General features: G+C 32.5%; 4 protein-coding genes and 1 pseudogene across 8 annotated transcripts; 3 read left to right on the plus strand and 2 right to left on the minus strand.

Annotated features, from left to right (window-relative positions):
* Nucleotides 1-13,914: 13,914 nt before the first annotated feature.
* Nucleotides 13,915-26,442, plus strand: LOC7484740 (uncharacterized). 4 transcript variants are annotated; one of them, XR_002977163.2, is made up of 20 exons: nt 13,915-14,319; nt 15,275-15,376; nt 16,839-16,921; nt 17,064-17,148; nt 17,228-17,314; nt 17,441-17,502; nt 17,752-17,942; nt 18,033-18,093; nt 18,891-19,068; nt 20,255-20,293; nt 20,396-20,457; nt 20,587-20,623; nt 21,373-21,422; nt 21,540-21,606; nt 22,072-22,147; nt 23,396-23,475; nt 23,557-23,625; nt 24,427-24,492; nt 24,710-25,164; nt 25,236-26,442. XR_002977163.2 is itself a non-coding variant. In XM_052445869.1 (19 exons), exons 1-18 carry the CDS (start codon nt 14,245-14,247, stop codon nt 24,484-24,486), a joined length of 1,464 nt encoding a protein of 487 aa, XP_052301829.1. In that variant the 5' UTR covers nt 13,915-14,244; the 3' UTR covers nt 24,487-24,492; nt 24,710-25,218. The 4 variants fall into 4 exon arrangements, 2 of the variants coding, with proteins under 2 accessions (XP_052301829.1, XP_002317975.2); XR_002977164.2 differs by having other exon boundaries at nt 25,246-26,442; XM_052445869.1 differs by lacking the exon at nt 25,236-26,442 and having other exon boundaries at nt 24,710-25,218.
* Nucleotides 24,575-34,186, plus strand: LOC112323660 (probable receptor-like protein kinase At5g61350; annotated as a pseudogene).
* A 5,585-nt stretch (nt 34,187-39,771) lies between these two features.
* On the minus strand, nt 39,772-44,014 carry LOC7484741 (probable xyloglucan 6-xylosyltransferase 5). Of its 2 annotated transcripts, none has more exons than XM_024581904.2 (2): nt 42,239-44,014; nt 39,772-40,289 (listed from the first exon to the last, which is right to left on the minus strand). In XM_024581904.2, exon 1 carries the CDS (start codon nt 43,629-43,631, stop codon nt 42,273-42,275), a length of 1,359 nt encoding a protein of 452 aa, XP_024437672.1. In that variant the 5' UTR covers nt 43,632-44,014; the 3' UTR covers nt 39,772-40,289; nt 42,239-42,272. The 2 variants fall into 2 exon arrangements, with proteins under 2 accessions (XP_024437672.1, XP_002318600.2); XM_002318564.4 differs by having other exon boundaries at nt 39,772-40,315.
* Nucleotides 44,015-47,292: 3,278 nt separating this feature from the next.
* LOC7484742 (pentatricopeptide repeat-containing protein At5g61370, mitochondrial) lies at nt 47,293-49,378 on the minus strand. Its single transcript, XM_024582216.2, has one exon. It carries the CDS (start codon nt 49,204-49,206, stop codon nt 47,749-47,751), a length of 1,458 nt encoding a protein of 485 aa, XP_024437984.1. The 5' UTR covers nt 49,207-49,378; the 3' UTR covers nt 47,293-47,748.
* Nucleotides 49,379-58,138: 8,760 nt separating this feature from the next.
* LOC7484743 (photosynthetic NDH subunit of subcomplex B 4, chloroplastic) lies at nt 58,139-60,050 on the plus strand. Its single transcript, XM_002317942.4, has 6 exons — nt 58,139-58,339; nt 58,454-58,498; nt 58,645-58,804; nt 58,929-58,984; nt 59,071-59,142; nt 59,729-60,050. The coding sequence occupies exons 1-6, from the start codon at nt 58,244-58,246 to the stop codon at nt 59,840-59,842; spliced, it is 543 nt and encodes a 180-aa protein (XP_002317978.2). The 5' UTR covers nt 58,139-58,243; the 3' UTR covers nt 59,843-60,050.
* Nucleotides 60,051-71,813: the final 11,763 nt, after the last annotated feature.

Here is a 71,813-nt window from a genome sequence, read left to right on the forward strand (position 1 = left end):
AAAGAAGTGAAAGAAATGCATGAAAATGATTGTTATGTGTTAAACCTATAGACTAGAAATCTGGATAGTATTACGGTCCTGTTTATTTGCTGGAAAGTAGTTTCCTTTTGGAAAGTGAATTCCGAGAAAGTAAATTATTTTCCGGTGTTTGGTAGTGTAATGGAAAATAAATTGGAAAACACTTTCTAATGTTTGGTTATGTTATGGAAAATGAGCTGGAAAAAAACTTATTAATATTTTATTTTTTTCAATTTTATTAAAATAATGAGGAACAAATCTTACAAATTAAAAAGTTGAATAAGAATGAAATTGAAAAAAAATATAATTTCATAAATTATCTCAAATAAACTAAATAATAATCAAAATAATAGAGATCAAATCTAACAAATAAAAAATTTGAAAGATGAAGAAATTAAAATAATAATAATTACCATTTCATAAATTATTTCAAATAAAAATAAGTAATAATCAAAAGAATGATGACCAAATTTGATAGATAAAAAATTTCAATTAAAAAATGATAAGGGAAAGAAAATAACAACTATAAAAATGAGGACCAAAGTTAATATAAAAATCAAATTCTAAGGGATGAAATTGAAAAAAAATATTCGAAACAAAATATATATAACAATCAAAAGTTTGGGGATAAAATTTGATATAATCAGCAAATAATATGATATTTCTAAATTTTTCACAACTTCCGGAAAGTGTTTTCCGTCCAAAAAAAAAAAAAAAAACACTTTCCTGAAAACCAAGCCAAATTTTTCTTTGACTGGAAAGAGTTTTTCGTTGATCAATGTTTCTAATGACAAACAAACACAAGAAAGTTTGAAAAGTGGTTTCCAGAAAATCATTTTCCGTCAAACAAACGAGGCCTACAAGCTAAATTATAACCAGCAATTGGACTAGTTAAAGATATAATTTGAGATGTTATCCTCGGCCAGTCTTCGACAATTACCTGGACATTTTGGTATGCTTTCTCATTAATATATCTTTTTTTATTTTCTTCCAATATTTTTTTATATTTTTTTGTACTTTCTCTTTTCTTTTTTTTATATTTTTTTATTTATATTGGGTCCCAAAAATATGTAACAACAATATGTTGACATGCCAGGTTTAGACACAGATATTATAAGCCCCTATAAAATGAATGCATGAATTTAAATAATTAAAGAAGAATCCATTAGTCATACATAAAATTTTTACTTCAAGTATGAAGATAAACATAAGTAAAAAGAGAGAGGAAAAACTAAGTGTATAAGGATGAAATTAGAGCCTAATATGAGAAATATTAAGGATAAGGGGACTAAATTGAAAAGACATGAATAAGTGAGGGATAAAAAACAAAGAGAACCCTTAATGGGTATCTGACATCGTGGTAGTCCCTAAGAAAAAAAGAGTATCTGACATCGTAGTAATTAAGGTTAAATATGAAATGTAGAAGTAATGGGATTCTAGATTTTTGAAAGTGGTCTAGTACCCTTAATGGGTATCTAGCATCATGGTAATCCTTAAAAAAAGATAACAAAATTAGGGCATATGTAAACTTTAAGGATCTAAAAAAAGTTAGCTTAAAAGATTATTTTTCTCTACCATACATAAATATTCTTGTGGATAATGTTGTAAGAATTTATGTTTATTCCTTTATGGATGGTTTTTTTAGGTACAATTAGATCAAGATAGCTAAGAAAGACGATAATTGTCACTCTTTAGGGAACTTGCTATTACAAAGTCATGTCATTTGAATTAAAGAATGCTAAGGCAACCTATCAACAACTAATGGTGACAATCTTCCAAGATACGATAAATAAGAAGATCAAAGTTTATGTAGATGATATGATTGCTAAGTCTAAAAATAGGAAGGATCATATCAAAACATTAAGGAAATTATTTTAAAAATTAAGAAAGTATCAATTGAATTTGAATCTATAAGTGCATATTCACGGTGAAGTTTGGAAAGCTTTTCAATTTTTTTTTAAGAAATATAGGAATTGAAGTAGATCACTAAAAGAAACAAGGCCATACAATTTATACCTGCTCTTGGAATTGAAAAACAAAAAAGCTTTATAAGGCATTTGAATTGCATAACTTGTTTCATCTCTCAACTGATAATTATATGTGAATCGATCTTTTGGTTACTTTGAAAGAAGAATCTCATGAAATAGGATGAGCATTGTTAATAAGCTTTTGACAAAATTAAACAGTATCTATAAAAAACCATATTTTCTTATATCGCTCGTATTTGGAAGACCCCTTATCTTATATTTGACCACGTCTTAAGTAGCTATGAGTTGTGTACTAGGCCAATACGATGAGTTTATAAGGAAGGAATAAGCCATTTACTAAATTAGCAAAAAGTTCACTGACTATGAGTCCCGCTATAGTCAATTAGAGAAGCTATGTTGCAATCTAGTGTGAAGTGCTAAGCGACTTCATCAATATATGTTGTATTACAAAATTTGATTGATCCCAAAGATGGATCCTCTCAAGTACATCAATGAGAAGCCATACCTATCAATTTGGAGTACTTGCGAAATATGGCATCATCTACATGATGAGAAAAATAGTGAAAGGAAGCACAATTGCTGAACATCTTGCTAATAATGCCACAAATGACTATCAACTACTAAGTTTTGATTTTCATGAATGAGAACATCATGACAGTAGAAGAAGAGGCAGAAAGTGAATGGTGGATAATGCAATTTGATGGTGCAATGAATGCGTATAGAAATGGATTCGGTCGTATGATAATTTTCCTATGCGAAAAAAAAATTCTATCTCAATCAAATTGTAGTTTAATTACACCAACAATATAGTTGAATATAAGGCTTGCATTTATGGCTTAAAGGTTGTTTTGGAAATGAGGATAAAAAGGCTAAATGTCTATGGATATTTAATGTTGATCATTTGTAGGTAAAATATAAATGGTAGACTAAGGATGAGAAATTAAGGCCATATCAGGAATACCTTACAAAACTTGCCAAAGACTTATAAAAAAATAGAGTTTACGCATATAAGAAGAGACAAGAACCAATTTGTTGATGCTTTGGCAACCCTAAAATTTATGGCCAAAATGAATTATTGGATTAGAGTACAACCAATGTGTATAGAAATCAAGAATTCTATAGCACATTATTGTTTGGTAGAAGAAGAAGTAGGCGGAAAGCCATGCTACCATGATATTAAGCTTTTCAACCTATACCAGTAATATCCTATGAAGGCATCCAAGCTAGACAAAAAAAAACTTAAAAAGGATTGTTATGGAACACTACATAGACAAAGAAATCTTGTATAAAAAGTCATGCAATAGAACCATGCTAAGATGTTTAAATAACAAATAAGCCAATAAAGCCTTATGAGAAGTCTATAAAAGAATTTGTGCCACTCATTCAAATGGACACATGATGGCTAGACAAGTATAGAGATTAGGATATTTCTGGATATTTGTATGATTTTGGAAATACACTACATAGAACATGTTAGGATATGCTAAATGTTAGGTGTATAGTGATAAAATTAATGCGCTTATCAGTATCTTTGTTTAACATGGTGACACTTTGACCCTTCTCAATGTGGGGGGTTGAATGTCATTAGGCCAATCAACCCAAAATCAAGTAATAGACATTGATTTATCCTAGTGGCAATTGACTACTTTATAAAATGGGTAAAAGCCACCTCTTATGCCCATATAACCTATAAGGTGGTTAAGCGATTCGTTGAAAAAAACATATTTTTTTTGTATGACTCACCTAAAAAGATAATGATAAAAAATGCTTAGACCTTCAATAAAAAAATATTTTTAGAATTATGTGTGAAGTGAAGGATCAATCACTCAAACTCATATCCCTACCAACTGAAAATGAAAGGTGTTGTGGAGATGGCCTATAAAATATTAAAAAGGCCATCCACAAAATGGTTGTTACATATAAATATTGGTAGATGCTTCTCTATACTTTTTATACATGTTGCACTATAGTAAAGACATCAACTAGAGCTACACCTTACTCATTGGTTCATAGGATAGAGGTAGTGATGCCTTTGGAAGTAGAAATTTCATCTCTAAGAGTCATGTTGGATTCTGAGATAGAAAAATATGAATGGGCCAATATACGATATGAACAACTAAACATGATTAGTAAGAAGAGATTGACTATGATTTGCCATCATCAATTGTATCAAAAAATGATGGCCAAGGCATAAGATAAAAAGTTCTAAACAATGACATTCAAAGAAAATGACCTTGTGCTACATAAGATTTTGCCTCATCAATTGAAGACTAGAGCAATTAGGCACCAAATTATAAAGATCCATGTGGTGATAAAAGCCTTCTTACGAAGGGTGTTGATTTTAACTAGGATGGATGAAATGGATTTGGTTAGGCTTGTGAACTCTAATTTTGTAAAGAAATACTTTCATTATAACATTAAATTTTGCTGAAAATAATTCGATGTTTCCTCAAAACAACATCCCAGCATCTTGTTTAAAGAAGGACAAACAAATTAAAAATTAATCAAGCAATTCCCTTTTTAAGGTGACCACACTAAGCTGAAAGACAAAGAAAATAATACAATCTTCTATTATCCATACATATCACGCCTCCCAAGTTGTGTTTTAGGCAGTACGAATAATGGTGTTAGTGGATTCAGAAGTCATGGACTTACAAAATGTAGTCTTATGCATGTCCAAACAAGCTACACTATATAAGGTCAAAACTTATTGGCCTTAATTGCTTGTGCTTGAAATGAAAAAAAATCATTTCTGTTATTCATTTCATATTAAAAAAATTAAATTGTATCCCTTGTACTTCTTTTTTTCGGCCTGAAAGAATTTTCTTCGTGAGAACCCTGACTAAGATTACACCACACACTAGGGGTAAGTGAAAATATAAAAATTAAAAAGAATATCATGATAAATTCAAAAGCAATGGAGCTAAAGGAATCTAAACCATAGTTATCAAACTCGACCCGGGGGTTGACCCGGCCAAGGGGCGGGGTCCCGTGTTTCATGTGTCAACCTAGAAAAATAAAATAAAAATATTTAAAGTTTTAATATTTCATATGAGAAAAATAAGAAATAATCTATGTGAATATAAGTTATATATGTTGTAAATAATGAAGTTTAAAAGAATATTTTAAAAAGTTTTTTATCCTACATTTTTAAGTTGAAGTATTTAAACCATATTTTTTTATCCCACATTGAAAAAATATAATTTTTTTTCTTATGAATATAGAGTATATATATTAAATGGCTTCAAATCCTACATTAAAAAATAACTTCTTTCTTGTAAACATAGAATATATATATTAAAGAGCTTCAAATCCCATATTGAAAAGATATTATGTTATCCTTTTAAGTTGAAGTATTCCAACCAAAATTTTTTTTATCCCACATTGAAAAAACTTAACTTTTTTCTTGTGAATATAGAGCATATATATGAAAGGGCTTCAAATCCCACATTGAAAAAATAATTTTTTTCTTGAGAACATAATATATATACTAAAGGGTTTCAAATCCCACATTAAAAAATATTTTTCTAGAATTTATATAGTGAACTTTAAAAATTGTTAATAACCAACTAAAAAAATATGAAAAAAGAGGGGTATAGGAAAAAAACCACATTTGGAAAAAAAAAACACCGGGTCTCGTCTGGGTTTGCCCCGGTCAACCAGGTTTTGTTGGGTTGTTACACTAGTCAGTCTTTTATCTTACTCGGATCGATCCAGCCACCAGGTCCCGGGTCGACTCGTCGGGTCAGTCCGGGTTTAATAACAGTGATCTAAACGGTAGGGGGCATGCCCAAATCAAAGACAAACAACAAAGTTAAAGCAAAATAGTAGGCCTCACCAAGAAAATTAAAAGAGGAAAACAAGAAAATACAGAGAAAAAAGAGAGACAAAAAGACACAACAATTTAAGTAAGGGAAGATGATCCTATGAATTCATTTCTTTCATTGTAAAAAAACCTTAACATGCATTACATGCCTTTATGAATTACAAGAAACTCAAAACAAAATTTGTTTTAAGTTTATATAAAAATACGTTATGTTTTTACAACTTGAGATAGTCAAAATTGAGAAGAAAAAAACACCATTCTAAGCAAATGATTCCTTGTTAAATAAAAAACAAAGGAGATAAGGAAAGACATGTTGAAAGCCATATTTCCTTGAGCCATTGTCACATCATACTTAGGGGCATGATCAAACTAGGGTAAAGTCATGATCAAAAAGTAGCTAGTCCTTCTAAATGGCTAGCAGAACAAATAACTTCATGTAGTAAACACGAAGAAAGGGTAATTGCTATAAAAATACTAGGTTATGTAGCTCATAAACACTTGAACAAATGACCAATATAGGAAAACTAGGGTAGGACAGTTGGTTAAGCGACGAAAAAAGACCAAGTTAGAAATCGCAACCCTACTATAAAAAAAAAGATAAATTACAAAAGAGGAGGGTCTATATTTTATATCAGGTAAAGATATATGTATGTCATCTATCCCAAAAAAATGTTTAACATTGCATAATGTCTTTGTAGAAATTTATAGGAAAACATTCCCCAATGAAGTCCAACAAGGCTCCAATGAATCTGAATAAGTAAAATGTCAGACAAGGTCTGCCATAACTAGAAGATATCCTTAGTCACGGTACCAAAGAAAATTGATCTTGTGTTGATGGACTACCAACCATCACTAAAAGTTATCCTTGAGTGAAAGTACCAAGAAAAGTTGTTCTTGCATCACTAGAAGATATCTTTAAGTCATGGTACCATAGAAAGTTGATCCTACATCGGTGGTACTAACCATCACTATAAATTATCCTTTAGTTATAGTATCAAAATAGTACCCTCTCATGCCGACTGTGTTGCAGAAGATCAGAGGAGTAAGAAGGAGATGAAGGGCTTAGAGGACTTATCATAGATCAATGGTTATGGTTTTATCAAGTCAAACACCTTTAAAGCCTCTTAGTCCTTGCCTATAAAATAGACCCATAACCCACACAATGAAGAAAAAAAATTAAAGAGGGAAGAGAGTTGTTGGGAAAAGTAACTAAAAAAAGTGGAGAGAAGGTAGTGTGGGGAAGAGATAAAGAACACAAAAGGGAAAAAAAGAAGCCCAACCATGGTAGCTCAATCCCGAAGCTTCATGACCTTCTTTAAAGATAATCACAAACCTTAAAACACCTTCATAAAGATCCAACAATAGTTCAACATTGTCGCAACCGCTATAGAAGGTGTCAATAATAGCCATACAAGTTAGTGACAACTTGGTTTTGTGAGAAAACAATAGCAATAAAGGTGCAACAACTAAAAGTGGTGGTATGCGAGTCCCTGAATTTGTTTTTTTGGGTTTGATAAGCCTTAGCAGACGTGGTGCAACTTAAAAAGGAGTAGAAGATTAGTGGCAACAATAGTAACTTCAGCAGCTCAAGTCTATGTGAGTATTTTCTTTTCTACTTTAAGTTACATGCTTTTTGTATCTATTAGAAGCTTGAATTTGTCTTAGTTTCTAAGTAATTAAAGTCTAAAGCTTAAGAACCATATGCTTGATTTCATCTTAATTGTTAAGGGAATAAAGTCTATAACTTGAAAATGATGACTTATAGATGTTGCATATTCGTTTAGTTTCAGTTATAGTGCGTGAAGTCTTTAAAGCTTAACATGAATGACTTGCTTGTATGCCCATATAATAAAATGATAAGCCTTTAAAATTCCTCAAGACATTTTGGAAGTTAATGGGAAAAAGGAATTCTAAACTTGGTTAGCACTTTGGGGTTTTAGAGGTACATCAACTTGCTTTGTTTAGCATTATAAGCTTTAGTAGTTTTTGTATGTTTTACCCTTTCGTATGAAAGTTTTTTTTTTTATGATTACCACATGTATTCCCTGTTATATTGATGAACATGTGAGCTATTGTTGTTAATAAAAACTAAAGGTAATGTTTGTGGGTGGGGTCACTTTGTTAACCTACAAGCACATGTGTTTTTCTGTGTATTTAAGGCATGTGTTGGTGAGTAGGCTTTCTTTCAAAGTTTTAGTTGTGTTACAAAGAGTAAATTAGATTTACTATTATTTTGTGACATTAACTTTTTTTATTTTGTTAAAGTTCCTTTAATTTTTTCATTTAGCCAAGCCTCTCAAACAAAAAAACTAAAAAAATAATAAATTCTAGCATTCTTTTTTAATTTACACATGTTTTGCTAATTATTGATGACATTTTAGCATCTTTATGTTTTGATTTTAGAAAGAAAAGGCCAAAAATATTTTCATATTACGTGCATCCATTTTGAGTTTCATAACTAGTTTATAAAACCCATCAATATTTGGCCCATAATAAAAGGCCTTCAAAAGATCGACATTACAAAACCCTTAAAAAATATCATCTCTTTTAAAATCATAAAAACAAATATGTTGTTATTCACCCATGATATTCTAGATAAGTAGACATATAGTCAGTTGTTATTTTTAATATTAATGGGTAGTAGCCCTTCCTTTGGTTTTCAAAACATGCTTTCATTTTGAGTTTATGTAGTCTAATATTCATCGATGACATCTAAGTGTAAAATGGAAGTATTAAATTTCTTTTTAATTTAATATTCATCCGTGACACCTAAGTGTTAAACTAGAGTATTGATTTTCTTTTTTAGTCTAATATTCATTGATGCTACCTGAGTATCAATTGGGAGTATTAATATCCCCTTTCAGTCTAATATTCATTAATGAAAATAAGAGTATCAATTTTAAGAAGTTTTGAATGTCATTGTTACTAAATCCTAACCTGGGTAGATTAACCGAATAAAAGTAATACTTGGATATTCTAGGACTAAGGTATAAAAATCCTCATTCAGCAAAATATTATGAGTGAACCCTTTTACTATAGGTTAAATAAACATGAACAAGACATTATCCATGGACCACCATTGCATAAACAAAATATTTAGCAACACCTCCTCCTAAGATTTGGGTTAGGTTGAATGAGTCTAATAAAAGCCCCCCAAATTATTCACTAATATGACTTGATAAACTATCTATAGTCATAAGTCATGATCTAGAGTAAATGAGCATAGAAATGTCAATTCACCAAACAAATTGGGAGTGACGAAAACAAACAAGACTTGAGAATGGATAGGCATAAAACTTAGCTTCTGTTTAACTCATTTCAGTAGACCCAATAGATAGACCATTAATAGATTAAACACAATACATACCATTAGGAATAAAGACAAGTGGCAATACAACTTACCTTAGGTAAAATGCTTTAAAGTGATAATATCTTTCTTTTAGTATTACTAGTCTTTTACCTAAGATCTCTAAAGACCAGTTAGAGATCCTAATGACCATTTACTAGATGACGACTTCTCTTTCAATTTTTAGCCCAAACATAAACAAGCTTTTGTTTATATGGGCTCACCGCGATGTTAGGTGCGACAACATACAAAACCAGTTTTTCAAGTTTCACCAAGATTAGAGACATGATATCAATGTTTGTAAAGATTTTTACAAGTTGATCAAGACCTTGTTAGTGCTTGATGTCCTCAGATTTAAAAAGGGGAAAAGAAATTAGTATAATAGCCACCAGGAAGGCTAAATTTGTTGCTTACAAGTACTAGTCCAATGATAATGGACCACCTAAGTTGATCCTAAAGTAACCTATCACCTTGGTTTCAAACAATTACCAAGCTATGGATTACAATTACGAGTATTATACCTATGTTGAAAAATCATTTACAATCATTCAAATTACCATGGATGAAATGCAAGAAGTGGGTGGTTTAACCCAAAGTGAATGATGTTATACCCAATAAAAGTTTGAAAAGAAAAAAGAATAAGGGAAAGGGTTGATCAATTAACCAGTAGCATCGAATATGAAAAAGGCTAGTGGACGAGGAGGAGGCTGTAGACTTCCTTAAGCATCGAAGATGAAAAGGTTGTTTTGATTTTTCATAACTAAGAAATTCTTACCAATTCCTTACAACCATAACACACATATCGTATTTATATATTTCAAGTACAAATCAACATCTGGTGTTTTAATTGTAATTGATAACTTCATGAAAAAAGTCGGTATTGTTTCAAACATTTAGGAAATTGGTCGAGGATGACTTTATGGAAGAGGAATTAAGATTTTTGAACCTACTACTACTATTATCATTACTACTTATTTTACCTAATTTTAGTGGGTTGAAAACAAAAGGAGAGGGAGCTTTTAAAGGAAAGTAATGTGGTCGGGCAAATTAGTATACAAGGAGGATAGGACTGGGAGGGAATAATCACTCATATAATACCTAATGACATTTCATGGATGGAAGCCTAAAGGACTTTAACATAGGTAATGTATTGCCTTGATGTGCTAGTGTAAGGGAATAAAATAAAATAAAATAAAAATAAAAAATAAGAAATTTAGTTGGATTTGACTACAAGTTCAAAAGGTATCTTAACCAATTAACCTATTTATGATATGCGTGTGTCCATAAGTAATTAAAAACATAGATAAGAATGAATGACAATTTAATCTAAGTTTAATAGCAACCCGAATGGAAGAGTTTTTTCTAGATAGTTACCATTCATAATTAGTAATGGATAAGGTATAGATATTGTCAAATTCAACTATAAATTTAATTCAAACTTGACCCAACCCAATACACACACACACACAATAAATAATTAAAAAAAACATAAAAGAGCTCATTTTTTCACTATAAACCAAGACATAGATCATTGTGGATTAGAACAATGGAATTATTATTTTGTCCTTAAAAAAAAATTCATTAATGTTGTTGGGGGTAATACAATATTTTTCTAAGGACCTATTAGTCATTGTTGGATTGATATAGGGCAGATAGATCTTTTAACATTTTTAAGCACAATGCAATGACTAAATTACCCTTAAAAGAAAAGAAAAATTAAATGGCATCTAGGGGCTTTTTGTATTTTAACTTTTAAGCACAGTAAAATGACTTAATTACCCTTAAAAGAAAATTTATTTGAACTAGTGTACTGGGTTTTTTTTGTATTTTCATCCTAGTTTTTTAGTTATAATCAAGTTGACTAAGAAACAATTTGATATTTTCATCATTATTTAAGAAACAAAAGTGGCTGACGAATGTTGCACATGAGTACAACGTGAGAGGGTATGAGGCTGCCAAACAGTGGCTTCTAAGGAAGTGTTAGAATTGTCTCGATTACCCCTTCATTCTTAGGCAACACATGTGTCCAACAGACCTCTAGTTTGGCACTAACAACCTTTTTTATTCTTTTTTCCCCTCCCCTACTTGATTTCTACATCTGGCCCTCTAAATTCTCAAAACAGCCTTTCAATTTGTTTTTCCTTCATATTTGGTCTCTTTTCTTTTCATTACTATTTGTTTTATTTGAAATAATTTATAAAATCATAATTTTTCTTCAATTTCATCCTCGTTCAATTTTTTCATCCTCCACATCTAGTCTTCATTCTTTTGATAGCTATTTATTTTATTTGAGATATTTTTAAAATTGATTTTTTAATGATTTCATGCTCCTTTAGTTTTTTTTCTTTGTAAAACTCAACATGAAGCCACATTAAAGAGTTTAACACAAAAATGACTTGCATAACATTTTTACCAAGTACAAATAACATAATATGAAAGCGTAAAATGTTAGTAAGAGTCAAATGAATAAACTTTAGAGAGGAGCATGTAGGGAAGAAATTGGCCTGATTATACACCCGAAATAAATATGATGAACTGACCATTTTACAACATAAAAACACTAGAACATGAATTAAGCACATCCAAACAAGACCTAACTTCATTTATGAGGAAGTATAAATAGTTTAAGGGAAAAGAGGGTGATTTTTCCTCTCATATTACTACCGGCCAAAATAGCACCCATTAGCCCTCATTTTTGCAAAATTTCCACCAAAGTATTCTCTTGCATGTCATCCCTACATGATGTCAAAGTGAATGAAGAGTGAGTGTAAGGAGAAAAGCCACAAAATAGAAAAAAAGAAAACAAATGAGAGAGTAGGGTAGAAGGAAGAGGAGAAGCATCAACCAAAGAGAAAACAAGAAGAAAAAAATAGAAAGTTGTAAAAAAAAACCCTTTAATCATTGCTTAATTCGTTTGGTAAGAACAACTCTTCACTCTTCATTGTTGTTTTAAGTAAGTTATGTTGCAAGGGTTGAAAATCCCAAATAAAAACTTAGGGTTCTTATACATGATAATGTTTTGGAAACTAATGTTGTAAATAAGAATTATTAACAAGAAAAGAACAAATTTTAGAATGCACATTAAAAATAAATTGATGTATACTAAGGTGAGAACCCTAAGCTAAGGCTAGCCATAAGAGGACTTGAAGGTAAAAAATTGTTGAATTTGAAGTGTTAGAACAAGTATTTAAAGAAAACAATTGTATGATATACTATGGTAGATATACAGGAATTAATGTGTTGTATGTTAAAAATCTAAATCTTGGATGTATATAAAATTATTAATTCAATTACCTTGATGTTAACTGATTCCATGTAGTACAACTTCCCATGTAATATAAATCCTATGGTAGCTATATTAGGAGTTATGTGAAGAAGGCTTCACTTTTGGTTGTCATTAAGTAATCTTGTAATTAAATATATGATATATTAAATTAGGACTTATTGTGATGTCATCTCATCTCTCATGTCAATAATGTTCAATTCTCCCATGATGATGCTAAGCATGCATAAATTTATACACATGAGCATTTATATGTGCGTTTATTCCCGTATTCACATACCAAATTGATTGCTAGAAACTTATGTAAAGTTTTGATGAAAATAAAATTATATCATTAATGTGCATCCTGAGACATGTTGACAAAAACTTTGATGTTGTGATACTATGATGTAAGAATTGATAATGATTATTCATGAAATTTTGCTAAAATTTTAATAAGATAAAATAAAAAAATCCTAACTTTTTACAATGGAAAAGATATTAAAATGAATTGTGTTTCGTTAATTTGAGAGTGTTTATACTTTTTTCTATTTGATAAATTTTTTAAATTGATATTTTTTTTATTTCATCATTCAACATTAAATTGGTTGTGAATAAACTTCTTAATTGATCTTAGATCTCAGGTTTCATGAGTTGCGAGTTTGAAAGAGTAACCCAGGTTTAGAAGATTCATATGAGTTTGCTAAATAAGTTTTTTTAGTTGATATTTTTTCTTCTTTTAATTTCATCTTTTCACATTAAACTGGTTGAAATCCTTTAACATTTATTTAATTGGAAGTTGAGCTCCTTTATTTCTTTATTTGATTTCTATAATATTTTATTATTAATTTTGAAAACAATATGAGTTATCTCAAGTTATTTTATTTGTCATTCTTCGTTATATTTAGTTTTTTAAAGAAATGTTTTTTAAATTAAATTAAATTAATTGATTAAATATAAATATGAAATGCTCATATCGTGATATTTTATTTGATTTACTTTAAGGGTTGTGACTCTAACGATACATGTGCTCTTTTCCAGTGTTGTCGTGCAACGTTTTGTAATGTCATTGAAACTCTTTATTAGTGAATTCTTTATAGTGGTAGAGTAGTGTTCACAACAAATCAATGATGAGATTCTAACAATTTTTTTTTTCTCTTGAATATGATATTAAAAACGCATAGTTAATTATTGCTTTTTTTTTTTGTTCGCTCAATTTACTATTAATATATTTTTTAAAATTATATTATTAAATTAATTGAATTTATTAAATTCAATCAAGTTAATAAATGTTTTGAATTTTTCATGTTTTTTTTAAACAGTACCACCGTATAAATATTTTTTTACATTTACAAAAATTTGGATCGATTTACAGTATAGTATATAGTATAATGCGGGCCAACTAACTATACACGTGAATAAATATAAATATTCTAAAATTTTATTTTATAAATAACAGGAAGAATATAGATATAATAGATAGCTTGCTAATGACTTATGGGTGCCAATTGCCGTCCCTAGAGCCAAGAAAGACGTAGTCGAATTTGGTCCGTGCGTGAAACGAAGGATATAGAGAAGAACACGATGCTCTTCTTCGTTCAATCATCTTTATGACTACTTCTTCCTTACTTCCGTTCATTTAATTTCTTTTCAATTTTGCCTCTGCTCCCTCTCCTGCTCCTCATCCTCTTCTTACTACTACTCCTCCTATTAAATTTCTGAAGAATAACAGCCAATCAATCAATCAGTATTAACTAAAAAAATAGCTCTCTCTCGCTCTGAAGAAGAATTGATTGCTAAACAAATGTCAGGTGAAGCGGCGTCGTCGTCTTCTGGAGTGGTTTTACAAGGACTCGACGATGTTGAGGAATTCATTTGGGTCTGTCCGTCTGTCTTCCTATTTTCTTCTTCTTTTAACAAAAAGAGAAAAAAGAAGTATAATTGTTGTACTGTAATTTTGCAAGAATAATTAGTTTCTGCCAAAATGTGGATAACATAACATTAGATATCTTATATATATTTGAGATTTCTTGTTTTTGATAGACTGCTGTGATTTTCCTTTTACCGCGCGTTTTTGACTGATTGCCTGCTGAGAAAATGTGAAAAAGAAAAAGGAGAAAATTGAAGTATAGTTGTTGATTTAATTATTTTTCTTTTTTAGTTTTTTAGCTGAGAAAACAAGAATTCTGACCTGATCAAATATATCTGTATACTACAACTGTTGGTCTATTTTTAAAGTGTTGTTTCTTTTCTTTTCTTTTTTATTTGTGGCAACAACGTAGCACGTGAATAATATAATATTTTCTTGGAAACCAAACATGTTATTTTGATTGTTTCCTCACTTAAATTTTGTTTTGTTTCTTTTCTTCGATAAGTGTTTGATAGTTTAGTAGAATCTGTGAAAGGACAATAAGTGTTTATATTGCTGAGAAATCCAATGATAAAAAAAACATGAAGCAAATTTGATGTCTCTATTTTTCTAGCAAAAAAAAACTTGATAGAAAACTGGAAAATAATCTGCCTTCATTGCTTACTCAAGTAAGGAATGGACATTTTTATTAATACAAGTTTCTGCTATTTTTTAGAGACAAATTACAGTTTCCAAACAGCTGTTCCTATGATTTTTTCTTCTTCTTCTGTGTGTGTATTGTGAAATCTGTTAGATAAAGGTTCTAGAATCTAGTTACTGTCGGGCCTAAACTTTGCATCCAATTGGAGAGATAGGATTTTGTTTCATTGATTTGCTGCTCTTTCTACAAAATTATCCAATTGGAGAGATAGAATATGTAATACACTGTATTTTTGGATCTGAATGAGAGATTGTTAAAATGCAGGCAAATGAAGGAGAGGGTTCGTTGCCATGGGACCGATTCAGTCATGTTTTTGATCTTGTGCAAAATGGAAACAAGGCATTCCGGGAGAATCATTTTGAGGAGGTGATTTTTTTTCCTCTAACTGTCTGTGCCTGTTCTCCACTTCCATTGTATCTCTTGAAGTTTCTTGGGGGTATACTTTGCTCAAATGCTTCTAATGCTATGGAAAAATTGTCGAAGGTTTTTTTTAAATGATAAATGAAAAGGAAAGATGAGAAGGTGCAAGGTAAGGTAATGGGTGGGTTAAGTTAATTACCTTGTAATCAAAGGTAAGCTTTACTTATAGTGCAAAGAATAGTTGAATACTGATGGTTGAACAGTAATCCAAGGCTTAGCAACGGTATTCTTTTTCAATTTATGCAAGCTTGTTTTGCGAGTAAATATGAAAGTGTAATCAGTACAGAGAGATGACTTGTGAGTTTTGTGAGAATTGCATATGGAATTGTGAAACAATCACTTCAACTGACCACTACAGTGGTTTGCCATGGCAGCACTAACCCCTTATTCCAGGTTGCATTTTCTACATACATCTTTCCCAGTCCAAGTTGCCTTATTTTTATGTTGCTCTTTTGTTACCAAACCTCAGCAGAAATGTTAGTCGAACTCCAGAGCTGCACTCTACAATGATATGATTAACCAGTGTGTTTTGCTGATGAAATGAAAGGAAAAATGAATTTTCTTTTCTTTTAAAAAGTAGTACAGTCAATAACATCCAAATTACCTTTAGATTATTTAAGCATGTGGAGGATTTTTTCTGTCGTGGTTCTTATCTTTCCCCCCATTGAAATTAAAACATTATCGTAGTCCTTAGTCCCAAAGGAAGAGGTACCAGGAACCAAATATATGGAGCTATTTGGTATCTTATTCATTGGTTCTAAGGTTTTAGTAATGCTAGCAAATGGTGCTCGTGGTCAGGGAGATGGTGATTTGAGATTCTTAGTAGAGTAGAAGTGCAGGCAACAGTTTTTGTTATGTTTACCCTTTAAAAGGTAATACTAACTCAAATACACCCTGGTGTTCATAGAAATTCTAAATATTGTTTTGGAAAAGAAAATTTTCAAATCTCTCTTTCATCATGTATATAGTTATGGTCATCAATACTAACTCAAATACTCACTAAACCTAATTTTCCTTTAGTTTCTATTCCTCTGTAGTGGAAACTAGAATTGTAAGAAATCATCCAAAGCTTGCTGCTTTTGTTTTGTCATATTTGGTGTATAAGGATGGACAAGGGTTACGAGTTTGAGTGCATGATGATTTTGAACTTTTGCAATGTGCATCTCCAAAGAGAATGAATCTGTCATTATGGTATGCTCTTTTAAGAAATGCAGCCAGTTTGCCTTAATCTGAAAAGAAAAGAAAGACAAACGTTAACTACTGAAAGAGTTTCATTTATTACTGATTTATCAGCTCTACTTGAAAATTAAATATTTCAAAAATAGGCAAATAAAATTTATATCTCGTGTCATAATGCTGTGTTAATGTACTACAAATACATTGCTGATAATTCCAGTCTCTTGCTCAGGCAATCAATTATTACTCAAGAGCCAATAACATTAAACCCGGTGATCCTATTATTCTTGGCAACCGTAGTGCTGCTTATAGCAGGTTTGCTTTTACTGATAAATTATTTCCTTTAATTATTTATTTGGTTTGTTCCATTTATTGTGAAGGTGGTCATTCAACTATGTTCTTGAAGAATTTTGCTCTATATTTTAATTACTGCCACAACAACCTTTTGTTTAACCAGGGTCAGCCATTTACTGAAACAGAGACCTGCATCCACTTCTGAGGACACACCATTAAATGGGCTGGATCCTACTATACATGCTGAAGTACGTACCAGGTGTTTCTGATCTAAATTTCTGCGCTATTCAATGTTCTAACTGGGAAAGCATGTTTAATATATTTCAGCTTGCATTGAAGGATGCCGAGAAGGTAATAAACCTCAGAAACAATTCAGTGAATCCATACATCTTAAAGGCCAATGCTCTTATATTGGTAAGTGCAGTTTGTTCTTTATCTTTTCTGTTTTGAAGCGAGCCTAGCCTAGTTCTCTAGGACTCATTCTCTGCATATGCTTTCTCTCATTTTTGTGATTAACATTCAAACTCGGTGAATGGGCAGCTGGAAAAGTATGAGCTGGCTCAGGATGTTGTTCTTTCAGGTCTTCAGGTTGATCCTTTCAGGTATTATGTTTTTTACTTTCACCATCCCTTTTCTCTTCTTCTTTTGGTTCTCTTAGCACTCATGGTTTTCGCAGATAGGATAGAGAGCCCTAATTTTCTTTATTAACTCTCAGAAAGTGGTGGAGATGTTGAGTAAAGAGTTTGATTAATACTTAATTGGCTGTAGATTGGTCACATTATTATCTTTTCACCTATTTGATACAACATATACCTTTTATTATTCATGCTAAGTGTTCTGGTAATATGTAGCAATCCTCTTCGTGTTTCTTTACGGAATTTGGAGAGAATGCTGGGCAGTATGATGAGTAAAAGTCTTGGGAAACCAGAACGTAGTGATGAATTTGATTGCACTCTCTGCCTGAAGTTACTATTTGAACCTATTACGACTCCCTGTGGGCATTCCTTTTGCCGCTCATGTCTTTTCCAGTCAATGGATCGTGGTCAGTGTTTTGCTGTTTTATCTTTGTATTTTCAGCCGTGGCAATGCATCTATTTACTAATTTTTTTGCGAATGCTTTTTTAAATGCTAGGTAACAAATGCCCATTGTGTCGAACAGTTCTCTTTATCAGTCCTAGAACATGTTCAATCAGGTGAGTTTAGTCTCTGGTTATAATTGCTAGAAAATATATAATAGAGAACCATTCCCAAGTCATTTAATGGCTTAAACTTTTAGGTTTTGTGGTTCTTTGGCCTAGTAGTCATGACTCGTTACTTAAAAAATCTTACCATGTCTATCCTCTATTCTAATCAAAATTAAATTAGCTCATGCTAGTGGTGTGCCTATGCAAATTTAAAAGCACATAAGGTTTTCACTCCAAGGGATGTGTTAAAATATATGATGTTAAACCATTCTTGAACCTCACTTAAGCTTAAACCTTCATTTTGAGTGGTTCTTAGCAATAATAATTAATTACAAATATGAAAAATGGGAGAGGTTGGCCTGTGGAGCCAAAAAGCTTCAAACACTAACCCTCAATCCCAAACACACACATGGGTAATAGGATAATGAAGATCATCACTATTTGCATGACCATGTCCAAAACAATTTGTTGGAAAGTAGGTTCTTTCTCGAACTGTGGGAAATCCAGTTACTCTTTTCATTAATGGTACAGCTCTTAAAGAATTGCAACACATTTTCCAGACTTGAGTGATTGATTGTTTGAGAAATTGTTTTAGTGGTATTATTTTCTGTTTGTCTTCTAAATATTGGAATACCAACACTTTCAATATTGTATTGTTTTATGCATATTAATATATTTGTATCATTTTCTGTTCATATTTAAATAATTGGGAACAACATTTTTGATGTTATATTGTTTTTTTCTGATCAATATGTGGTGTGTTGTATTATGATTTCCACTTTTTATAACAATTAAACTTTTATCAGTGTGACCCTAAACAACATTATACAGAAGAACTTCCCAGAGGAATACGCTGAAAGGAAGTCCGAGCATGACTGTTTGACAAACTTTGGTGTTGATTTGATCCCTCTTTTTGTCATGGATGCTGTTATCCCGTGTCAGAAGTTTCCACTCCACATATTTGAACCACGATACAGACTGATGGTAATTTGGTTGTTCCTTTGCTTAGATAACACAAGATACCTGATCCTACCTGATATTATGCAGGATTTCAGTGCTCTTTTATTTTGATTTCTGATACTGGTTCTACTTTATAGTTTGAAGGATATTTTGTTCTCACACCTGAGTTTGGTTAAGTTTTTCATAAATTCTCAAGTTCCTAGCACAGTTGGACTTGAGTCATGTGCTTCTACCTTCTAAACAGTATCCTCTATGGAGCATATTTCTAATGGATAGAGTAGAGCATGGAGGGACAGCTGCTTTATGGCATCATCAAGCTGTAGGGACTATTGTGTAGATTTTAGAGGCACTGGGACTAAAGTCCAACAGCAGTAAAACCTCAAGCAGTTTAAATAATTTAACCATTGATTCTGCACATTATTTTCTGTTTTATAATGTATTTTGTTTCCAACCTGATAAAAAAGAATAGAGAATAGGACCCTTATTTGACTGCATTTTTTTTTTGCTTGACTATCTCACATGTAATTTATGAACTCTTCGTTTGATTGCAATAGCATCAAGCAAACTAGAACTAGTTAACCATATTTTAAGCTGAACCTAACATCTGGAAAAAGTTAGGAACATCATGAGTAACAAGAGAATTGAAGCATGAAATTTTCAGGTAATTGGCTATGTAAAATATCCTAGTGGTTTAAGTTACGTGGATAAAGATCTACTCCTGCTGTGCTGTTGCATTTCATTGTAGAGCTTATGTTTCATAATAAATGATGATTTTTGCATGGACCGTTCCATTATTTTGGAAGCTTGACATTTTTAGCTGCTTTGCAATGGACTTGGCTAGATTTGTAAAGATATATTCTTTGAAGAACTCATGCATCTTGTAGCTTATGAAGAATTTTATGTCTTTAAAAACCCCAATTTAGTTAGTTCATGCATGCATTTTGTTGGCACATTCTAAATGCGGTAAGCTATGTAGTTAGGCAGCTAGATACATAAAGATGGACTGTATTAAGACCTGCATCTTGGTAATAAGATTGATATATATGACTAGAAGTCCATATTAGTTGGTGTAAAATGATTTGAAGAGTTGTGTTGCTTTTCTTTATTTATTTTTTTCTTCTCTTCTAAAATAACTTGAAGCTGAAAAACTTTTGCATCTCTTTTTCTATTTTGGCCTGTATATTATGATGGTCATTGTTCTTTCTTTCAGGTCAGGAGGATCATGGAAGGAAATCATCGGATGGGAATGGTAGTAAATTGTTGATTGGCTCTTTTTGTTTCCTTTTATATTAAGGTACATTAGGTTGACCAAAACCCCTCACTGTTCTGTACTTTGGTGTGCATTATGTAGGTTATCATCGATTCTGCTTCAGGCTCGATAGCTGATTTGGCTTGCGAGGTGGAGATTACTGAGTAGGTGTTTTTACAGTTATCAAAGTGTAACCATGTTATCTTTTTCTGATATTTTTTTTTTCATTTTTTTTGCTTTTGAATCTTTACTTCTGTTGTTGTTTTCTGAATAGACAAGTTGCTATCCTGTAGGTGTGAACCACTTCCAGATGGGCGCTTCTATCTAGAGGTGAAAATATCATCTCTCTTTTTCACATACAAACTATTTCATCTTATGCCTTTCTACTTTTCAAACAGGAAAATGCATCAGCATTTAACTCTCTAGCATTTATAAACTTTAGGTTAACTTCTTCATATTTCTTTCTTAGGTGAAAAAGTTTTGTAGAAGTTGAGCTATCACATATCCAAATAAAACCATATTTGTTATTAAGGGCACCTAGATCTTGGAAACGTTTCATTTACTCTTAATTATACCTGTCAAATGAAGACGAGTCTGTTCATTTTCCTTATTTGGAGCCAACTTTTGAAGAATATATTTTATTGTGTTGAATATAACTCACATCATGCAAATTATCTGCTGCAATCCTATTTGTTCAGCCTTAGCTAAAGCTTCCCATGATAGGAGCAGATCATTTTAGTTGGCAAACTGATTCTATAAACAAAGTACACAATTTTGTCATGCTATAGTAGTAGAATAACCAATCTTCCTTCCAAAATATGATAATGGGAGAGAGAGTTCATGATTCTTTTGTACTGAAGGTAATTGAATAACACTTGGAACTTGTAATTTGATAATTCATGGCAGTAGAACCCAAACATCTGAAGAAGAAAAAAATAAAATGGCAAGCAGATTTTGCTGCTAAAGGGTCTCATTCAATTAATGTGTATATTCCTGTCTGCAATGTGTCTAGCTGTAGTTTCTGTCTCCTTATGATTTATAATTTATCTGTTCATCTCATAAAATGTAATTTCATCCAGGTTGAAAGTCGCCGAAGATTTAGAATCCTTCAATCTTGGGATCAAGATGGGTGAGCTGCATCTTCTTTTGAGCATCATATCGTCTATTTACCTTTGTTATGTTGGCATCAATACTAAGCTTTTAGCTTTGTAGATGAGGTTTATGTGTTTCTATTCTTTTTATATAGGTATCGTGTTGCAGAGATAGAATGGGTACAGGATAATTCACCTGAAGGGCTGGAACAGAGAACCGAAGTATGCTTCTTCTTTTTTTCCAGCATATAATCTGTATCTTAGTCTAATCTGTGTTTGTGTGTCTCCTCTTCTTTCTTTTTTCTGGCACCCAAGTGATAATGAAAATGTAAAATCAGAATTGGTGGGTTAAGACTACAGGATATTCGATCAGAAGGGGAACAGTAAAAATAAGCATGCTTACTTATTTGGCATCTAATCTCTCTCTTTCTCTCTGTTGTGTTCCCCTTTTCCTTTATTTTCTGGTTTTGAAGTGACAATGAGAATGCAAAGACTTGCTTAAGAGTGATCCAATCTTTAGCACTGCTCAATACTTTCTTTAGGTGCTAACAAAATAACCAGTTTTCAGTGAGTTCTTCAACCAGCAATTTTTTGGAGCACCAGTATGAATGCAGGATGATACCAGACACGGGCATTTATTGTACAATTTAGTGGTGTCTTCTTGGATTAATTTTTTCATGTTTCCAGATGCAGGAACTTACAAATAGCGCAGCAGAATATGCTCAGTCATGGTTAAGGAGGGCAAAGGAAGCTGCAAGACAAGGTAAACACTTGGGATCAAAGCTAGGGAAAAAATGCTACTGTGATGTTCTGTTTATTTGCTCCATTTCTTGTTTCACACGGGTTGATAATGATGGAGGATTGATTCTTCAGTTGGAAACTGTTATCAATTCCATGCTTCTATAGATTACCCTGGCTTAAATTTCTGTTAAGTTTGTAACAGCTGCTGAAATTTATTTATCATGATTTCACTACATGCAAAATCTCATGCTAGTGTTGAGTTTGGTGGAAAATTCATCGATACAGATACTGAATAACCATTATAAGAATTGTATCCACACACCTATATATTGTACATTAATGTATTTATTTTGTACTGGAGAAAGTATATTATATGCTTACCCATAACTCAAAAATTGAATTTTCATGTCAAAATATCTAACCATATACTCCTCTTCTGCATTGTTTATGGGGTTTTGTTGAGTAATGGAGGGTATAGTTACCCGTGCAACCTTTAATGTTGTTTTGTTTAATTTTAGGATCAGAGGAACTATTAAGAGGGTAACAATTGCCCTCCAAAATGTGGGTAATTGTTACCCTTACCTTCTAATTATTATATATATATTTTTTCTGTGTTTCTCTTAATTTCTTGTAGCAAAAGGTAGGCAGATGTTTGCCTGTGTTTTTCTCTTGCATCACTAATAATATTTTGATCTTTTCTCTCTGTTACTTCTGACAATTTGCCCTTAAATTTATTAACAAATCAAACATTCTCTAGAACTAGTTTTTACATCCGTAACAATTGCTGCTGTGATAAACTTAACCCAAAAGGCACCCTTAGCTTTTAAAAAGAAGGCTTCAAGAAAATTTTTAACAACTCCAAATTTGGATAAAGACTATATCATATATGAACTTCACTTATATCAGGTGTTTTTTTATATTGGAATGCAACTACACATGTAAATCTTTACTGATTACAATGAAGATAATGGTTGGATTTTTTGGTAAGAGGTCATGGGAACACAAATAATTTATGAGTTTTCTAGATAAAATGATTGTTATCAAGGAATTTTAGTATTTCCCCTGAAGCTTCTTTCAAATTGGTGTCCTTTGTTTTCGTTCACCTTGACTCCATCAATCCAGTATGGAGTATACATATATCATTGGGGAAAAAAAAGTTTTGAATCACATCATTATTGTTTGCTTATTCAGAGCTTTTCTTCTTTACTCTATCTCTCAATTTGCTCGGCAACATGCTATTTCAATTTATGATGTGGAATATTGAATGCAGATCGAAGAAGACTTGAGAAATTTCTTAATGTGGAAGCAATGATGCCCATGCCATTGGATCCTGAACGCTTCAGTTTCTGGGTATGCTTAACTTATTTTATCAATACATATGGGGTTTGTCCATGATTTCACTGCAGTTTCTGATTTTCATTTTCGATGCAGCTTGCTACTTTAACAGATAGGAGACCTAGTGAAAGATTGGAGCTCCTTCGTACAAGGGATACAACAAAGGTACAGTATCTCCTTTCAACATTGAAATTAGGAGTGCATTCTACAACATAGGTCTGGGAAATTATAAGAAACGAGTTGATCTGATGTTTCTCATTTGATGCATGCATTCTTTTATCAGAATTTCATTTGTACACCTTCCATGAAAAGCCAATTAGAATATTTCATGTGCCAGCAATCCATATTCAATGAGGGAGAGTGTAAACAAGATTTGTATACAGAATGTTAATACAAAATGTTAACTTCTCATATGAGTGGGATGATATCATTTTGCATTAAATGCAATCATCATTTGTAAGATTTTTCTGTTTGATGTTCTGTATTTTTTTCTTTTTGGTTTTGTACAAGTCTTCCTCGTCAATGATTTATGTCATCAAGTATTTGGGATGGAAGGCATTAGGGCATAATATGCTCATTTTCATGTCTGCAAAAGTGAGGGAATCATGTTCCCTTATAGTGAGCGTGCATATTTTACCATTAGGTTTGAAGTAGGACAAGAAGGAGAACAGGATCATGGGTTTTAAATTTAGAATCAATACTAGAAACAAATGAAGGAGGAATTGAGGACCAGCCTTAGCTCCAGTGCATGAATAACTTATTCTTGGCAATTTTCAGAAAATTTTAGAAATTACAGATATACTCGTGCAGCTGAAAATGATAGGAATATCCTCAACTCTTGGAATCACACAGAAAGACAAGTCTTGATGTTTTTGTTTTTTTATGTTTTACTAGATGTAATAGATATCATTGTGAGAGTCTGAAAATGCTGATTAATTTTCGGTGTTTCTTTCTAATTATTTGCAGAGGATAAGACAAGGACTGGACTATCTTGGAAAAGCAGAACAAGGCTGCAGGATGCAGTGATAATAGGTGTGATTTTCATAGACGGAATGTTATGGAAAAATCAATTTTTTTTTTTTTATATACATATATCATATATTCTTTCACCCACATGATTGTGGATCTCATTCTTTTTGTATCAATATTTTTGTATCAAAAACTTCAACTTATTTTTGGTTGCTGAATCTATCGCTTGCGTTAATATTAATCAATTAACGTACTGCTTTCCGATACCTGTTTTCTGAAGCCAATGAAGAAGTACAACAAACTTGTGTTGATTCCATTTCTGTGAATGCTACTTCGGTTTCTTCTTCTTCTGGACTCCCTTTATATCGCGGCGCTGGGATTTTGACGGCTGATTCAACGTGTACCTTCTACTTCACTCGTCCAGGGTGGCATTGGGTTCGTTTTTACCTTCACTCGTGTTAGGTCACAGTCAAAGCTATTACGATTGCTGAGTAGATAGAATTCTACTTATGGTGAGAATGAACGGCAGTGATTGACTTTGAATAAGACTTGCTTTATTACTGCATAATGGAAGAGGTTAAATACATGAAGGAAATAGCAACTTCTCCTGAACACGTAGCGACCTTCTTGGATTATCAATACCCCTTTCTTTCACTGGAACCTTGTCCTCAAGGTCCATGTTTATGAACTTATCGCGCAAGTCCTGAGTATTTTCCCAAGTAGCATCATCTACAGGTAGTTGTTTACATTTGACAAGACTTTCTTCAACTAAACGTGATCCTTTTGTAACCCAGCGTGTGTCCTAGATTGTTTCAGGTTCCATGATAATTGCCCCAGTATCATCAACGAGAGGTAAATCGGTTGTAGCAACAGTGGGTTCTCCAACTTTCTTTTTCGGCAATGAAACATGGAAGACTGTATGAATGCGTGAGCCGTCTGGAAGCTTTATTTTATATGCCACCTTACCAATTCGTTGCTAAATTTGATAAGGACCATAAAATCAGCTTGCCAATTTCTGAGATGGATACCTAAAGACTGCTTGTTGCCGATAAGGGTGGAGCTTAATGAAAACCAGATCTCCCACTTGATACTCAACGTCGTGCCGTTTTGAGTCAGCTACCTGTTTCATGTGATTGTTAGCAGCATGTAAATTCGCCTTGAGCTGGCATAATAGTTCATCACACGAGGCAAGATTTTGATCAATTTCACTGACTGGAAAGGTGCCCAACTAATAGTGTGGAATGCTTGATGGTAGACGCCCATATAAAGCTTGAAAAGGTGTCATTCATGTGGATGTGTGGTATGTTGTGCTATACCAGAATTCAGCCCATGGGAGAAAAGTGCTCCATTTGCGTGGTTATTGATGGATAAAAAATCGAAGATATTGTTTGACACACCTATTGACAACTTCATACTGGCCATCCGTTTATGGGTAGTAAGCAGAACGTATTTTTAGTTATGTGCCTGACATCTTGAAAAACTCACGCTAGAAATGGCTAATAAATATTGGATCCCGATCGGTAATGATGGGCGCAGGCATTCCATGCAACCTCACTATTCCCTCTACGAATTTTTCAGCCACCATTTTTGCAGTAAAGAGATGAGTTAAGGGTAGAAAATGTGCTGATTTACTAACCAATCGACAACTACAAGAATTTGTGTTCTTGCTATTGGATGATGGCAGTCCTTCGATGAAGCCCATGGTGACGTCGTCCCAAACTTGGCAAGGAATGGGCAATGGTTACAAGAGTCCTGCAGGTGATAGAGTTTCTATCTTAACTCGTTGACATATGTCACAAGAAGAGACATAGTCATGCACTGCCTGATACATATATGGCCAATAGAATTGCTGGGAAAGTCATTTGTATGTCCGTAACACTCCTGAATGTCCATCAACTTGAGAATCATGGAATTCTTGCAAGAGTCGCTTGATTATTAGAGAATTTGGAGGTACTACCACTCGATTTTTATAGCACACCAGTCCATTTCACCAGGTGTAAGGAACACCAAGTTTCACAGTTGTTGACTTGCCTATTTTGTCCATTTAAGGATGTCTAGCAGCCTCCTCTTTAATCTCGTCCCATATAGGAGCTTGTGAAACAAACAAAGCCACTCTTGACAGTGCATCAGCCACTGAATTCTCCTGGCCTGGTTTTTAAATGATTTTATAATGATACCCAAGAAACTTTGCCACCCATTTTTGTTGTTTTGGGGTTCTAATGTGTTGCTCCAATAAATATTTGAGGCTGCGCTAATCCGTCTGGATATAAAACTGTCGTCCTAGCAGATATGGTCGCCAAGTTCGGATAGCTTGCACAATGGCCAACATCTCTCTCTCGCATAAGTAGACCATGACCGTTTGGACAGCCTCAAAACTCGACTCATGAAGGCAATTGGCTTTCCTTATTGAGTTAGAACAGCACCAATTACATCCCCTAAAGCATCAAATTCAATAACGAAAGGCTAATTAAAGTTAGGCATGACAAGTGTAGGTGTTGAAGTCATGGTTTGTTTGAGAGCTTGGAAGGAGGATTCAGCCTTTTTTGACCATCTGAATTGCCCCCTTCTTAATAGGTTTGTAAGTGGTCGAGCCAAGATGTTGTAGTTACAAACAAACTTGCGATAGTATCATGTAAGGTCTAAAAAACCATGTAATTCAGAAATATTAGCCTAGTTTGTTTGGTGAAAAGTGATTTTCTTAAAATTATTGTTTAAACTTTTCTGTGTTTGTTTGTTATTAGAAAAATTAGTCCAGAGAAAACACTTTCTAGTTAAAGAAAAATTTGGCTTGGTTTCTAGAAAAGTGTTTTCCTTTTATTTTGGGTGGAAAATACTTTTTTAGAAATTGTGAAAAAATTAGAAATATTATATTATTTGCTGATTATAACAAATTTGGTCCTCAAACTTTTGATTGCTATATATTTTGTTTTGAATTTTTTTTCTTTTCAATTTCACCCCTTAGAATTTGATTTAATTTTATTTTTATATTAACTTTGGTCTTCGTTTTTATGATTGTTATTTGCTTTTCTCTTATTATTATTTTAATTGAAATTTTTTATTTATCAAATTTGATTCTCATTCTTTTGATTGTTATTTTATTTGAAATAATTTATGAAATTGTAATTATTATTATTTTACTTTCATCATCTTTCATTTTTTTTATTTGTTAGATTTGATCTCCATTATTTTGATTGTTATTTATTTTATTTGAGATAATTTATGAAATTAGATTTTTTTTTCAATTTCATTCTCATTCAACTTTTTAATTTGTAAGATTGTTCCTCGTTATTTTAATAAACTTGAAAAAAATATTCATAAGTTATTTTCCAACTCATTTTTCATGACATGAGCAAACACTGAAAAGTGTTTTCCAATTTATTTATCATGACACTACCAAACATCGGAAAATAATTCACTTTTCAGGAATTCACTTTCTAAAAAAATCACTTTTCAAAAGAAAACTACTTTCCAGCAAACAAACGGGACCTTAATAAGCCTAGGCCAATTTAGCATTGCGTTAATTTTACCTTGATCAACTTTCACTCCCTAAGAAGTAACAATATGACTAAGTACTCCAACTCTTGCTTGCCAAATGCACATTTGCTGAATTTAATATAAAATTGGTGTTGCCTTAAAATTTCAAAAGCTTGTTTAACATATTCAAGATACATGGTTCCATTGGAGCTATAAATTAAAATGTCAAAAAAAAAAACCAGCACAAATTTGTGAAGGTAAGGTTGGAATATGGAATTCATAATGGCTTGAAAAGTGGTGGGTGCATTGCAAAGACCAAAAAGACATGACTAAATATTTGTAATGACCATTATATAAATGCGAAAAGCAGTTTTAGAAATGTCTAGATAGTGCACTCATGCCTGATAGTAGCCAGCTCTAAGGTCTTATTTAGTAAAGTAGGAGGCTCCATGAAGTTCATCTAACATATCATCAATTATTGGAATTGAAAATCAATATTTGATGGTTACAGCATTGAGAGTTCTATAATCAGCACAAAAACGTCATGTGCCATCTTTCTTTTTAACCAATTAGATAAGAGATAAAAAATAACTAGTGTTTGGATCTTATAAGCTCCAATTTTAACATGTCATGAACTGTTTTTTAATTTTATTAGCCTTTAGAAAATAGACATACCTATAAGGTCTCATATTGATGGGCTCGGTTCCTTCATGGGCTCGGTTCCTTCATTTAGAGTGACGCAGTGGTCAATCTCTCTTGTTGGGGGTAATTGCTTAGGCTCTAGAAAAATGTCCTCAAAAGCTTTTATCAAGTGCTGCATATCCAGATGTACATCATGTTTATTTGCTGTGATTTGTAGGCAAATAAAAAACATAGAATGTCCTTGCCATAACTTTTTGGAAATCAAGGAAGCAGATTGAATGGGTTGTGCATTTAGTCCTTGTAACTTGTGAGTTTGATTTTTCCAGTACTGGAACTGCATTGTCAATTCTTTCCAATTGCAAACCATGGTTTCTAATTGCTCCAAGCCTCCAACCATTGTATGCCTAGCACCAAGTCTAACCCGATCAATGGCAAGGAATAGAGAGTAAGAGAAAAAGGGATACCTTGAAGTAAGATCGACACTTGCTCAAATCTCCCTTGGCATTTCAATGGATTCTCGTTAGCAACTTTCACGTTGAATGGCCTGGTTGGAACCACCAGTAATTGTAACAAATTAGCAACCTTCTCACTAATAAAATTATGGGTGGAACCACTATCAATGAGGACAGCCACCTCATAGGGTCCGATCTTACTCGCATGGTGCTAGAAGTTGACCATCCTGTTAAAGCATGAAGTGATATCTCCGGTTCAATTATGGTTTCCTCATTTATCTCAGCTTCATCATTTAAACTGTAGCTCCCCTCCAACCAAAAAAGCCGGGGACCTCGACACTTATGGTCTAAGGTAAATTTGTCATCACAATTAAAGCAAATGCCTTGAGCTCGCCGCTTTTGCATTTCTTTCCAGGTGAGTCTTTTCATTCGTGAGGCTGGTGTGGTTTTTGTTTGGGTTGGAAGGTCAAGTTATGGGCGGCTGAATTGTGGTGGCCGTGTGGCGAGTGAGCTGGTCGTCTCGCACTCGTGCAAGGCTGAAAGCTTCCTTTAAGGATTGTGATTTAAACATCTGGATGCCTTCCATAATTTCTTATTTAAGGCCTCCCATAAACGTCCCTACCAGAGCCTTTGGTGTCCATCCTTAGACCCTATTCCCTAGTCTTTCAAATTCTTTTTGGTAATCTCGTAATTAGCCAACCTGTTTAACCCTTGATAAAGCTTCATCAAAATCTTCACAATCAACAGGTCTGAAATGAGCCCACAGTTCTTCCTTAAAAGCTGGCTTATGTCACTTCTCTCCCTTCTTCGTTGTAGGCACGACGTAGCCATTGCCACCATTGATTAGCTTCATCTTCGAGATGGAATGACGCCAATGACACTTTGTGTGCTGCCATGGTACCTTGGTATTCAAAAAATTACTCCACTCTGTTGCACCATTCAGTTGGGTCATCACCGGAGTATCTTGGAAATTCAAGTTTTGCCAACTTAGAAGAGAACATTTGTCTTCCTCTATAGCTTGTTGATGGCTTCCTTCATGTGATGTAACGTGTCATTAAGACCAAGTTACATCCAACTCATATTATTTTTAAGTCTTTCAATTCGTTCTTTCAAATTTTTAATTCATTCTTTGTTGGTTGTCATCGTAATATATTGCTCTGATACCAATGTTAGATCCCAACCAAAGCTATTACCATTGCTGAATAGATAGAATTCTACTTAGGGTGAGAATGAACCACAGTAATTGACTTTGAATAAGACTTGCTTTATTACTGCATAATGGAAGAGTTTAAATACATAAAGGAAATAACAACTTCTCCTAAACTTAAGACCTTAAATATTTAAAACAAGGACTTCAACCACTACTTGCTAATTAATAGCTACCATTATCAGAATTATGCCAACAAATCCTCGACAGCTTGTTTAGCCATCCCCTGCATGTGTCATGTCATGAACCTTGGATTCTTGATAGGAACACGTAGCGACCTTCTTGGTTTATCAACTCGCTCCCTCATCCTGTATACAACCTAACCAGTGTTGTTTTCAGCATCACCACTGATGAGTTTGTCCTCTTACATGACTTCTTTATTAAAGATAACTTCACATTGGTTTTCATACCTCTTTAATGTTTCCAGTGATAGACTCTCCCTCATTTTCAAGCCCAAGGAGAGATCTTTTGCCTTCGTTAATGCCATAGAAGTTGTGTCTGCTCCAGATGGTCTTATCTCTGATTCTGCATCCACAGTTCCCCAAGGTGGAGGTTTGTTTAAGCATGCTTTTAAAGTGTGTTGTCGATTGAATGTTGGAGGGCCAACCATAACTCCAATGAATCATACCTTGTCAAGGTTCACCATATAATGCCTTTCCCCAAGGTGCTCGGAATGCATCCGTTACTTCCAGTGCCATAAAATACCCGCAAAGTGGGGCTACACCATATGTTGCGCCAGACTGGGTTTATGCAACTGCAGATGAAATGGAACAATCTGAGACGCTGCAACCAAACTTCAATCTGATGTCGTGTGGATGAGTTTTGATCATGGGTTTTCCTACTTGATCAGAACGCACTTCTGACGTTGCAAGCCAGACCCTTAAAGACTTGTACTTCAACGTGTATCTAAACAGCTTGATGGGTGTGTCAGGTCTTGACCTTTCTTACATCAACAATGCCCTTTCAACTGCATAGTATACAGATTTTGTGCTCAATGTCTCATCCATCAAGAGTGGATCCATCAGGATTCAGGTTGGGCGCGCATGCTTCCGGCATACAGTCTGGCATGCCTAATGCTATTCTTAATGGATTGGAAGTTATAAAGATGAGCAACTACGTGGGGAGCTTGGATGGTTTATTCGGTGTTGATGGATCGAGTGAAAGGCATAGAATGAAGATTGTTGCGGGTGTTGGCCTTGCAATGGTGGTGACAGCATTAATGCTCTTACTTGCAATTGTGTACATCCGATGGCCAAAGGGACCTCAAGATTGGGAGAAGCAAAACAGTCGCTTCTCATCATGGCCCTCTCCTCTCCTCACCAGCCATTGTAGTTTCTTGAATATAAGGAAAAACTATGAAATTATTTGGAAATTTTAGCATCCGTTAGGTAGATTTAGAATTATTTAAAGATTTATTATATGAAAATCTGATTTTTTTCAATTTTAAATAATTCATTAAAGGTTGGGTTATCGCAAACCACAAGTCGTCCAATTGTACGGCCTCCAACAATAATCCACATGATTAACCACTTATGAGAAATCTCTTAAATTTCTATTTAGAAGAGATAGATTACTATGCCTAAAGTGCTAACTCTAATTTTATGTTTATGTAGTTTTTATTTCTAACAGATAATCACTCTTTTTTCACTTAAAAATAAATGGGCTTAGCTTTATATTTTTAGGGATTCTTAAGAACCCTATAAATGACAATATATATTTGCCTCTTAAATAATATCCATATATTATTTAAGGATAATTTTAGAAATTTAATCAATCAAGTTCTTACTTCATTTTTCTAGATATAGAAATATAATTCGTATATTAATTATATTCTAATCCTTAATTTCTAAAATATATTTTAATGAAGTCATACTTAATTAAATCATCTCAATTTAATTTCCGACTAATGGTTCTTAATGTGTGTGATCCATTAGGTTCCTAATATGTTGGCTTAAATATAAAATAGAATTAAATAAATTAAATATTATCTATTCATCAATTAATTAATTTATATTTGAAGATTAGGTTCATCGTCTAGCAATGTATCATGATCTCTCAAATATTATAAAAGTCATTAGTGGTTTGACTTAACATTTCAGTGACCGGTTTTTCAGTGTAATTAATATTCTTTCATCAATAATGTTCTGATTTAACATTATAGCATAAAGAGTATATATTTCATGTTAAATCATGTTTGTTCTCTACATAATAGTCATTAATCGTTTGAATAAGATTTGAAACTCTTTTCAAATCTCATTTCACATTAGCCAAGGATTTCTCAGTCAATACTATTTGAGAACATATAAAATATTTTTTCTAATTCATGTAGGGTGATAAATCCTCTTTTGATCACTCAAATACCTTCATATAGTTCATGCTACATCCAATGTTTGTCTTTTTTATTACCTCAATTAAGATAACATGTAATAGAATCAAAGTATAATATTCTTTATATAAGATGACTTAATGATCTCAAGTCTAAGGATCACATAAACAACCGTCATTTGAGCCTTTCCATAGATATATGTGATATCTTCAAATGAAATTCTCATGCGGGTCAATTCAGTGCATATATTTTATAACAAACACCTACATATTAATTATAAGTATTCCTTAATTATATCTCAGCTTATAAAAACAACTGTTTTTTTCATAAAAGAAAGACTATAATATATATCAGTCTCTATAGCTCTAATGAATATCTAATATTTAAGAAAGTATCGACTAGAAATATTTTAAAAACAATGCTTTGATGCAATAAGAATCATATAATTATAATAACTCTATAATTTTCTTTATAAAATATTTTTGTCCCATAAATTTTATCTTTACTCTAGATTCATTAATCTAATATTATATGAATATTAAAAATAAATTAAATTTTTATTAATAATAAATATATATTTACATAAACAATATGTAACTTACCGATTAAATATATAACCTATCAAATAAACTTGTTGACCAGCAAGAGCAGCTCGAGGAGATCTAGCGTCTTTGGTTCTCGGAAAAGCAAAAGTGGTTATTCCAGCTACTTTTCTAATCAAGGTCTTGGTCGATACTTCAGTTTTAGTGAATTGCAAAATGCCACACAAAATTTTGATGAGAGGGCAGTGATAGGCGTTGGTGGGTTAGGAAAAACGAGTTCCAGACAGAAATACACAAATGCTCTCCAAGCCGAGGCATCGCCACCTTGTATCGCTTATTGGCTTCTCAGATGAACAATCAGAGATGATTCTTGTTTATGAATACATGGCTAATGGACCACTTCGTGACCACATTTATGGCTCAAAACAACCTCCTTTGTCGTGCAAACAACGGCTTGAGATTTGCATTGGTGCCGCTCGGGGTTCGCATTATCTGCACACAGGTGCAGCAGCACAAGGCATCATCCACCGCGATGCAAGTAAAAACAACAAATATACTTGTTGATGAGAATCTGGTTGCAAAAGTATCATATTTTGGGCTTTCCCAAGCTGCACAAATAGAACAGGCCCATGTAAGCACAGCCGTAAAGGGTAGCTTTGGATATCTTGATCCTGAATATTTCAGGAGACAGCAGCTTATTATGTGCAGGACCTGTAATAAATCCAGCATTATCAAGGGAGCAGGTGAATTTGGCTGAGTGGGCAATGCAGTGTCACAGGAAGGGAGTGCTCGACAAGATAATTGATCCTCGTATTGTCGGTACTACGAATGAACAATCACTGAAGAAGCATGTGGAAGCTGCAGAGAAATGTTTAGCAGAACAAGGTCTTGACAGGCCTTGCATGGGAGATGTATTGTGGAACCTTGAGTATGCCTTGCAACTCGTGGAGGCTTCCTCTCAAACTCAAAACAGATCTTCCAGAAGGCACCAATCACATTGTTGCTTTTGAAAAGCCAAATGGAAAAAATTCTGGAGGAGACTAGTGTTTATGTTAGTGATGATTCTCAACTAACTGTCACTTCTCCTTTATTCTTGTTAATTATTTTACACTAAGTGCATAACATGAACATAAATAATAGCATAATGAAAGAAAATAAAAAAGATAATTTTATTAATCGTAAAATATTCTTAAATAGAGATAAGTTTTAGTTCGAAACAAAAATTATTAAATTTGAAAATTACATAACAAATAAATCAAATACAATTAGATTTATTTAAAAGAGCTTTAGTTAAAACATCTACAATCTAGTCTTTGGTTCTGCAATAAAGTAGATAACTTCTCCTTCTTTCTAAACTTCTTTTAAAAAATATAACTTGATTTTAAAGTGATTAGTCCTTCCATGAAAAACAAGATTATTTGCAATAGAAATTGCAGCTTGATTGTCAACATAAATCTGCGTTGGCTCAAGTTAACCCACATGCAAATCTGCAAGTATTTTTCTTATCCAAATTGCTTGATTTACAGCAACAATAGCTGCTATATATTCAGCCTTAGCTGTGCTTTGAGCAACCACATCTTGCTTCCTTGAACACTAAGAGAACATACCTGATCTGAAACTAAAACAATAGCCCGAAGTGCTTTTTATATAATCCACAAATTCTACTCAGTCACTATCAGAATAGCCATGAAGCATAAAATTCTGAGAATGAGAGAACTTTATACCATAGTTTATTGTACCCTTGATATATCTTACTATCCTTTTTGCGCCTTAAAGTTGTGATTCACTTGCACAATGCATGAATCGTGAGAGCAAACTTACAGCAAATGCAGTATCAGATCTTGTTGTTGTAAGATACATCAAACACCCAATTAGACTTATGTACTGACCTTTATCTACTTTGTTTGTTCCATCATTTTTGTTGAATTTTTCCTTCGGATTCATAGAAGTGCTTGTGCTTGTGCTTTTGCAGTTCTTCATGTGAAACTTTTTCAAGATCTCCTTAGCATACTTCTTTTGACATATGAAGATTCCACCGTTGCTTTGCCTTACCTCCATTCCAAGGAAGTACGACATCAAACCAAGGTCTGTCATCTCAAATACATTAAGCATTTCAGTCTTGAACTCTTCTATTAGTTTCTTATCACTTATTGTTACAAGTAAGTCATCAGCATAGACAGATACAATAATTAAGTTTGTATCAATTCCTTTTACATATAATGTGGCCTCACTCAGACTTTTAACAAAGCTAAGTTTATGTAGATGCTCATCAATTCTCCTCTATTATGCTCTAAGAGCTTGTTTAAGGCCATATAATACCTTCTTCAACAAGTAGATCTTCTCCTCTAGTCCCTTGACTTCAAAGCCTTTTGGTTGTTCTATGAAAATCTCCTCCTGCAAATATCCATTCAGAAATGCAGATTTTACATCTAACTGATAAACTTTCCAATCCTTTTGTGCAAACAATGCAAGTAGCAATCTACTTGTATCAAGTCATGCTATCGGTGCAAAAGTTTCTAAGAAGTTCACTTTAAACACTTGAGCATAGCCCTTCACAACTAATCTGGTTTATATGGATAGAAATCTAAGACATAGGCCTAAAACTTTCATGAAGAGTCCAAGATTCAAAAGGACCGTTTTCAAGTTCAAATTGTAGCAACAACAGTGAAGTCGAAATCTGTCCTGCAGCCCACACACTATTCAGTGTTCAGCTCATATCTCAAGTTTTAGAAGTCCAAATGCATTGATTCTTGTTTTGTTGGAAAGCTGAGACAATTTCTTATAACTTTCATGAAGATTATCTGCTCAAATTCTGATGTTAGCAATGATGTTTTCTGTAGACAAGAAGATAAGGATTGTTACCAAGTCAAGAGGTGGCCACCCACTCAAAAATTAGTCAGCAAATCAATAGTTCTGAATTTTGGCCTATAAAGGGAGTCATTTGCCATGCATTTAGGCATCTTGGTTTTCATATCAAGATCATGTTCTTAGTCTCTTTCTTTATATTTTTGTAATGCTTAAGTTTTGCTTTCATTAATCTCTTGTTTATACTTTTTATTTCATTTCTTTTACTTAGTTAACTTATATCTTATTTATGTTCTTATCTTGTTTATTTATATTTCTCTCTTTCATTATGTTTAGTTAAGTTTATTGTGTCAATGTGAAAAGGTTACACTAATGGTATAAGAATAAGTATAGTGTAAACTCACATGGACTTTAATGTTTGATACTAACATGTTTTGTATTTGTTATCTTATTCACTCTTAATACTTTGCTTGTTAAATTGTTAATCTAGATTTATGTTGTATAACCTTTGATATAATAAATACTTGATCCTTTTATAACCAACTGTATGGTATAACCGACACCTGTGTTATGAAAGGAACTTTATTTGTTGTTAACATAAATTAACATCATGAATTCCTGACAATATTTACAAGTATTAGCATTATTCGAATAAGATAACTAATGTAATCATGTTAACAATTTATAATCCGATTGGAACCTCCTTTTTGTGTGGTTTCCAGTTGAGTAATAAAAAGAGTTTATACTATACTTATTTGAAACACCATTAATGGAACCTCTAACCTTGACAATTATTTTATCCTTATTTAATCCTTATATCAATATCCCATAAAATTCTCATAAACTCTTTGTTTTATTAAATATATATATTATTTATAATTTATATAATTCACCTCTCTGTGGTTTGACCCCGGTCTTGCCGAATTATTTATTACTTCAACACTCCTGCACTTGGGATAAGACATCAATCTTTTGATCGTGTCATGAAACAAAGACAACCAAAGATTTTTAAATTTTACAGGTCTACTTTGTATCCAAACCAACCTTCAAACGAAGTTCTTTTCTGCAACGCACTGGTTGACATTCTGTTTAACAAATACATTAATGTGTTTGCAACTTTAAACCATAGTTTCTTTGGCAGCTCTTTTTCATACAGCATGCATTTAGTGATTTCCATAATGCTCCTATTTTTTCTTTCACTCGCACCATTTTGTTATGGAGTGTAAGGTGTTGTAAGTTGGTGTTCAATCTCGGATTCATCACAGAATTATTGAAATCTTCCACTGGTATATTCTTTTTCATTGTCAGGCCTTAATGTCTCAATCTTGCATCCACTTTGGTTTTCCACCCGTGTTTTATACTTCCAAAATACATTAGCAACTTCAAATTTGAATTTAAGAAAAAAAATCGAACAAAATCTAGAATAATCATCTATAAAGATTATGTAATATCTGCTACCATTTAGTGAATATGTTCTCTAGGGACCTCCAACATCTGTATGTACCAGTTAAAGTTTATGTGTTGCTCACCATGTAGTTTGAGGGAAAGGATGTCTAGCCTGCTTTCCATATAGACACGCTGCACAGTTGGTTAATATGTTCTTCAGTTTTAAAACACCTCTTACAAGATTGTGTTTTTACATATACATTAGCCCAGCATGATGAAAATGCCCAAGCCTTCTTACCACAATTCATCATTGCATGTTTTTATGGCAAAAACACTGCTCCTCCTTCATAAGATTTAAAATAAAACCTTTCGCTTTCATTTTCACTCTAAAAACGTTGTTGCCTATGTTGTCTTTTATCAAGCATCATTTGTCTTCAAATATCACTTTGAAACCTTTCTCCATAAGCTGTCCAACACTTAGCAAATTATGATCAATGTCAGACACATATAATACATCTGAAATGTACTTCAAACCTGACAGACTGTTTATAACAACAATTCTTTTGCCTTTGACAGCAATATAATCATCATTTCCAATTTTGACTTTGGAAATAGCAGTTCTGTCAAGTTTCTTGAATAATTCCTTATTATTTGTCATGTGGTTTGTGCAACCACTGTCAATTAACCAGGAATCGCTCGAGTTATTGCTTGTTAAAAAACATGATTCAACAAACAACTGCTCCTCTTCAGGCTGTTGAGCAACAAGATTTGTTTTTTCTTCATGTTGTTGTATTTGCGGATTCTTTCAATATGTCCAATCTGACCACATTTTCTACACTTAATGTTTGGTCTCCACAAACATTTTCTCTACTGGTGATTTGTTTTTTTACAGTAAGAACATGGTGGATATGTCTCCACCTTGTTTATGTAATTTTTAGCCTTTTTCTTCTTGCTGAATCTCTTCACCTTTGCCTCCTCCTGGGTATTAAGCACTTGCTTAAAAAGCTCCCTGCATTGTTTCCTCATGTCTCGTCGATCTTCTCTGCTCTTGTGCCTGCAAAGCATTTACCAATTCTCCAAGAGATATATTGGTTAAGTCTTTTGACTCTCATAATGAAGAAATCATACTCATTTTTCAGGCATGGTTACCAGTATTTTTTGCACAATTCGGTCATCTAAAAATTACTTTCCAAGCAATCTTACTTTGTTTATTATGCTTAGTAATTTGTCAGTATAATCTTTGATGTTTTCTATCTCCTTCATCCTCTACATTTCAAATTATGTGATTAAGTTGAAAGCCTACATATTTTTTGTTCTTTTATTGCCCTGATATTCTTTTTTAAGATAGTCCTAAATACCTTTTACAGATTTCAAATTCATGATTCTTGTGAATATTGTATTTGACACTGCAGCATATAAGCAAGCTTTAACTTTGGACTTCCTTGTCTTCTTTTCCTTGTGAATCTTTAGTTGAGTTATTGTTGGATTTGCAGGTAAATCAGGAACAATATAGTTTTCTTCTACAGCTTCCCAGAGATCCAAAGCTTCAAGAAGAACTGTGATTCTGATGGTCCAAGTTTCATAGTTATCACTATTGAAGACTGGTGGTGAACCGTGTGAGATGATTGAATTAGCTTTCATTTATAGTGTTCTTTTTGGTTTTTTATTTATGTTTTGGTTCTCACAACTCACAAGTCCCTCAAGATAATACTGCTCTGATACCAATTTGTTAATTGTTTTACACTAATTGCAGAACATGAATATAAATAATAGTATAATGAAGAAAAATAGGCAAGACGATTTTATTGATTGCACAACACTCTTAAATAGAGATAGAGTTTTAGTTCAAAACAAAAACTATTAAATTTAAAAATTACATAACAAACAAATCAAATACAATTATATTTATTTATAAAGACTTGGTCTTCAAGTAGAGACCTTCAACAATAAAATCTTCTGATATTCTATAGCAGCAAAGTCTCCTGATTTTCTGCAGCTTTCAAAGTATTCTTTCAACAGTTCTCTCTTACTGGAAACTTTCAGGGAAGGTAAGAAACTGATTATGAATTAAAGAACTCATTGAGTGGTACGTATAAGTCATTTCACTTAATTTGGCAGAGCTCTTGATGTATTGGAGCGAAATGTAGTAAAAATAACTCTAAATTTGAAGTATATTTAATAAAAATGAATCAAATCAACTTGAAAAATAAAAAGAAACAAAAAAGATGTAGCATAAGTAGAATCTATTTGGATTAAATCAAAATTTAACTCAATTTTATAATGATTTTTATTTAAATCAAAAGTTATTTTTAACTTTTTATTTAAATTTTAACTCAGTTTTATAATGTAAAAAGTTTTAACTTTTTTGAAGGAAAGATATAATACAAGTAGAATTCATAAATAAAAAGCTACAAGTTTTTAAGTTTTTATTAAATCAGAATCTTAAATAAATGTTTAGATAAAGTCAAAAAATATCCAAACCAAGTATATTTATAATTTTTCTATGAATAAAAAGTTAAAAAGAGATACCTCTAATTAATTTGCAAAAATATATCAAACGAAATCTAAATCTATGTATATCACACTGGCTACATGTGAGCTTGATTGTATTCTATCTGATGATTTCACCAGACCAGTGAATATCCAGTTAATGTTGTTTGTTCAAAGAAATAAAAAGAAAGTCCTTAAACAGGCACCCGAAAAGCATGTCTTTTTTGCAAACTCACAGCTTAATCTCTATTCCAGCGCGGTCGGGCAGGAGAACCCTTATCACCCAAAGACAGACTTTTTTGCCTGCATGTCCTGTTGAATTATAAGCTAGAGGTCTCTTCACCCTTTTTGGGCCATGGCTGCATGCTTCCAACATCTGGCCATGGCCAGAAAACTTTCTATGGGATATAACATCCGGTGAACGTAGCCTGGCAACTCTTTTTCCAACACTGGAAGGCAAAGCAGAATAGAACTGTGGATGCAGGATGGTTAGAAATGACATTACCTGGTTCCTTCTAGTCACCAAATACTCTTACCTGCCAAAACCTTCATTATTATATGCCTGAAAGAATAAATGTGCAGCATTAATTATAAGTCGAATGGAACAGAGGACTGCTGCAACTGAATATGACCTACTCCAAGACAATAGAAGCAACATCCTTCTGTTACCAGCAAATCTGCTCTAACGGACAAGGTAAAAATGAGTGTTATTAGTTATTGAAAATTGTATTTTCCTCGGGAATCTATCAAGTGTAGTGAAGATTCCCCTAGCAGATCATTTCTGATACTGTTTTTGTAAATGAATCACGGAGTGGTTTGGGTGGTGGAAGATCTACCACAGCATCTCCAGTGGGAGAATCTTGCCGGCTTATTTAGGTCCCTAGACACTTCTAGCTTTTGCTTCGGTTAAAGTGTAAGATAAAGCCTCTCCAAATATTACAATGGTATTTAAGATGCATGTACATCCACATGTGACTTCGAGTATATAAAAAGCATGCACACAAGATCTATCTTAAATTTTTGGAAACATTCTACAAGTATGTGATATATATTCACAGGAATATGGCTATCCAATGCTTGTATGTTGCCTTAGTATAAGTATTCGAGCTGCACAGGTTCGTATGAACCAATTTTTCACTAAATCATGAGGGCACACAACCTTCAGGAATCTTACACAAACTGTATGCATGTTTATGGACTTCAAAAAGAAAAAGAAAATCGGTTAATGTGCAGATCATAGTATAAAATAGATATTAGCAAAATATTACATGGGAAATTTTCCTATTCAATGCATCTTATAACATCCGATGTAGATTTGTATATTTTTGGAAAGCATCAATGGAATTGAAGTAACAACAACCATATGAAATATAACCACATTGAAATCTCCATGGATTTGTATATTTTTGTATATAGAAATATCTTATGTAACCACATTGAGATCAGACTAAAATATGAGTAACCCAAATCAAACTCTTGAGAAAAAGAAAAGGGAAATGTTGAGATTTCCAAGGGCCAAGCAACTAAACAGTTGACACTGCTCTCTGAAGGATATGTTTGCAATCTACCATACTATATTGAAACTTTTTCACAGGAAAGCTCTAAGGTACTTAAGTAGTGCTAAGAAAACTCTAAACCACATGGCTTGGGAAAAGAATGCTATGGGTAACAGACGGATGAATCAAGGCAGGGAGTGCAGAAAAATAAAAGATCCCCAGGAATACTTTATTAAAGTTTAAATGTCCATGTTTTGCTGTCAGTGGAGAAAAAAAGTAGCTCGTTTTGTCATAGGAAAGCTTTCAGGAAGAGGTGTTGATGACATGCGCCATTGGAAGCACCTTTGACGTTGAGATGGAAAGGAATTATAATTTAATTGATAAATTATTAATGCTACTGAAATACATGGTTCCAATAATAATTTCTCTTTTATAAACAGTAACAAAAAGCACTTTCAAATGAATAAACTCATGCTTTTCCAAAATACACTAAACTGATTGTTTTCAAAAAAAATAAAAGCACCCGAGAAAGATACGATAACTAAGCGCTTTTTGGAATTGTGGTGGGTTTGCCATTTTCGCTAACTGAAATGCGAAACTCCCACCAAAATTCTGTCAACAGATCCATATGCCAATTAATAATGAACTTTGCAAAGAAAGAAAAAGAAAAAGGATGAATTTGTTGACATTTCAATTCAACAGGGGAGAAATGAAAGGAAAGGAAATCAAACAGAACATGCCATTGATAAACTAACGATAAAAAATGACAGGAAGATAAACAACAAAAGGGAACAAAAGACAGCAGTTTTGATTATAATTCCCCCCTTAATTGATCACTCAAACATCGCAGAGAAAGAAATTCAAGTTAATAAAAGAATTCTACCCTGTTGTTCTCGGAAGCAGAATGGCGACATTATAGAAAGCAAAACTTGATTAAACTGAAAGCGTTATCAAATTTAAACCAGCCTTTGACTGAGAAATTACATTACCTACAATTATGACATATTGAACACATTTCACTAGCTAGCTTCTTGATCCACTGTTGCCATGAACTGGACGCCGAATATCAAACTGGTCTACGTACTCCAACGGAGTCACAGTCTCATTCCTAATTCTCTTGATCTTAGGGCTCAACAATCCCCTATGACCAAATCCATACAGATTAAGGACCTGGTTATCAGCAAAATTGAAAGCTCTCTCCATGCTTCTCAAGCACCGCTCAACCGGATAATCCCCATAGCTCCCACAAGGTTTGCACCCAACAAAATGGGTAACAAATGGCCACCTCTCATCACCCAATCCTGGATGATACTTTTCAATCATCTCCTCATACCGATCCACCAAACCTGCCCAATACCCGTGCAAATAATACTGATTCTCAATATAAACCTTATCCATCCACTGATCCTTCTGCGAAAGCAACAAGTAGATCAAAGCTGACTGATCATCTGCCTCAAATGCTGGCCTTCCCTTCAAATTGGCAGTCAAAATCTTGCCAGCCTCCTCTCTAATGGGCCCTTTAGGACCCATGGGAGCCCAGGCATCAAGCAAATCCAAACTCCACTGACAATTTCTAAACAAAAAACTCCCAGTATTCAAGGCAATCCAAGACTTCTGGTCAAACAACAAATCAGGATAGCCATGAATCACCAAATTATGCTTATCATACTTGGATAAGGGGATCTGAAACACCATATCAGTAAACATTGCATCACTATCCAACCACCAAATCCATTCGATTTCAGGGTGGGACAACATCAATCTCCTGATCATTGGCAATTTCGCCCAATACCCAGCAAGTTCCTTGTCTAAATGAGCCATATTATAAACGATCTCAATCCCATGAATCCTACAATAATCAATCTTATTCTTTATACCTTTTAACAAATAATGATCTCCAATCGAGTTATCACACGGGTTCGGTGGAGATCCGGTTAATAGCAAAATCCGGGGCTTGCCATTGACAAAATTTGGAAATTCTGGGTTTTGACTCAGCCATACCTTGCGTTCCTGGTCCCAATTGGATATTTTGGGGCCTAAAGTGTAGGTGGCATTGGGGTTGATCTCCAAGTCGGCAGGATCATCAGGGTCGCTGTCGGATCGGATCTCTTTCAGGACCCGATTTGTCTCTTCGATTAGATTCTTGTTCACAGCGTCAGCGTCGGAGCTACCGAGGTTTCCAATGCCGATAGTGCCACGTAGGACGAGGATGGTAACGAAGCCGCAGAGGATTGTGATTTTGACGTTGTTGAATGTCTTGTTGATCTGCCTCCCCTGTGAAAACATTGTACGAGCTCTTCCGTTGGCGGTGGTTGTGGGTAAGCCTCCAGCTGCTCCACCGCCGCTAGCTCTCTTTTGAGCAGTGAAGTTGTCTAGTCCCATATTTTTGTCTTACTGTCTCTCTAAATTCTAATTCTAGTTATTACTATTAGGATGTGTTAGAGAGAGATCCCAGTTTCGCTTTCTTCAATGTGGATGGATTAAGGTAGTGAAAGTAACAACAGTAGTTTATTCAAAGATCTGGTCGGGAGAACATTTGATATTTTGAAAGTACGTGTTGTCTCTCTCTCCCTCTCAATGTTTTTTTCTCTACCAACTTCTCCTCTATCATCTAAAACCCTAGCTTAGCTTTGCTTAGAGGACATGGAGTTGGAGGTGGCCTTGGTCGTGCTAGTGCTGCTGCTGGGCGGAGGTGGCGATGGAAGAGAGTTAATGTAGGACAGGAGACTTCGTGATTGTATATTTTTAAGAGCCGGCCGCCGTGATTTTAGCTGATATTGTAAAAGCCGGCCGCCGTGATTTTGAAAAAATTAATTTAAAAAAATATATATATATTTGAATTTTGATACAGTAATATTAAAAATATATTTTAAAAATTTATTACTTTTATATTTTTATAAAAAAAACATTTTAAAAAATAATTATTACTATAATATTAAACAAGTTAAAAAATATGTGCATTTGTTGGATTTGGGAATCACGTTGATTATATTTTTTTTATTATTTGGACATAGATGTTTATTGTAAGTTAATTTGAATTAAAATAGTGTATTTTTTGCTTATATAATTGATTTTTTTTCAACAAGGTATAATACTTTAAAAAATAATTATTAATTAATTATCAATCATCAATTCATAAAAACCAAAAATACATAATAATTGATTTTACTGTATTATTATATTATAACATTATAATGTTATCCTTCTAATTTGTTTTTTTATTTATAATTAGAATTCTATTTATTTGAAATATAAAGTTTTTTTACCTTATTTATTATATATTACAAATGTTAACAATATCTAAGTTTACTATTTATAACCAAAAATACATAAAAGTTTATATTAATGTCCCAAAATATTTCATATAATACATTAATTACAATAGTTTTTCATTTAGAGAAAATTTTACCTAATCTATAACAAAATAAATACAATCTCAACTAAATAACATTTTTGTCTGGAATAAGACGAACATGTAAACAAGCATACACATAATAAATTTTATAATATCAAAGTTATTTACTTAACCTCAATAACAATTGAGTTAATCATTGTATCTCAATAATCCAATGTAATAAACCTTTTTCTTTCCATTACATGTTGTACACAAATTTAGTTTTCAATATCAAACATCCTGATATTTTTTATTATTCATAATCATGGTCAAGAAAATCAATGTCTATATCAATTCCAAATCGACATCAATAATCATTATCTCAATAATGACTAATTAAAGGTATGTCGAAATCATTTTCCTGGTATCATTAGCTTCCACTTCATGGATAGCTAATTATATTTTTAAATAATATCGACACCAGTATAACCCTACTATCATCACCAACCTCTATAATTATATTTTCAATAGGTGATATGATATAAAAGATCATACTACCAGTTAGCCATAAAATGTAAAATTTGAAAAATTATCTTTAAATTTGGAAGGTCTATATTTTGTTTAAAGAAGTACTACCTCTACATGTAGAGCATTATAGAAGACGGGGAGGTGCAATTTTTTTTATCAATCAATGATCGGATATTTAAATAAGTCCTTCCATGTGAGCTCTATAAAAAATGATAAACCTAGAGACTCAACTAAGATATCATAAATGGAAGATCACTTCAAGATGATAAACCTAAAGACTTGACTAAGTTTTGGTTTCTCTAGTATAGCAAGAATTTGAGTTGTTAGTCAAATATATATAGTAAATTAAGTTAATAATAAACAATGTTGTTTAATATAATTAAAGAACAACCAAGATGATAAAAAAAAAAAAAAAAAGAGATGAATTTCATTAAAAAAAACATAAATTCATATTGCATTGATAAAAAATGTCAAAAAAATATAAAAAGGACAAAGATTGTCTATTACAATTACAAAAAGAGCCTAAGAAATGTTTATTTCTAAAGCTATTCTTCGATCTTTCCATCTAACTTCTATTTCTATTTGATTTGCATAGGAAATAGTTTTCATAATTTAGATTAAATTCCTCTTTATGTTGGTTCAATAGTGTTTAAAAATATATAATAATACTAAGGCAACCATAAAGTTATAGATAAAGAAATGTTTTTGCGTAGGTCTTGTTATTGGTAACTGCGACATGGAAGATGAGTAGAATTTTTAGAATATTCAAATGTCGATGAATTTTCTTGTCTCCTTATTAAAGAAAACCCGATAAAATATCAAATGCCTACACATGAACATGAAATAGAGAAATAACAACTAACAATTCCTTGGGGATTTCTAGAAAGTTGAATCTTATAAAAAATTTCTTACATTTCCATTTCTCATTAAAGTATTGTTGCATTTTATTTAGCCAACCAAAATGGTTCATGGTAGCAATGTCGGGACATGTGGGAGTAGAATTTTAAGGTGTCATCACTAGGATTAAGATAGGAGAGTTTAGGGTTCTTGTTCTTTTTTTTTTCTAAAAAATATGTGGTTTCTATTGAATAAGAGTTTGAGATTTCATGGAATAGATGAATGAAGTGGATATTAATTGGAAAAGTAATAAGTTAATTATGATTTAACCATCATATATATTTTGTGAAACCTAAACATCCCACCTAAAATTTACCAAGCACACTTGTTTGAAATGATTTGATTGTCTAGCATGTCAAATAGATACTAAAATCATATCATGGATGGTTGATTTGTTTGATTGATCATAAAATTAACATGAGCTTCGTAATTTATTTTTAATTTGCTTTTTATAGGGTTATTATAGTCTCATGATCTAGGTTGTGGGTTTGACATATTAACTCAAGTTATTTTTTTTGTTTTTTAATTAATTTTTGTCAATTTCACTATTTAATATTAGGTTTATTGAGAATTGAACTTCATAATTTATTTAGATTTGCTTTATAAGGGGTTATTATGGTCTTAAAATAAGGATCGCAGATTTGACAACTTAACTCGGATTGATCCGGGTCGATTGAATATGTTGTCGTTTCAATACTTTTTAAAAAGGATATTGTCTTGGATTTTTGTGAATTAAACTACGTTTTTACCAGTTGTTGTCTTTAGACCTATCATGTCAATCAGGTCATATCGGGTCAACCTGTGCACAGTTTTAAAGTTTTTTTATACTGGAAAAATATAAGCAACATTTAGATGTTTCTTTTACACGTTAAAAAAAAAATGATTCGATCTACTGCGAGTAATGGCCAAGATCTAGTTAGAAATTAAAAAAAAAATGTCAATTAAGAAAGATTAAAAAAATTTAAATTAATTAGATTAACTCGTAAAACCTGCAACTCAAGTCATGAAATCAAGCTAACTACGTAAAAAAAACAAATCATAATAAATTATAAAGTTCAATCTTTAATAAACTAAATATTAAGATGATATTAAAAATAAATAGTATTTTATAAGATATTACATAATAAAAGCTCCACCCTACTATTTACATCAACTTAGGATTGAGTTTCTAATTACAGTTTCTTTGAAAGAAAAAAAGAAAAAACATATACCAAAAAATTAGCTGATCAATCATCATCTCCGACTGTTACAACATATCAGTATATGATGCCGGGAAACATCACGCAGATAACTCACTTCAGTTCGTATTTATATATCTTCAAAACAGACTGTTACAACATATAATTCGTATTTATGAAGTTGGGCTATGAAAGGATGTCCGAACGTAATCTACTGGACAGTACGATTTTTGGATCAAAGAGAACTAATCATTTAAAATAATGAGAAAGCATAATCTCTTGAAACTAAAAACTATTAAGAGATTTGTGATATGAACAAGACCACTGATTTCTTAAGCAAGTTTTCTCTTCTAATATATCTTCCTTCTTTTTACTTGTATTTTTCTCGTTTATCTTGTCGAGTCTTTGAATTCTTGTCTGTGCTCAAGTAGTTAAGCTTGACCTCTTCCTCCTCTTGTCTGTGCTGTTAAGTTTTTAGGCTTGACCTCGTACTCCACGCAACAACAAAGCTATGATATGATGAACTGACATTGATTTTCTAAGAAATCTCTAATCATACTTGTCATTTCCCCCTGATTTTCTTCTTCACCTTCCCCCTTTCTCGTCTTGACTTGGGCTCGAGTCTGGGGATCTCGTTTCTGCTGAATTTCTCAAGCTTGACATCTTCTTCCACCTTCCTTCTGGGCTTGAAAACCTCAGTGATAGAGGGATCCAACACATCACTGGAGCAGCTAAAAGAGACACCCATAGCAGTGGCCTCCTCCCATAGCTCTCTACCCCTTTCAAAATCCCCACCTTTACAAAGCTTTGGTATCAAAATATCATATACAGGCCCATAACCACCCAACGAGCTTGTCTTCATTCGTTCAAATAACTCAAGGGCATAACTCACCCTCTCAACTCCACAGAGAACACCAATCAAATTATAGTAAAACTTACGATCTGGCAGCAGCCCCTGTCCAATCATCTCATCAACTATTTCATTTCCTTTACCGAATCTACCAGTCAGATACATCACTTTTGCAACAAGAAAATAACTAACCCAATCAGGAGCACAACCTGTTGTTTTCATTGTCTCAAGCATCCTATACGATTCCTTAACTCTTCTTGCTCTCCCAAGAGAAGAAAGCAATGTATTGTAACTAATTGAGTTTGGCTCAATCCTATATGATCTCATTTCCATCATCACATTCAGAGCTTCAGGGACAAGTCCAGATGGATTGCGTTTAAGATTTCTTTCGCAAAGGCACTTGAGAAAAGTATTATAACAAAATAAATCTGGGATTAACCCATCTCCCTTCATCTCTTGGATAATCTTTCGAGCTTCCTTCACGTTCTCCTGCACGGACCACCCATACAAAAGACACCTATAAACAACACAAGGCTCTAAACCGGATATCTTATTATTCTTATGGTGCGAAAACACTCCTTGTGCTTTCTTAGCATGCCCTTTCGCACAAAGAGCGCTTATAATGGCAGTAACAGCAAAACCATCTTGTGGGCACTTGAACTTTTCCAAGTTCTTGAATATACCCAACGCCTCATCTTCTCTCCCCAGTTTAACCAAAGTCTCAGCTACAAGAGCAAAAGTTTGTGGGTCCATTACGCGGCCTTCCTTCCTTAAATCCGAAATCAAAATACGCATTCCTGTGTGATCCTTCTTCTCGGCCAAAACTCGAATGACATGATTGAAATCATCATCTTTCAGTTTTTCAGAATCCAAAACTTTATTGGACCACAGAAAAAATCTCAAGATTCTTCTGGAAGGAGCCTCATGTTTGCAGGAATTTATAATTTGTGTAACAAGAGGATATGTTAACTGACCTTTAAATTGATTTAAACTCAACTCTAAGTCATCCAAACCACCAATCCAGCTCGAAATAACTTTACACGCTTCTTGCAGCTCAAGTGGCAGTTGGTTATGCTGCTGCTTTGTGGAATATAAAGGAGGCTTAGATTTGTTAGTTTTAATGTTTTGGAACAAAAAGCCAGCCCATCTTGATTTCCAGAAGCAATGCATCTTTCTTTTTCTTTGAGGAAATTCCTCGAACAACTGGTGTGTGTTAAAACTTAAGAACTGGCCAGGAATAGGAAGTAGGGAGTGTGTCCGTTTTATTTGAACGAGTATGTGATTTTTTAGGCAGCAGAGAAAATCATATTCCTCAAGGACCGAGGCTATGTTGGCACGAGAGAAAAGACTCCTTTCTTCCTATATGATAAATAAAATTTAGGAAGGAAAAAATTGTTAAAAAGGGAAAATTTTGATTTTTTTCCCTCCCTTTTTTACTTAATACTAATATATTCTTTTTTTACTTTCACTTTACATTTTACACCGTAAAAGTATATTATCTAATCATTTTTTTTAATTCTATTTTATTTAAAATAATTTATATATATATATATATATATATATATATATATATGAGAAATTTTATGTTGTTTCAGAAATAACTAGTGGTATCTATAGTAGTGCTTGGTTACTGTTTTGTGACAGAAAAAACAGATAATGAAGACAAGATAGAAAATGAGACTGCAATAAAATTATGTTTGGTAATAATGTAAAAAAAAAAAATAATTATCTATGTATCCTATTTGGTTATGGTGAATAAGACAAAATAAAATATAAAATAGTTTATTTTATCCTTAATATATATTGTTGTCACACACACACACACACACATATATATATATATATATATATATATATATATATATATATATATATATATATATTACTTTAGTTTACATTGAGTGTTGAAATTAACAATATTATAATAACCCTAGTTGTAAAATCAAGACTGACTTGACGGGCTGACCTGAGGCTTAGATTGGTCCGAGTTTATGAAAAAATAAAGGAAGGATTAACTCGACTTTACTCGGTGAAAAACCTAGGTAAACCAGAGATAAAATACAAATAAAAAACCCGTTGACTTTTTTGGAAAAAAAAACAATTGGTCAAAACAAAGTTGTTGTGATTATTTTTTTAAAAAAAATTGGGTTAGCCGGGTTGACCCTTCCGAACCGTGACCTGAAACTTGCCTCTATTTGACTCTCGGGCTAGGTTTTAAAAACATGATAATAACTATTTTTATCTATATGTTGACTCAGTCAACCCGTGTTGACCCTTTCGACCTGTGACTTAGGTTTTGCCCCAGTTAATCTCTAAGTTGATGTTTAAAACTATAATAATAACAAATTTTATTCTTACATTAACCCGGGTTGACCTTCTTGATTTGTGTCTCGGGCCTTGCCACAGGTTAACCCCCAAATCAAGTTTTAAAACTAAGATAATAACCACTTTTATTTTTATGTTGACTCGGGTTATCCCGTGTTGACCCTCCTAACATGTGACTCGGGCCTTGCATCAGGGCAAAACCCGAGTCGGTTTTAAAACCATAATAACAACCACTTTTGTCTTTATGTTGTCTCGGGTCAATGGTGAACCCCATTCGTGGCTTGGGTTTTGTCATGGGCCGACTTCTAAATCAGGTTTTAAAACTATGATAATAACTATCTCGGGTCAACCTAAGTCAACCCTCGAGTTGAGTTTTAAAATTATGATAATAACAATTTTTATCCTTACATGTCTTATTTAAATGAATTTTGGAATTGAAAGTTTTTTACATAAAAATTAGAAGCATTAATTAAGTTTAAGGACTTAATTAAACTTCTAGGAGGTCTTGTGGATTTAATCATGGGCTCAATTGAAGAAAACTCAAGTTGGAGGCCCAATTCAGATCAATTTGCAAAGATTGGAAGATTAAGGACACGATTGAAACTTTGTAAAGGCTAAATTGGTGCAATCAGGGGTTCAATTGCAAGAAACTTGTAGTTTAAAGGTTAATTAAAGGTCAAATTGAAAAAAAAAATCAATACCTTTTTGCAAAAGGCACGCAACATTAGGGGTTGTACTGAACTTTTCCAAGGACTAATTTGAAGAAAATCAAAGTTTAAAGCTTAATTAGGGACTAATTTGAACAAACTGGAAACCAATGGCTACTTTGTAAAAGGCGCAAGACTTGAGGATTCTCATTTTATTTTTGGTAGAGGCCTAACTACATAAAATTAGCAAGTTTTGTCTTAATTAAAGACGTTTGAGCTTAAATTGAAACAACAGGGACCAAATTAAGAGTTATCAAAATTCCAATTAGAAAACCCTAATTTTTAAGGTTTAAATAAATGACATGTCAATAATTTTTAATAAAGAGATTGAGTGAGACGTCGCCAGTCTCTGTTTTATTATCTTTCTCAATTGAGAAGGTTGATCTAGTTGCCACATTCAGGCGAATGAACATGACATCTCTGATTACCTCAGGAACTCCAACCACCACCATTTGACAGAGGAGATTTTCCTCTTCAAGGTTGAGCCACCCTTGTTCAACATTTAAGTCCCATTTGCCGCATGGAAGTCCTTAATTTATTGTCTCAGGGCAGCCTTGTCTGATTTAGTAAAATTTAGCAGTGTTACACCCTATTTTGGATCGATGGTGGGAAAGCTATAAGCCACCAAATCAATCATGGTTTGATCCTAGTTAAATAATAACACCTTTTCTAACAAATCAGAGGTAAAAAATGGGGAAATAATCCCCTATAATCTAATTTTAAAAAACCACCTTCAAACCCATAAGTGGTTTCACAACCACTTGCCTTTTAAGGCTATAAAAGGAGGAGGAGAAATCATATAGCGAGAAAAAAAAGGATGAGAAAAGGATTTTGATGAGAGAAAAGCCATGAAAAGAGAAGAAACCTTGAGAAAGAAATCAAGCCAACAGTAAAAAAAAAAAAAGAGAAAATAAAAGGAAAAGGAAGATATTGTGTAGAAAGAGATCAGAAGCTTTTCAAAAAAGCTATTAGAATCTATTCTAAACAAGAAAAAAAGGATAGAAATCAGTTACAATGATCTTTTGAACGTAAGTTATTGAACTTGATGAAATGGTATAACTTATTGAGAATACCCCCCTCAACATTTCAAGCTTTGATTCTTTCATTCAAGTATGTTATGGATGGTATAACTCATTTTGATGTTGTTTGTGATGTTAAATGAGCTTTTAGATTGATAAAACAATATAGATACATATTTGAATGTTGACAATAGGTTATAGACTTTGATTTCTATGTCTTACATGTTTTTTTTTTTTGTTTTTTAAGGTTTAAATAGATATGTGTGTATGTGACTCACATGAATAGGTTTTTGTCCTTTATTTTGGGTTTAGATGCTTTTTTCTAAGTGTAAGCTTTGCTGGGCATTTTGGGTTGGTGTTCTTCAAATGAATTTTGCCTTGGGTCGTTGATTTCGATGTCATTTTGGTCGATTAATGGTTCTTATATGTGCATGTATACTTGTTGTTCTTTAATCTAAGGCTTTTACGACTTAAAAGCATCGATTTAATGGCTTGAATGTTCGTGAATAGGTTTTCAAGCCCTAAAATCTTACTTGAATGTTGATTTCACATATTATCCTCAGTCCAATCTATATGTTTGGAGGGAGTTCTGCTGAGTTGGAGCTCGCAAGTCTGGATAGAAAGTCTGCCTAATTATTGGTTTCCCAAGGTATATGGATTATTATGATTCTTTGCCTTTATCTTTTTTGGAGAGATATCTTTGAACTTTTTGGAGATACTTCAACATGGTGGGGTTCTTGGCCTTATATAACCCTTGATATTGGCCTATAACTAGGTGAGAATCACTGTAAATTTGAAGTGGATAGGCATTTAAGGCCTCTACGAGCCTTAAACCTGCCAAAAAGGCTTCAAACTCCGCTACGTTATTAATAGCTAGGAATTCAAAACGAACCTCATAGGCATAATCCTCTCATTCTAGACTCGTAAGCATTACCCTAGCTCTATTACCCTTTGCATTGGAGGATGTGTCTACATGTAGCCACCATATAGATATTGGTTGGGCTTGTCTCAAGGAAATTATGGACCTAGGGAGTGATGTTTCAGAGCTTGGTGGAGATTGAAAGCCATGAACTATAGGCCCCTTAAAAAAACATTCAGCAATGAAGTCTGCTAGAGCTTGTCTTTTATAGATGGTCTGACCTGGTATTAGAGACCAAACTATCATAACTCAATTGTCCACCGTACTAGGTGTTCTAACGTGTCAGGTTTGTGAAGAATTTGTCAGAGAGGCTGATATGTTAAAGTGATGATTTGGTGAGCTTGGAAGTAAGACCTCAACTTTCTAGAGGCAGTTACCAAAGTTAGGGTTACCTTCTCTACATTCAAGTATCTCGTCTTAGCGTCATGAAGTGTCTTATTAGAGTAATAGACCAGGCATTGAAATCCATTCTCCTCTCTTACTTGCATGTCGTTAACAACTAAATTTGTTAAGCCCAAGTAGAGGAAGAGGTCTTCATTTTCTCATGGATGAGATAAAACCCTAGGAGATAAGAGGCAGGCTTTGAGTCCCTCGAAGGATTTTTGACACTTAGGTGTCCATTTAAAGTTAGAAATATTTTTCAGGGTTCTAAACAATGGCATGCTACACTTCCCAATACATGAAATGAATTTGTTAAGGGCAACCAACCTCCCAATAAGAAGTTGAACCTCCTTCACTGATCGTGGGGGAGTCATGTCAAATATTACTTGGATTTTCTCGGGGTTGGGTTCTATCCTCTTAATGCTTACTAGAAACCCCAAAACTTCCCTCCTTTAATGAAAAACATATATTTTAAGAGGTTGAGCTTCATTTGATACAAGCCTATAACAAAAAATACTTCTTCTAGGTCAATGAGGTGTTGCTCAAATGTCATGCTTTTCATTAGCATATCATCCATATAACCTTCCATAATTCTCTCAATTGATGCTTAAAGACTTTGTTCATCATTCGATGGTAGGTGACTTTTGTATTCTTTAGTCCAAAAGGCATGATCTTATAACAAAATATTCCTTCTTCCGTGATGAATAACGTCTTTTTCTCATCATTTGAGTGCATAGAGATTTGATAATACTTAGATTTAGCATAAAAAGAACTAAGGAATTCAAAACATGTCGTGGAATCAATCAATCTATCAATCTTGGGAAGAAGAAAACTATACTTTGGGCAAACCTTGTTCAATTTGTAAAGTCCACACACATCTGCCACTTTTTGATAGGTTTCCTCACCATTACCATATTTGCTAGCCAATCTAGGTACATTACTTTGGTGATTGCTTTTTATCTCTCTCCCTCAAAACTTCTTTTCTTCTAACAACAGGAGAAATGGCTAGATTAATATTTAGTCAATGTGTGGCCACCTTATGGCTGATCCCAAGCATGTTTGTACATTCAAAGGCAAAATTATCTTTTTAGGTGATAAAGAGTCTTGTTAGAGCTTGGTCCTAACTTGGTTGTAGAGTAAATCTCATCTCAGTGGTTGCCCTCGTCTTTCTAAGAGGTACATCTTTCAATTTTTCAACAGCCTCTATCCTTACTTCCACTCGTTCTTTCCCGGGACTTTATTGGTCCACTACCAAGGTTTTCTTATCCTTAAGACATGAAGAGTCACATTACCTTAAAGATGTTTGGTTGCCTTGTATTGTGGCCACACCCTGTGAGTGGGAAATTTCAAGGTTAGGTATCTACTACTAATAACAACGTTTATCTGATGGAGAAGAGATCTTCTTATGATGGCATTGTAGGTCAAGCTCATGTTAATGACCATGAAGGTCTGTTGGAGAGTTATACATTTTAGGAAAGTCTCGACAATGACAAGGATCTTCAAGGCGCCATTTACTAGCACGTCTATGCATGTAATCCTAATGAGAGAAGTCTTTACAGGGATTAATTTCAAGGGATTTATTCTCATTTGTGTCATCATTTCACTTGAGAGAATATTGGTTGCACTACCATCATCCACTAATATCCTATGGACATGGTGATTAGCCAAAACTATTGAAATGACAAGAGCATCCTCATGTGAGAAATTTACCCTCCTCCTAGTTTTTTAGGGTAAATATAAAGGGTTCATACCATGTATTAGGGAGGCGAGTGGTAGTAAGGACTTGCTTCCCGTACTTTCTTTTTCCATTCCCACTATCACCTCCTACTGAGGTTCCACCCAAGATGACATTGATCTCTGGCAAAACTTGGTTAGGTTGGCTGAATTCTTCCCTACCTTGTTCAATGTGTGTCCCTCTTCACAAACTGTTGAATATAACACTTAGCTATCAATCGTTCAATCTCCTTCTTCAAAGTATAACACTATTTCATATCATATCCCTTGTCCCAATGGAACATGCAATACTTATTAGAGGTGCATGTGTAAGGAGTGATTTTCATTGGTAGGGGATATTGGACAAACTCCTTACATTTAATAGTAGTCTAAACTTCAATGATATTCATGTTAAAAGGTGTTGAAAATCTCTCGGGATATGGTTGGTGATCACGGGATGAACTTTTCATATTGTTTCTAAAACTCGAATTCCATATCGGGGAATGATTCTGTCTATAAGGTTTTTTAAGTTAATTATCCTTATGAAAACGGAGAGGTCTGTATTGCAACACACTTACCTTTTCCACCCGTATATGGTTTTTCATGACTTACTTAACCTTAAACAAGCTTCTATCAGGTAAGGCATACAAGTCTCTTCATAGAGGACGTTCCCTCACCCCATTGATCAAGGTCTCAAAGACCACTAGCTCAAGTAGCTATTCTACCTTTAGCATCTTCTCATTAAAATCTCTTCAAGTATGCCATTGTGGATTTACCTCCAATTGGGTAACCCCAAATAGCTTCATGGAACTTTGCTTTGCTGGTATACTTGTGCTAAAGTGTGCCATCATCTTAGCACAAAGATCTCTGAATCCTGCAATAAACCTTGGTTCCAAGTTGTTATACCAAATACGGGCTTATTCTCTGAAAGTTGTAAGGAGTATCTTACACATTACGCCACTCTTCTCAAGAAGTAACTCTAAACTACTACGCATATTTTGCACATGTTTCCTTGGATCAGCGAGACCATCATAATTATACAGGCTCATCTTTGTAAAGATATAGTCTCGGGGAATCCAAGTATTCAGAACTTGTCTAGACAAGGAAAAGTCGCACACATGATGAGGAATATAGGAATCTCCTTAGAAATGTTCTAAAGTTGATCTATCTTTAATCTTTTGTCTACTTGGTTATCATTGGGTTGGTAGGTGGGATCAATCCCTCAGTATTGAGAAGACGTATGCCTTAAATACCCACTTTCTCGAATGTCATTTTGCCCAGACCTTTTAGACGTGTATGACTATCTACGAGCATTGAGAGCATCCTTTTATGGTGGTACTAGGGCCTCTAGTCTTCATGAGGGTACTGGTGCTACTGAGGGTGTTGATGTTGAGGGTGCTGAGATTTGTTAGAGTGGCATAACTTGATTCTGCCTCTGAGTAGCTAGCACTATTTAAGTCGAGAATCGTTTTTGATTAATTAGCTACTGGAGGTCTGGCTGGGTAGAAGTACTCGCCTCACCATGCTGAGCTATTACATGTCCAGGCTTGGTTGTATCATGGTTACTTGTCATGGAACAATCTAGAATATCTATAACAAGTTGGGGAAAACACATTAAGGATTTTTTTATCAAATTCCCATAGACGACTTCAATTGATGAAGTATTAAAATTAGAAGTATTTATAGGATAAGGTGTTTTAGTGGTTGAATCATAGATTCGTTAAGTGTCTTTGTAAATAGCTCATTCCTCCAATGTTAAGGTAAACTTTCTTGATAAATGCTTCTGGATACTTGCAAAAAGTCCTCTTTTAGGGTGTTTGAGGACCCTTCAATGGTAAAGTTAGCAACTTAATAGAGAAAAAGAGTGATAAATACACTTAAAAAGCTTTTAATTCTAAGATTTTGGTTGTCTTTGTGTTCAATCTATATCTTATTAATGTAAGAAAAAAATTGTCATTTACCTGGTAATTCAATAGGTATTTATAGCCTTAAGACCTTGTCTTTTTCTTAGGTGGAAGAGCTAGAGAGTAATTTCACCATGACGATATTTATAAGGGACAACATATCCCTTACATAAGCATTAATGATCATTAATAAGAAGGAATATCTCTTACACAAACATTAATGAGAAAAAAAAAGACTCAACACATGTTTTTGGATTTTAAAAGTAGGTCAAGACACATTTTTTAAGAGTTGGACTCAGGTGGTACGCCCAAGCCTACAAAGAGGTGTTGGGGTACTCAGCACCTGGTTCGAGCTTGGGTTGCACTCGAGCCCAATGAAAGGTGCTCGGCGTGCCCAGCACTTGGGCTCTGGTTGGCAACCGAGCCCATCCTTCTTTTTAGACTCGGGTGTTTCTGCCCGAACCTTTAAAAAAAGTTTGGAGATGAGCAAAAAATATTGGACTCTGACCATTATGGTTTAGATGCTGAAAAGAGAGAAATCTTGATCCGTCACATATATAAAAATATTTGATGAATTTATAAGGAAAATATTTTACTAGACCTTTTATCTATTATAATATATTACAATATTTGTATTATGCACACAATTGTATTCTTTATAACATATACATGACGTGTGCCTGAGAGAGATGCAATAAATTTCTTTTTCCTCGAACCAATCATAAGCCGTGTAAAAAAAAGATGTTTACTTGACAATTTTTAAAAGAATGATTGCAATTTAAAGGAGAAGATCGTTGTGTATTATATTTGTGTAACATCCTACGTGGATGTAGAGTAAATATTATAAATATAAATACAATAAACAAATTTGGAAGTATTATTTTTGTTTTGTTTAGTTTAAGAATATTTTATTTTCTATAAAACAAATTTGGAAGTATATATAAAAAGTAATTAGCTTAATTTCCATGTTTAATTAAGAAAATGTTAGATACTAAAATTTTATCTATTCATATATATTGGGGAGACTTGTGTTAATAATAGAAAACGATGGACCACGTTCTGCGAACATGAGACTAGCATTCTAAGCCGCAACCATATCCTAAGAGTTGTGTGCTTGCACGAGCGAAGGAAGGGGGTGGATATGAATTGTTTCCTTATCCATTTCAAAGTACTTAAGAAGGAACGAAAAAGGAAGCTCCAGCGTTTCAGAACGCAGTTAGCCTCCATCCAAAATTTATAATGGCCAAAGCTATAACGGGCTTTACCATCACAAAACCGCACATGCTTAGCTCTCTGCAGAAAACAAAATTGGACCTCAAACCATGTTCAGGAGGGGTAAAATCTTACAAACCATATATGGCTGTCCATTTTGTCGTAGATAATTTACACAAGAAGTCCGAAAGCCGATAAATTGAGTATATCTTTTCTTCTTCTCTCTACTTTTTTCAGCTTTGGCAATGTTCAAGCGACGGGCTTCTTAGTGGGTGGCTGCAGGTAAGTGGCTCCTTGCTCCAAATTATTGACTCTTTGAGTTTTGTTCTCTTGAGTTGATGAAAAGGTGTACACGCAGACAGAATAGATTTTTCTTAAGCCAGTCATATGTGTATCTCATCAAGTGATGATATACTTTTGTGTGATAGCATAAACGCAGCAATAAGAAAAGAGCTTCCTTGAGTAAAGTGAATGCCTTCCCAGATTGGCCTCTTATGGCAGTTATGGTGGAGCATATAGAAGGTCAAAGAGACCTTATAACTCACAAATCTATATGGCATCTCAGTGATCGAGCCATAAAAAACGTCTGTAAGTTTTTTTTTCTTTTTCTTTTTCTTTTTCTTTTTCTTCTCTCATTCACTTCAGCCCACTAATCACTATATTTCGTTAGGGGTTTCTTCAGTTTCTCTAATCTTCTCTTCTCTGCTTGTAGATGTATTTTACCTTATGTTCACTTGCTGGGGATGTTTATTCTTCGGTTCAATGAAAGTAAGCCCATCTGGTTTTGCATGTAGGATCTGAAATTTATACATATTATTTGGCGAGATTCTAATGTCTGAGTTTTTATTGTATAGGACCCATATTATGACTCAGAGGCGTATAGAAAAGATGGAGGGGATGGCAGTGGACATTGGGTATATGACAAGGTATATGTGCTGACATGGTCCTTCCGTTCACTCCTGTGTTGAATCTTCTTACTTCATGTCTTTCTTTTTCCAGTAATTTTAATTAAATTCGCTAATATTGTTGAGAAAATGACTTTGGAAAGCATACTGAAGAAAAGATTTTTTTAGATTAAGATTTGCAGTAGGGAGTAAGGGATTTACTTCTCTTACTTGTAAAAGATTTCATGATAGTGGGATGGAATTCTTCCATCTCTTCCACAAACATGATCGATGTAGCTGACTGAGTCTCGTTTTTTATATGTAAGAGATGGAAATCTCTTACTCAGTCATTAGTCTGAATTTCAACAATCAAGATTTTCATCTCTGTAAATTAGTGGATGGTTAGAATTCTTCATTGTATAGTTTTTTTCTTACGTATCACATTTGTTGAATCTAACCAATTGTTTTTAAAATGAAATTGAGTAAGAGAATTCCATCTCACATGTAAAAACGAGACTCTTCCCAATATCCATAATGTGTCGAAGTCGTATACTGCTATTCTTCGCCATCACCAGTTAAAAATAAAGATTGTTGACCTATATATATATATATATAAACGGATATGCAGCAAGACGATATTGAAGAATCTGCAAGAGCAGAGCTGTGGCGCGAGGAGTTGATTGAGGAGATTGAGCAGAAGGTTGGAGGTCTGCGGGAACTGGAAGAAGCTGGCCGAAAGTAGGAGTTTAATGGAGAAACCATCGACCTATCCTTGTGTTTTACTCTAATTCTCAGTCACGTCCTTGTAAAAATTCAATAAATCATAACACCACATTATGTGTTTATGGTTTTTATTATTTTTTATGTTTTGTTACTTGCAATTAACGATGAAAAAGAATGTTGTTTCACTATTATTGCCGTTGCTAATATTATTATGTAGTTACAAAGTAGAGGTCGAATTTGAGAAGTGTTTAGATGGGGAACATAAGTTCTTTTTATTATTGTTTATGTTATTGCCAATTTTGATTACTAGAGCATTGTATGCTTTACATTATTTACCCTAAAAATAAATATTTATGTGACAACCAAATAAAAATAATTATTATTTATTGTCAAAATTTCTGAAATCATTAACAAAATAAAAAAAAAGTTTAAAAAGCCTAATCAACTAAGGAAACTAAAAAAATAGTTGATTAGATAATTAGGAGTCATAAGATGGTCGATCACATGATTTTCAGTGATTGTAAGTAACGAGAAGGACCGCCTCACATATTCAATTTCACCAATTCATTTATTATTTTCTCTCATAAGGTTTTGTTTACAACTGTCTTTATGGCTTTCTTTATTTTACTGCACATTAGATTTCTATAATCCTTGTCTCCTTAAAACTTTTGATTTTTCTTTACATGATGTTACTTTTAGAGTAGGTTACCTTTACTAAAGGTCCGATACTTGATGTCCTCACTTTATTTAATTAGAAGTAGTTGTTGCCTCATTGACAAGAAGCCTAGAGGAACAATATTTTATATTTGTTCCAATAACTAACAATTATGTCATTTTTTCTAAACATCATTGTCTTTATCAATTACTAGTGAGTACGTTGCTATTCCATACCTCCATCATAGCAGCAAGGTTATCTCTTTGTGAGAAATAATGGTATCATCAAATTATCGTATCTAGTTTGACCACACTTTTGTAGGTTAGTGGTGACTTCTTATAAACTCAATAAGACAATGCAAGTTATGACTGATCAGTTCAATTAAATTAATGAGCTACAACAAAGTAGATTTGGAACTCCATGTGCCTATAGACCTAGAGGGTAAATTCTAGGATATTCTATAATAACAAGCACTCTAATAAGAATGTTTTGAAGTACTTAGCCTTAACCTGGATATCATATGTCCACATAATAGGTGCCACAACAAGCCTAACTAAATTTAAACATGATCACTTATGAGGGGTATTACCTACCCTACGAATGTATAGGTAGTATCAGGTTACGTGGCCTAACCACCTTATCTACGATCAACTCTAATTGGGAAGATCAGCGCCCAACGAGTTACTTATCAACAAGGCAATCTCAATCTTTCTATATTAAAGGGGCTTGTTGTCAACCAACAAGTGGAACATGCCTAGTTGGCCACTTAAACAAGATCACAATGGTCGATTCAAACTCTGATAAAGAGTTTCAAGAGCAATAACTTATAATAATCATGAAATTTAAAGTGATTGATAAAAATGAAGGATACTTAGGACCTTTTCTTAAGGAAGTAACAAAAATGGTCACCTCAAGCCTGAAAGATTACTTGGTAAAGGAGAAATACAACAAACCAGGCTTGATTAACCATTGTAAAGGCTAAAGTTGGTCACTAGTGTTGCTATAAATAAAAGGAATATCAGTCGTGATAAGCTTCTCTATGAAGTATATAGGTATCTTATTTGTCTTACAATTCTACCTAAAACAGAGAAATTAGGAGGCAAAGATGAATTGAATGGCACATAATGAGGGTTAAGCCCTTTAAGCCTAAAAAGTCTTTTGACAAGGAATGGCATAATCATTAGCCATAATAGAAATCATCAAAACTTGGTGATTAGGATGATTAATTGGTTAGCGATTGTTTGCATCTCATAGACCTGGAAACAAGGTAAACAACATTAACCTGAAAAGTAAAGGTATTCACTGAACATGCAAGTCAAATATTGATTATGTAGTGTACGCAAGCCTTGTCGAAATGTTTTCTGGTTTAACTTTTATTTTTCAGTGAAAGAAAACAATATAAAAGCCAATGACTTAACTCAACAAGATCAGGATATAAAATGTCCTTCAATCATTACGATATCATATTGTTGATTGTTCAACTATTGCTGATATCTAAGAGGGATGTAATGATTTACAAAGTAGTTCATACTTTATAGTGGAAAACAAAAAAAAACAGTGAAGATAAAATTATTTTTGAATTTTTTTTGCAAAGTATAAGTAAAGGATTTTAATAAAAACAAGTAATCTTTAAAGCCTATTTGTAGAGACCTTAGAAAAAAGTTACAAGATCTTTCAATACACTCTCAAGATTCCTAAGAAAATTAAGTGATCAACCTAGAGATCACAAGTGTGAAATTTCTCTAGAATTGTATTGTTTGTATCCCATGCCTGATAGTTAGGTCATTATTGATTCATGACTTAAATTTTATATTGTTGATTCTCAATAATAGCAAGAAATTGAGTTGTTTATATAAGTACAAACAATTAAGAAAATTGTTCAAGAAAAGCTAGAGCACGTTTTGTTTGAAATGGTATAATTGGTTGACATGTTAGATACTTAAGACCATGATAGATAGTTTTAGGTGAATAATATCATTTGCCACATCATACTTGGTTAATTAAGTCGATCAAATTCAATAGTAAAATGATAGGGGAATATATCTTCATTTAATCGAGAAATAAAAGAATAATAGGGGTATTATTTACATCTAAAATGAGGCCATCATTTGAGCTTTTTTCACCATGAGTGCCAACTAAAAAAGAACAATTGTTATACAAGAAAGGGAACTGAAGGCTGAAATAGATCATGAGAAATGAAATCAAACTGATGGATAAGAGTCATGATTGATCAAAGAAAGGTGATCCACTATAGGAGTTTGAGTGAGCACAAGTAACCAAAATAGACAGCCCCATATATTCAATATAAATAATTTATTTATCTTTTTGTCTCCCCATAAAATATTTATTTATAAATTTCTTTATTCCTTTTTTTTTATTTTTTGTACATTAGATTCATTCATTCCTCTTCTCCATAAAACTCCTATGTTTTTTTTTACATGGTGGTGCTTTTAGAACATGTTACCCTTACTAAGGGTATGTGATTTAAAGTCCCTGCTTTGTTTGACTAGAGGTAATTGTTGTGTTATCATAGGTTTGTTCCTAAATAGCTTTAATTGGTAACAAGGACCGATAGAAAAAGATGTCATAAATTTTGATTCAAAATACAAAATCAATTGTTACAAAAGATTATGCAAAAATAATATCTAGTTTGTAAGGAAACAAAATTTTTTAAACAAAATTTTGTTATAAAACTCTAAATTATAATAATGATGATCCTTGAGATCAACTTGAATAGTTTGAGTTTAATGAATTTAAGTAAATGAAATTCAAAATCTCATGAATTAAATATACAAATAAAAGTAATTGCAAATATTTGAATCTAAATTGTAAAATAGCAACATTACAAAACAACATGTAAAATTGTTTGTATTTTATAATGAAACCAGGCTATTTTGGCTATAACTTTGAAAATTTTCTAAATGAAATCCTAAGAATTACTAATATGATTTTTACAAAATATACTAAAAGATCTCGGTAAAATACTATAGCAACTCATAATAACTACAAATATTTTTTTTTCTATTTTCATCTTTAAATATTTTTTCAAATATAGCTTTTTATGTCTAATTTACTGATCAATTTATTAACATTTATCAATGAAATAAAAAATTCAACAAAAGTGTAAAACAAGAAATCTTATAGCCAATATTAAATTTTCTAGAATAAGTTTTTTTTAGTCCACCTACTTTTCTTTTTCTTAATCTATAATTCCTTTAGTTTTTGCAATTATAAATTTAGTTCAAAAGTTCATTTTCTTAACAGTTTAGTCCCTGAGTTTGAGAGAGAAGAGATAAAGTCGCCTGAAAATGGTAAGTAGAGAGAAAGCTGATTAATGGTCCCTTTAAAGTGACTGAAGATGATGTTTTTAGTGTCAATGAATTTTATTCGATAAGAAAAGTTCGATGAAATACCTTTTTTCCCTATAAACATGCTTGAAAAACTAGATTGGTTCCGCTTAGATTTTTTTTATTCGACCAATTTTCATTTTTAAGTGCTTTTAGGTTGTTTTTGGGTTGACAAGTGGTTTATAGAGTTTTTTATGGTGTTTTTTTTAAAAACACAATTAGATGAAAATGGGTTAAAATAGATTTTTAGCTAAACCTTATTTCTCTCTTGATTTTTCAACACCCATAATGGTCGTAGGATTTCTAGCAGCAGCTAGGGCAGGCAACTTGTCGCTCACTTAATAAAAACTAAGAGCGAATGATATGGGAAAAAAAAACCCCAGGCTTGGGCTTGAGGTTTTTTATTAAGGTTAGACGCATGGACTTAACCCATTAGCGCATGATTTATTTTTGTTTTTATCCTTTTTCATTAACTGTTTAAACACAGACATTTCTAAGCTTTTAAATTAAGGTTAGACACATGGGACTAGTCTAATAGCCCTTTCAAGTTATTATTTGTTTAACCCCTTTCCATTAATTACTTGTATTGAATTGATTTTGTTTTTCATATATATATATATATATATATATATATATATATATATAAAGGACAATCGGTTTAAAACATTTGCATGGGTTTTATCTCCATTTCTAATTTTAAATTTATTTTGAACCTAGTGGAACCCATGACCTAGTTTATGGGTTTGACATGTTAACTCAAATCGATCCAATATATCGCTATCTTAATGTTTTTAGAAAATATATTTCATCTCCAAATATTTTTTAAAAGTTAAACCACATGTTTATTGACCATTCAAGTTGTTTTTTGGATAAGCCAAGTTGACCGAGTTACGACAAGGCAACTCTAAGATGATTTGATTTGAAGTTCAAGCAAGAAAATGAGTCGGTTTGGGAGATTTCAATATTGAACTGTTAGGTCAGGTTTAATGACATTATCAAAGGGTTTACTACCACTTGGACATTATTTTTTTATATTCAAAAAACTTTTTTCTAATCCAGCACATAGTACATTTTAGTTATCTAGTATTTAATAAAAGGTATAACAATTTAGGACCTAAAAAATTAAAAAGTGAATTGGAGAATAATTCTCTTAATTATATTTTATTTTTTAATAAAACAATTTCAAAATAAATATTAAAATATATTAATTATAACACTGTATTTTAAATGAATTTTTTTCAAAAAAAAAACCCTAAACTCTAAAAAATCTATTTTTCATTTAATCTCCTTTTTTTTTTTTAACAAAGGATTTGTTATTTTTATGAAATAATAGAAAAAGAGAGAACATAAAAAAAAAACAAAGTGAATAAGAGGAAAATAAATAAAATCCAAAACAATAAATGAATCTCAAGCATAAACTCGACACAACATTAAAAGCTTAAAAACAAAGATAAGAAAGAAAATCCTATCATAATGTTACAATCAATAATACATATATCCAAGCATAGATCCTATTATTTTTGTTTTCAAATTACCTAACAAACTAAAAGAACTAGATTCAATGATAGTGCTTCACTATTTATATGAACAATCCAACACCTCTCTCTCTCTCTCTCTCTCTCATCTTTTTTTAGCTCATCCTTGGACTTTTTTCCTATATTGATTTGATTCTTTTTTTGCCTAGTTTTATAAGATAAATTTTTAATTTAATTAGAAATACAGACTTTAAAGTGAAAGGACCAAACTATAAATAGCAAAGAAAATGTCTAGCCAATCTTGGAATTGTTAGAATTTATGCTTTTGTTTGAAAGGATTTTTTTTTTTAGTCCCTAAGTTAGAGATAGGAGGGAGAGAGTTGGCAGAAAACGATAAAGAGAGAGAAAGTTATTGTGAAACCATAATTTGATCATCAAAATGGAAGATCTTTGTATCAATGGGTTCCTTTATTGGAGTAGAGTTTATTGGAGGTGGTTTGTACCTCTAATCATGGTGGGGAAGGCATAACTAGTTCAATTTGGATTTTATGGATTTGATTGGTTTTTATTTTTGTGATTGATTTTCAAGTGTTTGGGGATTGTAGGGTAGTTTATATAGGTTTTAACAGTATTTGTGAGGTATTTTAGGGGTGAAACTGATTCAAAATTTTGATTGTTTAGGCAAAATCCTTACCCTATGATTTTCTAGCCACAATTATGGGCAGCACCTTATTAGGCAACATGTCAATTACGATGACAGTGGACCTGTCAGCTATTTAATAAATAAAAAGAAATGGATGAATTTTAGGTCAAAAAAAGGCCTATACACATGCTTGGGCTTTTGGGCTTACATGCGTTTAGCCTTTTGGTTTATATGTTTAATTATGATGGACTATCTAAGCTTGTGTCAGTGGATTATTTTTCTTGAAAAAATTAAATTTAGTCTTTAGTTTATCTTTTTTTTTTTTAAGTCATACTAGGTAAATATAATGTTTTTTAAACCTTTTTTTATTTTTTATAATGGTGTATTTATAGTAATTTCACTTTCATAGAGGATTGCACCTAGAATTTTCTTATGGCCTATTTGTACTCCTAACAGTGTTTTGATTGGTTTTCATCTTTTTTAAGGTTTTTAGATAATTTTTAGCAACAACAGGATATCATGTTAAACAAACTGCTCATTGTCACCTTCAAGTGACCCTTTTCCTATCATACTCTGCTTCATTGAAAATTATGCTTACACCTCATTCCCTTGTAACAATATGGTTTGGTAAGGGATTTGAGTTTGCATTTATGGAATTTTGACTCTCATCAAATGTTATCCAACCTTCTTTTATAAGATGAAGGAGCTTTTTTTTTAAGGTATTATAGTTATCAATGTTATGTCCATCAACACTAGTATGATATTTTCATTTATGGTCGAGTTTATACCTATAATGGTAAGGTGATTAAAGGGGTTATTATGGTGTAGGAGCGATTTGTTCAAGGTAGAGGTGGTAAAGTTTATCCTAATGGTAGTGGAAAAGGTGGTAAGGTTTTCTGATTTCTTAAGGGTTTATATAAGTCTGGTTGTTAGGGCTGACTTGGTCCTTTGATGTTGATTGGTTTAAAAGTGGATGATTTTATGGAAAATCATTTAGTTGGTAAGTGGGGAATTATAAAGATTAGCTTAGATTAGTGATGAATGTAGTATTGGATGATGTCCAAGTGAATGGTTGAAGATTGGAACTACTGGTATTGACTTGCTGATTGGACCTTTAATGGTTATCTTAATGACCTTTGGATTGGAAATAATTGGCTTCCACTTGGTGCACATCATCGTCCTTTTTCTTACTAGAAAACCATAATTTCCTTTGGTTAGTTTCAAAAGTTTATGAGATTTTCTCTTGCCTTTACTGCTTATTCAACTCTCTCGACCACAACAATTACATTTGTAAAATGTTGTGCCAATTTGCAACAAAATACTCAAAGTACAAATCTTTAAATGTACTTAAGAAGAGTTTAATCATTGCTTTCTCGATTAAAAGATGGATCTATAAAGCAACTTTATACCACCTCTGAAGTGCTCTCTAACATATTTTTTAGGTCCTTTTTCTATGTTTTGCAATTTAGAATAGCCTAGATCCACGTATATGTTGAAGTTATAGTGGTTTATAAAAGCATATATCAAATCTCTCCACCTATGGATCTTGGTATTACTAGACGCATGCACCAAATTAGTGTTGCACCGCTTAAGCTCTAATGAAAAAAGTTAATCAAAAGCTTTTTGTCATGGATTACTTCAGTCATTTTACTACAATATACTTGTAGGAGCATCATAAGACATTGTATACCATTAAACTTAATAAACTAAGACACCTTAAATATTTTAGGTATTACAATGTCGAGCATAAGATAAATTTTAAATGGCTTTACTGGATCATATATATATATGTTTTCTATTGCTTAAAGTCATTCTTTTATCATAGAGATATTTTTATAGTCAAGCTCTACTTCCATGTTAACCCTCTAGGTGTTTTCAATAATAAGATCAATAGTTGGAGCAATTTGAGCTTATGGTGTTTATGATAAGTTCACGAATAGAAAATGCACTATGAATTAGGAATTAAGAATTAGGAGAAGCGTCTGATGGCCCTAGTTTTGTGGTATGAAAATAGATGGCCCTGATAACATTTGTGTTATCAACTGGATATTTGGATAAAACAATATTTATGTTTGAGCTTACCCTTGATTAGAGGTCCCTTTCAAGATGATATAACTTGTAGTGCTAGATTAAAAAGACCAATATGCTTTGCAACCTCTCATTTCAAACTATTTATCTCTTTTTAGTGGCTTTGTTATAATTATGATCTCTTTTCGTTCTCAATTAATCTTTGTCTAGATCTAGTGTTGTGGACTCTTAAGGAAAGTTAAGCTTTCACAAAATGACCTATATTTCTTCATTGGGACTTATTTGATATGCTTATTTGTCACAACCTAATTTTAGATTTTCCCTAAATTTTCCTTTTTCTTTCAAAATATAAAAAAAAAATGAAAAATGAAAAAACAACAAAAAATATAAAAGGACTAGTAACTTGGCAAAAAAAAAGTTGAGAATGGTTTTAAGCACATGGAGAAACCAAACTAAGATCTTGGATAAATTTGAGAACCTAATTGTACCCAAGATTAAAAGACAATACAGATTCAATATTAAATTAAATGATTATCGGGTAAATTTACATAAAAATTAAGTTTGAGGACTTAATTAAACTTTTAATAGGCCAATTTAATTTAGTTATGGGCCTAATTAAATATTTAATTAAGTTTAAGATTCAATTTAGGTCAAATTAAAAGAATTAGTTTAGTGTAAAGACTTAATTAGATTTTTAATAGGTCAAATTAATTTTATTAGAGGTGTAATTGGTGAAACATTAAGTTTGGAAGCTTGATTTGGACTTAATTAAGGAGATTGGATTTTTAGAGGATCATATTTAATTTTTCTAAGCTTATTTAGGTGAAATCAGGGATAAAATTGTAAGAAAAACAAAATTTAAAGGTTATATTAAAGGTCAAATTGAAGAAATTTAAAACCAATGACCTATTTCAAAAAGTGCGTGAATTTGGAGACCCAAGTCAATTGAAAACAAGGGTGAAGTTGAAAAAATTAGAAGTTTAAAGATTAATTAGAGACAAAATTAAAAATATTCAAAACCAAGGACCAAGTTGAAATTGAATTGATTCTTAAAATTAAAATTCAATTAATTATTTGTGTGTGTATATATATATATATATATATATATATATATATAGTGTTATACAATGAAATGTGATGAATGAGATATTGAAAAATTGAGATTTGAGATACTCTGAATTGGTGTTATGATGAGTCTAGGATGAATAAACAATGATTAGGATATGAATTGTTGAGAATTGAAGAGAAATAAGTTTTTAGTCGATAACTTGGGACCTCCTTTTATAGAGGAGACTCTGCCGAAATTTTGGTAGATTTCCCAATCGAAGATAACTCAATAGAATATATATATTATGTGTAGATTGTATAAAAATATTAAAGATGTTGCACATCTCATCTTGCATGATATTCATAGGAATAAGTCTTAGTTAATCTTTCCAATGACTATAATTAGTGAGAAATTCACACCATTTTTAGAGACTTCAAGAACTACCTTAAAAAAATACTTGTTATTAAGGGGAAGAGAATTTCCAAAAAGTTCAATGGAAAAGACTTCATCTATAACAAGACTACCTAGGCCAAGGATTGTAGAAATAAAGTTGAGCATATAAATTTTTTTAAAAATAAATGACTAGTCAAGCTAATATTACCAAGGTTAATCACCTCATGAAAAAGTTTTGAAAATGAATGTCTATTATTATTTCCAAATTCAACCTAGTCAAAAATCCTAGTTGACACTGGTTCGACAAAACATGTGTATATGCAAAAAAATGATATTTCTGCTTATAAAGAATGTATAGTGAACGCTTGCACATGGAAAATTCATTAACCTTCAAGGTATTAAGTGTTGGGAAGGTTATACTGAAAATTCATTATGCTTCATGTTGTTGATATTTGGAAGAACTTTATGTTTGGCTCATTGTTAAGCAAAAATAATTTGAAGATGGTTTTTGAAAGTAACATATTTATATTATCTAAAAATAAAATGTTTGTAGGAAAGGAATATCTTAGTGATGGCATTTTGAAAATGAATGTAATGGCCATTATAACCAATGATGATATTAATCATAAGAATAATGCTTCTTTTTTTACTTACTTTAGTTTTATGATATGTGACATGACAAGTTAAAACATGTGAATTATAATTCTATACAAAACTTAAATTAATCTTGAATAGTTTGGTTTTTTATTATAATTCTATACAAAAGTTATAATTCTATGCAATCATTTTACCAAGTATGGTTTTTTAGTATAAATGAGGTTTGTGTAGAATCAAAATTTATAAAATCTTATTTTCAAATAATTAAAAAACTAGTGAACTTATTATAGATTTAATTCACTCGAATGTTGGTGATTTAAAGTTTGTACAAACTAAAAGTGAAAAAAAATATCATATTACTTTTATAAATGATTGCATAAAGTATTGTTATATCTATTTGCTTAGAAGCAAAGATGAGGAGCTTGAAATATTTAAATATTACAACAATAAAGTTGAAAATTAATTTAATAAGAAAATAGAGGTAATAAAAAGCGATAAAGATGGAGAATGCAAAGTATTTTTGGTGAATTATATTTCTAAAATGTTATTATCCACCAAACTACTATTACTTATTCACTTCAATAAAATGACATTACGAAATTTATAAACCAAATATTAAAAGAAATTATGAATGTCATGGTGCCAATTATATACTTAATAAATGCCTCAGAAAAAGATAGAAAAAACACTATATGTATTGTAAAAAGGTAGAAGACCTTTCTACAACACCTCAAAGTATTGGGGTGTCTTACAAAAAGGTGGTACCTGATCTGAAAAAAAAAAAGGATCAATATAAGACCTAAAATTATGAATTGTGTTTTTATTAAAGACGATTACAATAATAGTGCATATCAATTTCTTATGCATAGGTCAAGTATTGAGGACATCCATCCCAATACTATAATAGAATCAATGGATGTTACATTCTTTGAAGATGTGTTTCCATTTAATAAAGCATACAAAAATTGTTCACTTTAAAAAATAATTGAAGCTAGCTCAAGTAGTCATCATCAATCAAAATATGATAAAGTTGAGCTTAAAATGAGTAAAAAAGCTTAAATAACCATTTATTTGCTCCTAATTTTCAAATATACTCGTTAGAAAATGAACATTTGACCTACTCTAAGACAATGTCTTGTCCCGAAGCTTTCTATTAGAAGGAGATGGTTAATAGTAAAATTGAATCCATCATGAACAATCATATATGAGAACTAGCGGATCTTCCACCTAGAAGTAAAACCATTAAGGTGTAAACGGATCTTAAAAAATAAGATGAAAGTTGATGGAACTATTGAGAAATACAAAGCAATATTTGTTCTTAAAATATTCGAACAACAAGAAGGTATGAACTATTTTCACATTTTTTCACTTGTGTCAAGAACAACTTTCATATGAATGTTAATATCATCGTAAGTATTAATAAACTTAAAATAAATCAAATGGATATAAAAATACATTTTTTAAATAGTTACTTTGATGAAAAGGTTTATATGGAACATCCCAAGAGGTTTGTTCTTAAAGAATAAGAATAGAAAGTTTATAAGTTTGTCAAGTTATTATATAATTTGAAATAAACACCTAAACATTGGTTTGAAAATTTTTACAAGGTTATGTTGTCAAATGAGATAAAAATCAATGAAGATGATAAAAGTGTTTATGTAAAAAAAAAAACACAAATAAAGTTTATGTCATTATATATCTTTATATGAACGATATGTTAATTTGAGCATCAATAATTACATGATCCAATTTACTAAGAAAATATAAATTAGTAAGTTTGACATTAAAAACTTATGTGTTGTAG

The sequence above is a fragment of the Populus trichocarpa genome, chromosome 12, assembly GCF_000002775.5.
Source record: "Populus trichocarpa isolate Nisqually-1 chromosome 12, P.trichocarpa_v4.1, whole genome shotgun sequence".
In the NCBI taxonomy this organism is placed as follows: domain Eukaryota; kingdom Viridiplantae; phylum Streptophyta; class Magnoliopsida; order Malpighiales; family Salicaceae; genus Populus; species Populus trichocarpa.

Bases quoted from the DNA above. Each gene is read 5' to 3' on its own strand.
- LOC7484740 (XM_052445869.1), top strand. From the start codon at position 14,245: ATGTCAGGTGAAGCGGCGTCGTCGTCTTCTGGAGTGGTTTTACAAGGA. The intron at 16,922-17,063 runs GTTTGCTTTTAC...TTGTTTAACCAG, and splicing joins CGTAGTGCTGCTTATAGCAG to GGTCAGCCATTTACTGAAAC. The intron at 20,294-20,395 runs GTAGTAAATTGT...TGCATTATGTAG, and splicing joins GAAATCATCGGATGGGAATG to GTTATCATCGATTCTGCTTC.
- LOC7484741 (XM_024581904.2), bottom strand. From the start codon at position 43,631: ATGGGACTAGACAACTTCACTGCTCAAAAGAGAGCTAGCGGCGGTGGA.
- LOC7484742 (XM_024582216.2), bottom strand. From the start codon at position 49,206: ATGCATTGCTTCTGGAAATCAAGATGGGCTGGCTTTTTGTTCCAAAAC.
- LOC7484743 (XM_002317942.4), top strand. From the start codon at position 58,244: ATGGCCAAAGCTATAACGGGCTTTACCATCACAAAACCGCACATGCTT. The intron at 58,340-58,453 runs GTAAAATCTTAC...TACTTTTTTCAG, and splicing joins TCAAACCATGTTCAGGAGGG to CTTTGGCAATGTTCAAGCGA. The intron at 58,985-59,070 runs GTAAGCCCATCT...TTTATTGTATAG, and splicing joins TATTCTTCGGTTCAATGAAA to GACCCATATTATGACTCAGA.